The sequence below is a fragment of the Lactuca virosa genome, chromosome 4 (assembly GCF_052849685.1).
Source record: "Lactuca virosa cultivar CGN04683 chromosome 4, Lactuca_virosa_CGN04683_v6, whole genome shotgun sequence".
NCBI lineage: Eukaryota > Viridiplantae > Streptophyta > Magnoliopsida > Asterales > Asteraceae > Lactuca > Lactuca virosa.
The window spans coordinates 351,490,376-351,562,464 of record NC_136429.1 but is presented as its reverse complement, the minus strand read 5'-3'; the positions used below and the strand labels follow the sequence as shown (position 1 = coordinate 351,562,464).

Here is a 72,089-nt window from a genome sequence, read left to right as displayed (position 1 = left end):
GATCTTATGAGGATATGAAGACATGGAGCCTTTTTGAAGACCTTGAAGTGTCCTATTAAGTCTTTTAGGAAATGACTTAATATTTGTTGTGATGGCTCACAATAAATATTACTAGAAAAATGGTTTTGTTTATACACTTTAAAATGCATGCATGTGATGGTTATTTTGGTTGTTGTAAAATGTTATATATATGAAAATATGTTTGCCATGCAAAAACACTTTCATAAAAATAACATCAAACTTGGGGTTTAGAGTTTAATATAAAATTTTCAACATAAGATGTCAAAATTGAGTTTTTTTGTTAAAAAAAGTTTTGAATTTTTAAAAAAAAAACTCTAAAGTAGCCAAACTTTTAAAAGATATAAAAAAGTTTTAAAATATTTTTTTAAACTTAATCTAAACTCCATAACTCAATAATAAAAGGTTGTTTTATTAACAAAGTTAGAAACCGGTTCCAATCCGTATAACGTCGAATTAAAATTGAATATAAATTTTAACAGGTAAAATTGTATATAAAATAAATTCAACTTTATGATTTTTGGAACACTTTAAATGTACCATGAAATATTCATGATACAAAATGTTTTAAAATGAAAGAATAATAAAACATTGAATAAAAAAACTCTTATTTACAAAACTTCAAATCCATTCAATCCACTTAATAGTCAAGGTGTTTTGTATTTGCTTATGAGATAAAGGTCACCTAACCATTTGTGAAATATAACTCACATGTTTTTTAAATTGATGATTTGATCAATTTCTTATGTGGTAAAGGTCACCTAAGCATAAGAGTTTTGAGGCATAGATGGGATGAACATGCCATTTAGAAACAAAGTAATGTTTTTGGATCCCATAAATCTAAGAATTACATAAGAGTTGTAATTGGTTATCATAAGCTACCGATCAACAAAATCACTTGTGTCGTGGGTCACCTCCACAAGTTATTTTGGGTGATGTGGATCTTAGTTTTTCAAAATTTAATTTGAAGGGTAATTATTTTTTAAAAGAAACTATATCAAAGGTATTAAAAGAACTTTATTATTTTGTAGATGACTACCCCAACTATAACCACCTCATCAATCACCATCTGATCCATCCTCGAAAAAGAAAAACTAAGCGGACACAACTTTCTTGATTGGTTCTGACAACTAAGAATTGTCCTCAAACTTGAGAAAAAGGACTATGTCCTTGATGAACCTATCCCAGAAGAGCTCCCGGCCAATGTTGCCAAAGCATTGAAAGATGCTCGGTCAAAACATGTTAATGATTCGACCGAAGTGGCTTGCATCATGCTTGCAACTATGACTCTTGAACTTCAGAAAACTTTTGAGTTTCATGAAGCATTTGAAATGATTGAACAACTTACAGTCATGTTTCAAGTTCAAGCTAAGCAAGAGAGGTTTGAAACCTTGAATGTTTTCATTGGTTGCAAGATGGCTGAGGGATCTTTTGTGAGTGCACATGTACTTAAAATGAAAGCTTATGTTGAGCAACTTGCCCGCCTCGGATTCTCATGTGGGGATGAGTTGGCGACCGATGTGATCCTAGCCTCATTTCCTAAGTCATTCAACCAATTTGTGATGAACTTCACAATGAATGACTGGGAGAGGAGTATCAATGAGCTTCAATACATGCTCAAAAATGTTGAGGCAAACATCAAGAAATTTGGGAACAATCAAGTGTTGATGATCCGTGAGGGTCAAATCTCCAAGAAGAAAACTGGTAATAATACCGGTAAGGGGAAAGGCAAGGGCAAAGGAAAGGGTAAAGGGAAGCCTCCTTCTACTAACCCAACTACTAAACCCAAGCCTGCTGTTGACTCTGATTGCTTCCACTACAATGAAAAGGGACACTGGAAGCGCAACTGTCCCAAATACCTAGAGGAACTTAAGAAGATCAAGGTCAACCAAGTTGGCACCTCAGGTATATATGTGATTGGATTACATGCATTCCATACTAATTATTGGGTATTCGATACTGGAAGTGGTACTAACATCTACAATGATTTGCAGGGACTAAAGAGTGTTAGAGAACTAAGATATGGCGATTTGGAACTTCATGTTGGCAATGGCACTCAAGTAGTTGTCAAAGCCATAGGGCAATATCATCTTTTTCTTCCAAATGGCCTTAATTTTGTTTTGAACAATTGTTGTTATGTACCTAGTATAACTAGGAATATTATCTCTACTTCTCGCTTGTATGAACAAGGTTTTCGTTATAAGTTTGACTTTGATTCTGAAAACATTTATGTGTTTAAAGATAATGTGTTCTATTTTGAGACTAGTCCTAATAATGGAATATATGAAATCGATTTAAATGGTTCATACAAAAAGGATAATTCAATGTTCAACTTAAATAAGAAAACAACGTTAGACTCAAATAAAACTTATTTATGGCATTGTCGACTTGGGCACATTCGCATTGCTAAGCTCTAAAAGGATGGAATCTTAGAGTCAACAGGCTCAGAGTCTTTTGATGTATGTGAATCTTGTCTATGTGGCAAGATGACCAAAGCTCCTTTTACCGACATTGGTGAAAGAGCTTCGGATCTATTAGGACTCATACATACTTATGTATGTGGACCTTTTAGAACAATGACCAAAAGCGGTGAAAGATACTTCATTACATTTACTGATGATTACAGTAGATTTGGATATGTGTATCTCATGAAACACAAATATGAAGCATTCGATGTCTTCAAGGTTTTCCAAAATGAAGTACAGAATCAACTTGGTAAAAAGATTAAAACCATATGATCAGATCGTGGTGGTGAATATCTAAGTTATGAGTTTGATGAACATCTGAAGAATTGTGGCATAGTGTCACAACTCACTCCACTGGGAACACCTCAGCATAATGGTGTCTTGGAAAGGAGAAATCATACTCTACTTGATATGGGGTGATCGATGATGAGTTATACTTCCCTTCCTCATTCATTTTGGGGTTATGCCCTTAAAACCGCAGCTCGAAATGTAAACATGGTCCCAACTAAAAAGGTTAGTAAGACTCCTTACGATGGAATGGAAAGGTTCCATCAACGTCTTACATAAAGATATGGGGTTGTAAAGCATATGTTAAAAGAGAAACTTCTGACAAGCTTGACCCTAGATCTCAAAAATGTATCTTTGTGGGATACCTAAAAGAAACCATGGGTTATTACCTCTTCCATAAAGAAGAAAACTGGTTGTTCATAGCCTGTTGTGACATCCCCATTTTCACGGCCAGAAAAGACCGATTTTGTTTATGCTTTATAAAAATCAGAGTACCTCTTTTAATAAAAGTGTTGCGGAATTTGTTCCCAGAAAAACATGATAAATATGTTATCAAATCATTTCCTAAGAAATGTATTTTATTCATTTTAAAACATTTGGGATGTCCTCGTCAATACAGAAACATAAGCATAAACAAGACTTACATTTATTTACACTAGTGATCTACATCTCTTTTAAATCTCTCAGTGTAAAGTAGCTTCGTATCGACACCTGTGATCCAAATAAGCTTGAGTGAGTCAGGTTTGGAAACCTAGTGAGTACATAGGGTTTTCAACCCACAATAATATAATTATTATGTTTAAACATCAAACAATCAACCGAATTACCCATCCCCATTTTCTTCCTTACTCTTAAGGATCAACCCTAAGAATCAGCTATTCCTTGTTCATTCATTCCTAAGAACTATCCTAAGGAATCGGCACGAAGTCCATCGTTTCCACGTTTTATACAACAAGCACTAAGTCGCATAGTCGCCAGGGTTTAGGCATTAAGTCTGCACAGTCGCCAGGATTTACACAACAGGCACTAAGTCGCATAGTCGCCAGGGTTTAGGCACCAAGTATGCATGATCGCCAAGATTCGGGCACTAAATCTGCATAGTCGCCCGGGTTTAGAGTACACCGGGTGAACACATCGTTCACAACACCTACAGGTTGCGAGCCTGCTAGTGTTCCACTGGACTGTCTAGAATAGTCTGTGGTTGTCATCCATACTCTGCTAGATGACGGGGCCACGCTTGGGTAAAAGGCTTCTCTCATTGTTCACCTCTCACCCTTATCTCATGGTCTATATCACCTCTTATCTCAACATTCAATTCATATTTCATCTACCCATGTTTTACCCAACATATTTTGTAGATATAAAATACATATACAGTTTAAATCATTTAAAACATGTACAAAATCGTTCATTCAGCAAAGACAGCAAGTATTCAGACAATATGCACACGTAGCACGTAATTTATATTAAAATACTTCATGTCTATGTGTAAGATGAAAGTAACTATGCACTCACTTGGTAAGGTGGTGATTCCGAACTCAGACAGCGCTTCGCTTCTTAAAAATAATTTCCTTCGACGAAACCTAGTATTATTACCACTAGATTTTAGTCTAATATTTACCGTGACTAATTATTAGTCTTATTATTATTATTATTATTATTATTATTATTATTATTATTATTATTATTATTATTATTATATAAGCGTTTAAAGAATATTTTCCAACCACTATGTACAAATAGGGGCAGACATAAAACACCGGAGGGCAGGACCATTTTGGCATATAGCACTTCTGAAATCCAACCCTATGTGGCCCTTTAAACCAGATTCCCCGTACCACGAGTAGTTAAAACGATATTATAACGACACTTATATAAGTCACAATAATAGCCCAAATATTTATTATAAATTCATAATAACAATACTAATTTTAAATATCAGTTATATTAAAATAGGGTAATCATAACTTACTTACAATGGGGTTTTAGCTACGAGTCGGGCTCTGCAGGGGCAGAACTTCGTCGTTGAATCTTTCTAGGAAAGATTCGTGCAGCACTTCAGCGCTCACCTTACTATACTAAAACTACAGAAAGAGAAGTCGAATCACAAGGGACCGAAATGCTCGGGGGATAAGAAGAGAAAGACTCTTGAATCAAGAGAATGATGTAAGAAATATGAGAGCCCAAGGCTCTTATTTATAGTAATTGAATTTACAAAAACTACCCTCCATAATTACTTAATGACCTTATAGTTATATAAACGACTAAACACCCCTTCATAATACTATTTTAAATAGATTTAACGATATTTATACTAAACTAATGTCGAAAGCACTCAACACTAGTCTTATAATGACCACATCGTCGATACATTTCTAATGATATATACATTTGTATATATATATATATATATATATATATATATATATATATATATATATATGTATACGTATATATGATTTATACTTTATTTTAATACGTAAATAGGCTATTATAATTTATAACTCATTCATACGAACTCCGTTTTTGACGTTCTTTATATCCACGCGTAGGCGGGACCGTACCCTACAACTTTCGTCCAGACTCTGTCGGCTAATTTTGACTTTATTTTTAAAGTTATATTTTTAACATGCGGGGACAGGAAAAGTCCGTTAAAAATTCATAACTTCTTCATCCGACGTCCGTTTTCGTCTGTCTTTTTACTGTTGCGCTACTATTAATGAGATCTTCAATTCTCATTTAGGTTGTGTTGGCCAAAAATCGATCGATCTAAAATTCGAATTACGGGCTGTGCACTACTATGCCAAATCTTAGAAAAATCATAACTTCCTCATACGAAGTCAGATTTTGACGTTCTTTTTTTGTATGTTCTCGGTTTAACGTATACTACAACTCTTTTTAGATCACTAAGGCTAAAAAGTCTTCTATCGTAAATTCACTATTTACGTCTACCGGTTCCGTGCCGGTTTTGTCGTAAAACTTCGACGGGCCATAACTTCTTCGTTATAACTCGAATTTTGGCGTTCTTTATATGTATGGAACCCTTGTAACATATACTATGACTTGGTTAAGATTATTCATTCTAAATAATCTTCTATTAAAAAGTCATTTTTGATGCTTATCGTCTCTAAATTGACTAGCCCGAATCTACGGGCGATACACCTGTAAAGCAATGTTTCTTGAAACTGACTTTATCTCGCATAAAGTAAATGGGAGCCCCATTGACCTTGAAGAAATTAGAGAGACACAACCTTTAGTTGAGAATGATAATCAACAAAGCATTGTTGAACCTGAAATTATCGTTCAGATGCCAGAAACCACACCAACTGTACGAGTTCCAGTAGAACTCGTCAGGAACCTGACAGATTTGGATTTGTCACTCCTGAAGAGGAAGTCGTCTTGATGGATCAATGTGAGCCCATCAGTTACAATGTTTCTATCGCAGACCCAGAGTCTGACAAATGGCTTGAAGCCATGAGAACTGAAATTCAGTCCATGAATGACAATCAAGTATGGGACTTGGTTGACTTTCCTCATAACAGCAGGGTTGTTGGAAGAAAGTGGATCTTCAAAAAGAAGATCGACATGGATGGAAATGTACAAAATTTCAAAGCACGACTTGTCACGAAAGGATATACTCAAATTCAAGGTGTTAACTATGAAGATTCTTTCTCTCCAGTTACTAAGATTAAATCTATTAGGATTCTCATGTCCATAGCTGCATATTATGACTATGAAATATGGCAAATGGATGTCAAAATCGCTTTCCTTAACGGATATCTTGAAGATGTTTATATGGAACAACCTGAAGTTTTTGTCAAACCAGATAACCTAAAGAAGGTGTGTAAACTGAAGAAGTCCATTTATGGATTGAAAAAAGCATCTAGGTCTTGGTATCATCGTTTTCACGAAAACATCAAAAAGTTTGGTTTCTCAGAAAGTCCCGATGAACCATGTGTATACATCAAAGCAAGTGGGAGCCATATCGTTTTTCTAATTCTATATGTTGATGACATATTACTGATCGGGAAAGATTTCCAACATTGAAGGAGACTAAGGCCTGCCTTAGTAAGTCCTTTCAAATGAAAGATCTAGGGGATGTTGCATACATACTCGGTATTAGGATCTATAGAGATAGATCCAAAAGACTCATTGGTTTGAGTCAGAGTACATACATTGACAAAGTATTAAAACGTTTTTCAATTGATAACTCGAAACGAGGAATTGTACCCATACTGCCCGGTACCATTCTTTCTAAGGCTGACAGCCCTAGTACTGAAGATGAGATCAAAAGAATGAAACGCATACCATATGCTTAAGCAGTAGGTGCAATTATGTATGCTATGACATGTACAAGGTCGGATGTAGCTTATGTTATTAGTATAACTAGTATGTATCAAGCTAATCCTGGAAAAAAAACATTGGGTGGCTGTTAAGAACATACTTAAGTACTTAAGAAGAACTAAAGATATGTTTCTGGTCTATGGAGTAGTTGAAGAAGAGCTTACTGTAAGATGTTACATTGACGTTGGTTTCAACACTGATCGAGATAATTCACGATCACAATCTGGATATGTGTTCACACTTAATGGAGGATCCATTTCCTGGAAAAGTTCAAAGCAAGAAGTGGTTGCACTTTCTACAACAGAATCAGAGTACAAAGCTGCATGTGAAGCAGCTCAAGAAATTGATTAGATGAAGAAATTCCTCGGTGATCTGGATGTTGTTCCAAGCATCAAAAATGCCATTGAGATGCTTTGTGACAACACTAGTGTCATCGCAATCGCAAGAGACCCGATGGTTACCAACAAGACTAGACACATTCAACAAAATTCAATTTCATTCGTCAGGAATTAGAATTGGGAAATGTACGCATTGAGAAGATTCATACAGATGATAATCTAATAGATCCGTTCACAAAGGCTCTACCTCAAAGCAAGTTTGAGAGTCATGCAAAAGGAATCGGTCTAAGATTAGCTAGTGATTGGATTTAAATATGTACTTTACTAATATCTGGATATTCATAACTATGTAGCAATGATATGTAATCTCCTTTGATATATGAGATGTCTCTTTTGTGTTGAATATTATTATGTTCTATATTAGCATGTTATTTAGTCCTTGAATAATGTAATTATTCAAAAAATTTCCATAGTCGGTCACGGTTGTGGGAGCAACTGTGAATTAAGACTAATATGAATCGGCTTGGTTGATTTCAAGAGGTGAAATAGCAAAGTGTTGCATCCAAATTCATGTGTAATTGTTTGAGAACAACTATTGGAAATGACCCACATCAAGAGTCACTTCATGGATCGATATCATAAGTGAATATTGATCACATGTAAATATCTTTATGTCTTTCGACCTAAGATGCATATTGGAGAACTCAAGTATGGAGATTGTTATACTTTGACATGGTTAAATGTTGTTCGTAATTATGCAGTTATAAAAGCCTTCGTTGAGTAGAGCATGAATTATATGAGAGTATGTATGTAGTCAAGATGGGATTTTTTTCCTCTTATGTGCTAAGAGTTAGACATCTAAGGTGCCTTACTTATAAGTTGGATGGAAAATGAGGATGATCACATTCCATGTCTCATATCCAACATGATGTATCTAACAAAGAGAATATTGATACACTTACCTTATACCTCAATTGTAGATGGTGAGCTCCTGGAATTGGATGTTGATTGATGGCACCCCTTCATATGTTGTTAGGGGCAGTAGCTCGTTGCTAGACGCCAGCTATATGCTCAAGAATCATTATTGAATGACATTGCTAATGAAATATGATCCTATAGGGTCACACCTTAATCAAGTTGGTACTTATGAATATTTATTAAGTATTTGATATTAATAAATAAATTCAACTCTTGTATTTAATTAGAGAAAAATTGTTGTTCTATGAAAACAATATTGTAAGAAGAAAAAATATAGTCTTTATATGATAAGGTATCATATAATAAGTCATGTACAAAGTTTTGTACACTTTGGTTAACCATGATTAAATCAAATGCTTGCTCCACAATGGTTAAAAGACTAGTGAGAAATTATTTTTTTGTCCTCTTTAGGCCTTATGGCCGAAATGATGAAGAGGGATGGAGATTGCTTGTCAACCTCGATCATCTTATTGCCCATACCTCTATTTTGTAGCCCATACCCTAGAATATTATATTCAAGAGGCCATACTTACATGGGCTATATATAGAGGGTATTATACATGGAGAAATGGTAAGTTCTTTTGGTATTCTTTTCTTCTCCCTTTTCTTGCACAAAACTGAGAGCAAAAAAAGAGCTAGAAGCTCTCTTCAATTTGAAGTTGTTACTTGTCTTTAGGTGCACACTTTGTATCTTCCTTTTAGTTCTTAATTGTTTAAGTACTTAAGGCTTAAAGAACAAAGTCATACAAGAGGAAAACTAGCATTTTGAGTACCTTATTCTTGTTGGTGGATTACTTGTAGAGAAGATCAAGCTTCTTGCTCTTGCCATCTACTTCAACGCCCCAAATGCAAGAGGGTCCAAAGGCATAAAAGGTTGTTATTTCTAAACACCCTAAGGTTGTTGTAACATCATTCTAACCTCTTTAAAAGGATCCTTGATGGTTTGTTTTGTTGTCATACTTGAAATTTATAAGAAATTTTAAAGCTTCCGTTGCCGGTTTTTTGTGAAAAACTATATATTTATGCAACAAAAACCCTTCACGGTCATGTTAGCATCTGTTCCGGTATGACCGGCAGTTATTCATGGAAGAACTTTTGGGTTCAACCACTACCATTTCTAGGGAAGAAGCGGTAGCAAGAAGATGGTGGTGGCAGTTGCATGAGTTGTATGGGTCGTTGGCAATGCCGGTGAAATTTTATTATCGCAAAGATAATAGATGGTTAGAATTCATAGATTCTTTTGAGGATGGGAAGTTGGGGTGAAGATTCGCTAGTTCAGAGCAAGGGTTATGGTCTTAGTCACCAGCATAAAGGACTTAAGGATTTAGTGTGGTATCATGGGAGGTGATTGATATTATTGGACTTGCTAAGATTTCAGGGAGTATTCTTCTGGATTTCAGGAGTTTGGCGATCATCGAGATTGGCTAGTAACGGAACGCTAGTATTGGTAAGCGAAGATCACATCCGGTTTATGGTATATGAAGATAAGATGGGTTGGGAATCCATCAAATTTGTGGTATGGGAGAGCTTCGACGAATCCTAGTGGGGGAGAATCGATCAGAATTTCTGGGAGTTGGATCGGGTGTGGAACTAGAGCAAGTTTCACATCCCGATCAGGGGGAGAGACGATCCGAGTGGCGTCTAGATCGAATTTGTGTAAGTTGGGAGTTTAGGAAACTTCCAACATCTAGTCGGCGTCTTCTTTTTAAGGTATAGCAGGATTGTGGATGGATCCAGGTTGAGGGTTGTGTTAAAGTCTCGCTGCCTGTTCTTGTATGATGAAGGATTTGGGGTTCGCAGCATGACCCAAACACATGATTAGAATGAAGTCAGATGCAGGTTTCGATTCAGGATGATTAGGGTTGAGTTGGTGCATGTGTGGTAAGACCATGGGTGGTAACCATGGTTGGTTAGAAGTGTTGTAAGACTGCGATGGGATCGTAGCATTCGCACATTGGAGGCAGACTATCGTTGAGGTGGTCATGAGTATAAAGGAGGATCAACTCGTGCCTTGGGCAAGACGGGAAGGATTGTCAGAGAGCATTAATCTATTTTAGGAGGATGCCTATTAGGATCCAAGGCGGGGTCGGGCTTGTGTAGCTCTAGATGGGTGGGACCCGTGGGCGAGGCCCGTGTGATTATTGCAATGCAGGTAGGACCTGATAGAGACCGTTGGGTCGAGGTATTGGGTTTTGGTTTTGTAAGAATGGTTAAGTGGTCAGTGAGTGGCGCAGAGGGATACTTAGGCTAGGGTAGCCTTGTCTATTGGACTCTTAGGAACCTGGTGGCTGGACCAGGTGTGAGACTGGTAGTCTCTGGCAGAGGATTTTATATCCCGGTTCAGTGAGGGGTTTCCATGAATCAAAAGATGTCGGGTAAAATTCAAGTGTAGATCATTGGATTTTGGTTTATGAGTTATGTACCGAGTTGGCTTTGGTTGAGACTCGCGTTGGGAATTGTTAGTGTATATTTGCGAAGTCTTCATTTCAGTAGGTTATGAATTAAGGAATTTGTATGCCAGGGACATCAGTTGGAGGGTTTAGGGTTAAAGGATGTTTTCAATTTTGATGGTAGGTCAGGCTCTCGTGATTGTGTTTTGGTTTGATTCTGCCTGGCTGGGGGTCAGGCAAGTTTTGGGACTTCAGAGTTATAGCAGAAGTGTATCGGTTCAGCAGTTAAGGAAGCAGTGTCTTGTTCAGCGCTAGAAGGTTTATCTCCCATATTGTCTCTCTTTGTTCTTTATATTCATGGAATTGTTATCATCAGGATGAGCCTTTCTCGAAGGAATATCTTGTTGGATTAGGTGTCTAAGCCCATAACTATAATTGGTATGTACTTGATTTGATATGTATCATGGTCCTTTTGGGTTTCCTTCACTCATGCAACTTGACAGGATGACAAGTGGAGAAAGAGTAGAATTTATGTGAAATAATAAATTGGTACTCAAAATGATTTTCTTAATATATTACAAGATTAATATATTATTTGGAATTCATATTATTAATTAGTAATTAATTTGATATTAATTTTGGGATTAAAGGAACTGATTAATAATGGAGGGGTTGTTTTTCAAATCATTGATAGTTGTAAAACTGGGCTTAGGACTCCTTGTAAGTGGAGTGGACAAAATTTATGGGTGACCCCATTAGATTTCGTCCAAGGGCTTACTAAGGAGGTCCATGGGTTGCTTTGGGATTAAGTTAGGAGCTAGGGTTTCCTTATTTAAGTCCAGCTTAAAGGTTAAGCAACCTAGCCCTATATAAACCCTCTTAACCTAAGGATTTTCGTCCCTATGCATTCTAAGAGAAACCTAGCTGATTTCCTCATCTCTCCTACTCATCCTTTGCATTGAGTGTTTGTGACTCAATTAAAGGTGCAACACTTGGGGCACTAGGCTTTCATAAGTCAAGATCAAGCAATGATTGTTCTTGTTATTACAATATAACAAGTGAGGTAATCTTCTAACCCTAATATATATATGTGAATTTCGAGATTGTATATACTAGATCTACGTTATTTCTTTGGTATTCAAATTTGCATGTTCAATGGAGAAAAACTTAGATCCAAAGCAATTAGGGTTGCATGATCATATAGGAATGTAAACATGCTCAAAACCAATCAATGGTATCAGAGCCTAGGATGTTTTTCAATTGAATTGGTGCAAGAGTGAACTGTCCAAAGTAATTGAAAATCGAATTTTGGCTGTCTGACACATGAACTCGACGAGTCCATGATGAACTCGACGAGTTGGGTGAACTCGACGACATGACTCGTCTATTACCTAAAATTTCGATTTTTAGATCAGATTTTGATTTGGATAATTACTATAATTCGTTTTTAATGCCTAAAATCGATTTTTTTTCATTGGTATCATCATATTCTTATCAAAATTAAAGGATTTTGTTAAATTTGGATAATATAAGATTATTTTGATTCAAAGTTTTAACCTAGATTTTGAAAAGTTTCAAATTACACCCTTTTGGTTTTATAGTTTGAAATTGAAATTAAAAGTTTTAATTTTTGGAAATTTAAATGGTAAAGCCCTAATATTTTTAATAGTTTAAGAATACACCCTCATGGATTTTATTAATTAATTAATTAAGTGTTTTAATTAAAAGACAATTAATAAATCCATAGATAGGTTTAAATTTAATTAAATAAAAAGTCTAAGTTATTAAAGGATTTAACCACTTAGTATTTTAAAAGTTTAAAATACACCCTTATACTATATAAAATTAAAATTCTAATATATTATATATGTATAAGTAAAAAGTCAGTCTTACCGTTAGTAGGCCTCATTCACAAAGCTGGTCTATAAAGGGTGTTTAAGGAAGTGGCCTGTAAAACGACCGCCATTGGGTATCCACTCATACTCACCGCGCCCTTGCCTAGTGGAGGGTCATTAGCCGAACGGGTAGGATAGGACTCTAAACTTCCATTAATAGTATAAATTATTAAGTAACTAAACACTTTTATAAATTCCCAATCTTAGTTACTTTAGGAAAAATGTGAATTTGATGCTAATCCATGAAATTGCACATTGCACCTTATTGGTCAGTTAGTGGAGTGTCTGTGGTTAACCGGCACACTAATGTGGACAAATGAAGGATGGAAATGGGTAGCTCGTAAATGATCATAGATCGATGGAGCGTGTGTGGTTAACCGGCACATTGATTATATGATAAATGACATCGAGAGTACCAAGCTAATTTGCATGGTTATTCACACCTTGTTTGTGATCATCAGTATCCCAGTCACAAACTTGAAAGACATAATCGAGATTAAACATGTCATATATTGAAAAGTTCGATGAATCTCAAAAGATCTAGGAATTTCATCTAAAAACTAATTCATTAAAATTTTGTTTTCGTGGTGGAATTGGTAAATCGTCATTTACCTACCTTCAAATAATTTGCAATTGGATTACGGCATCCCTCTTCTGAATTGTAAATTATTGTGTTGGGTCCTAGCCTTAATATTTCATTTGGGTGTCATATTAAGGATTAAATCAACAAACTTGAATTTTCTCCCTTGTAGATGTCTAGTTCTGACAACTATGGTCTTCCTTATCCTTTTGGAAAAAGCTTTCCTCATGAAGATGATATTCTGCGTCTCAATCGAGGTGAAAGATTAATCCCTTCTTCGTGCATTGGTGGAACTGGAAATCATACTTCTCTTCCTCCACCTCATCCAGTGATTCTCCCTGACCCACGTTTTCGACGACTTGAAAAGTTCAAGGTCACTCAATCTAACGTCCGTGTTTCCAGGATAGGCATTAATGATGATGTAATAGTCTAGGTCAACCTTTGTAACTCATTTTGAAGAAATGAAGAGGAATTATGTGATTATTATGTGAATTATGTGTTTTATGCTTAATTATTAGGATTTAATTAATTAAGAATAAAAATGAGCGTCGAAAATAAATATTAGATAAAGCCGATATCTAGTAAGAAAGTTGTAGTGGTCGTGACAAGGATTCCGGATATATAAAGAATACCGAAATCCGAGTTATAACGAAGAAGTTATGACCTGTCGAAGTTTCGCGACAAAACCGGCACGGCGCCGAATGACGTAAAAAGTGAGTTTTTGATAAACTACTTTTTAGCCTTGGTGATCTAAATAAAAGTCATAGTGTTCGTTACATCGAGGGTATACATAAAAAGAACGCCCAAATCTGACTTCGTATGAGGAAATTATGATTTTTCTAAGTTTTAGCTTAGCAGTAGACAGCTAAAAACTCGAATTTTAGATCGAGTGATTTTTTAGCCGACACAACCTAAATGAGAATCGAAGGTCTCATCAATAGTAGTACAACGGTAAAAAGACAGACGAAAACGGACGTCGGATGAAGAAGTTATGAATTTTTAACGGATTTCCTGTCCCGGTCTGTTAAAAATAATAATATTAAAATTAAAATCAAAATTAGCCGACTAAGTCTAAACAAAAGTTGTAGAGCGTAATTTTACCTACGCGTGCATATAAAGAACGTCAAAAACGGAGCCCGTATGCGAAAGTTATGGATTTTAAAAGTTTTGGCTCAAAAATCGAGAAAAACACGAAATCCGAGAAATTTCGCATGGTCCGGAATAGGCCACGTCACCCTCACTCGTAGCATGCCACGTAACCAAATTGATGAGTCATCCGAGGCCATCTGGCGAGGCGTGTTGCACCATCCTCGCACCGAAGGCTCGGCCAATCAGAAGCCGCCCCGTGTCCGATCTCACTGAGTCATCCGAATCGTGGCACGTCCGAAGACCGACTCGTGTTTGCTGACTCCTCGCATCCGAAGCCACTTGCCTCGCCTTGCATCGGACACCTGGCCTTTGCATCTGCTGCCGCGTGGAGTCTTCTCAGTCGTAGATCTCCGAAGCTTGCCCCTATAAATAGAAGGGTGCGAGACCTCCCGGGTAACTTTGGAAATTTGGCATTTTTCACCATAAATTTCATATTTTAGCTATTTCCACTTCCCCTGAAGCCCCGGTATCATTTCCAACACCCGAAACACGCCCCGAAGTGCCCGAGAAGCCCGAGAAATTTATCTTTTCGGTTTGAAGCTCCACCCTTGCAGGGCCCGGTTTTCAATAAAACATCTCGGTATTATCGAAAACGATTGTTTTAGGAAACGAAGTGCTGCCCAATTATCGTTAAATCAAGTGAGTGCATATTATTTTCATCTTACACATAGATATGAAGTATTTTATATAAATTACGTGCTATGTGTGCATATTATCTGTATACTTGCTATCTATGATGGATGAACAATTTTATACATGTTTTAATTTATTTAAATTGTATATGTATTTTATATCTACAAATATGTTGGGTAAAACATGGGTAGATGAATTGGATGATATGTGATGAAATAAAAATTGATGATAGGTATCGATGTTTAAGATGATCTAGTCATCTAGCAGAGTATAGACAACGACCACAGACTACTCTAGATAGTCTAGTGGAACGTTAGCAGACTCGTAACCTGTAGGTATTTTTGAACTATGTGTTCATCAGGTATTTTTGAACTATGTGTTCATCCGATAAGTATCATGTACAAAGTCCTTCTTTTTGACACTATTACGTGTCGGGGTACGGGAGCGTACGGGAGTACTTTATTAGTATTTTCCCTATACTTTTTATTTTGAAGAGCTTTGGAGTCTTCGTTTCTTTTATGAAGTGATTGGACGAACTTCATGTGTCAGCGTTTCCTTTCACGAAGTAATTGTGGGAAATTCGCAGACTGCCTAATGAAGTGTGTCGGTAATAGACCGCTACTAGGTATGTCTGGTGTTATGATGCCGGATAGGGTGAGTCTGGAGGTAAAATACCTCACGATATTCAGATCACTGCTAGGCAAAGTTCGATGCTGGATAGGGTGAGTCTGGGGGTAAAATACCTCACGATATTCGGACCACGGCTAGGCATTGTTATCTAGATAACTACCCCTGACTTAATTGTCTTGTGGTTCTTTCTTTTACGAATGAAGGTTCGTGGTGAAACTTATTCCATTCCCCTCATTTGATGTCTTTATCGATCCTCATTTGCTGCTAGGGAATTTCCGAAGCAGCTTCGTGAGTTGGTTTTTCATATCGATCCTTTAGGCTAGATCTTGTAAGATCATTGTATAGGATCAGTATGTGGGGATCGACGGTCGTTAGTGCTTATAGTATAAACCTCAGGCAGCGATGGACTTCGTGCCTATTCCTTAGGATAATCCTTAGGAATGAAGGACAGATGATTCTTAGGGTAGATCCTTAAGATTAAAAAAGATAATGGGGATGGGTAATTGGGTTGATTGTCTGATGATTAAATATAATAATTATATTATTGTGGGTTGATAACCCTATGTACTCACCAGGTTTCCCAACCTGACTCACTCAAGCTTATTTGTATCACAGGTGTCGATATGAAGCTACTTTACACTGAGAGATTTAAAAGAGATGTAGATCACTAGTGTAAATGAATGTAAGTTCTGTTTATGCCTATGTTTCTGTATTGACGACGACATCCCAAATGTTTTAAATGAATAAAATACATTTCTTCGGAAATGTTTTGATAAAGTATTTACCATGTTTTTCTGGGAACAAATTCCGCAACATTTTTATTAAAAGAAGTACTCTGGTTTTTATAAAGGATAAACAGTACCGGTCTTTTCTGGCCGAGAAATTTGGGGATGTTACAGTTGGTATCAGAGCATTAGTTTAAGTGAACTAGGAATTGGTAGGATTTCTAGACTTAAACTTAGAATGTTAAGTGATGATCGTGAGATGAGTGTCTACCATATTTTAAGACACGAGCACTAGTATATTTTAGGAAAGATGCCTAAAATGCTTTTATGTGCTAAATGTTATATGTTTGCCATATATGATATTATTTGTTCGGATCTATGGTCTGTTTCCGACCGGATCTGGAAACCTTATATGTTCGGGATTATAAGCATATGACTACGATATTAGAACTAGCATGTAAACGTTTCGAAGTGATAAGGAGATTTATACGTCTATCGTAAATAAAGCTTTCCTATCTTAAATTCTCGAATGGTACATCGAACGTCTGCTTGGGTGTACAAAACGTTATGGTGAAGACTCATGGAGAATTGAGTAAATGGAGGAAATGAAAGGTTTATGATAGTGAATGACACCTATCGGAAGATATCGTAAGAGTTGTATCTTGCCTTTAGAATGTGTCTGATAAAATAACGGAACGTTTAAAGGAGTATGGTACGTCTGAAGTACACCTTCGATTGGCAGGATGATGGAACGATTGGTGTAATTCTTGAAGTTGTCCCATCGTCTGGAATTTCCATCACCAACTGAGTTGAAGTAGAATTGATGATTGAAGATACGCATGGAAGAAGTCCTAGTAGAGTCTAGGAAATTTTTTATGATTAATTGGACGCATTCGTATGTGTTAAATTGTTTTGTGATTTTAGGACTTGGGGACTGCGAGACAATACTTGGGACGAGTATGAGTAGGTGTGAATAGTAGTAGAGATCTATACTACTGGAAGCATATGACTCACACTTGGATCAGGGAAAGTCGCAAGGTTACCAAGAAGCTAGTAATTGATTTCGTTGTTGTTCATGTATGTCGTTACCATCGTTTCGGTAATGACTAATGAGATGATTGTTATTCCGACCCTAGTGGTCATATCAAATTGAGTCCGACTACGATGAGTTTGTTACGTGGTTCAGAGAACCAAGTTCGATGTAGCATTTGACTTAAGCCAAATTGAAGTGAAAGATGATCAAAGCGATCAATAGAAGTATAGCGCTCGTTGTTAAAGAAGTTGGTAGTTAGAAATGATACATGTTGAAATGTGATTGTATCACATTAGAACATGAAGGAAGGTATAGTCTGTTCTGGAATTTGTCTCTAAGAGAACTGAGTCTAAGCATTGCATTATACAATGAGAGATCATTAGAACATGACCCATCGGTATGTTACAATAAATGAAGGAAAGTACTTATTCTAAGAAGAAGAAGGAGTCCTCAATAAGGATTTATTTTGTAACTCGAAGTTTACGATTGAAAGTCCAACATAGTACGAGGAGTAAATGCAAGATTGTGCACCGCCCGCAGTCAAGAAGTCCAAGAGTTAGATACTCATTCAAAGGAACATAGAAGTTACAACTATTACCTAGGATGAAAAGATAACGTATGAAGTCATTATACAAGCCATGTCTTGTTAGTGTTTCCGAAAACGAAATTGAAGACTTCGTAGTCTCTAGTGACGCATATGGAGTTGGGTTAGGTTGTGTCCTGACCCAAAGGGAAAAAGTGATAGCATATGCATCGAGGCAATTGAAAGAACATGAAAAGAACTACCCCACTCATGATCTGGAGTTGGCAGCGGTAGTATTCGCCTTAAAGATATGGAGGCACTATCTTTATGGTACTAAATGCAAACTTTTCACTGATCATAAGAGTTTTCAATATCTCTTTAATCAGAAGGAATTGAACATGAGGCAACGTCGCTGGCTAGAGTTACTCAAGGACTACGACTGTGAGATACTTTACCACCCTGGTAAAGCAAATGTTGTTGTTGATGCTCTCAGTCGAAAGGTAAACCTTGAAAAGAAAAGGCCAAGAGCGTTGAGAATTGAAATTGTCTCGACAATTGTGAAAAGTATAAAGAAAGCTCAAGAGGAAGCTTTAGAGAAAAATGACCGAATGGAAGAACGTTTGGGCAAAACGTTAGTGTTCGGTACAAACAACCAAGGACTAAAGGTATTCCAAGATAGGATTTGGGTACCTAAGACAGGAGGAGTAAGAGATCTTCTGATGGAAGAAGCTCACAAGACCATGTACTCGATTCATCCCGGGAGCACAAAAATGTATAGGGATCTAAAACCCTATTACTGGTGGCCGACGTTGAAGCTCGATGTTGCTAAGTATGTGGCCGAGTGTGTGACATGTGCTAGGGTTAAGGCACAACATCAGAAACCGTATAGGAGTTTAAAACCTTTACCTGTACCTATGGGTAAATGGGAAGACATCACTATGGATTTTGTCACTAAACTGCCCAGAACAAAGAACGGTCACGACATGATTTGGGTGGTCGTGGATCACTTCACTAAGAGTGTGCACTTCATAGCTGCCAATGAGAAATGGTCTATGGATAAGCTTGTGAATTCTTACGTGAAGGAAATTGTGAGGCTTCATGGTGTTCCCTTAACGATTGTATCGGATCGTGACAACTGTTTCACCTCAAGGTTTTTGAGAAGTCTACAAGAGGAATTGGGTACCAAGTTATGTTTGAGTACTGCTTACCATCCGCAGACAGATGGTCAGAGCGAACGAATAATTAAAACGTTGGAGGATATGCTAAGAGCATGTACCCTGGAATTCCAAGGTAACTAGGATGAACATTTACCTCTAGTAGAGTTTTCCTATAATAATAGTTTCCACTCAAGCATCAAGATGGCACCTTACCAAGCTTTCTATGGAGAAAAGTGTCGAACGACGTCATGTTGGCTGGAAGTTGGGGAAAACAGTTTATGGGACCTAAAATAGTCCATCAGACTGCTGAAAAGTTGAAAGTGAGTAGGGAAAGGATGTTAGCTGCTCAAGATCGTCAAAAGAGCTATGCTGACAAGAAAAGACAACCGATAACATTCGAAGTTGGAGATTTGGTTTTACTTAAAGTCTCGCCGTGGAAGGGACTTATAAGATTTGGTAAGAGGGGAAAGTTGAGTCCAAGGTTTATTGGACCGTTTAAAGTTCTTCAGAGGATCGGGAATCAAGCTTACAAGCTAGAATTACGAGAAGAACTAGAGGGTATGCATAACACTTTCCATGTGTGTTATTTGAGGAAATTCACGGGAGATGTACCCGACATAATTCCAATTTTTGAATTAAGGTTGGATAAAAACAAGAGGTTAATTGAAGAGCCAGAGGCAATCGTTGACCGTAAGACTAAAACGTTGCGACGCAAGATGGTCGATTTAGTGCTTGTGCGTTGGAAGCGTACGAATGGGCCAAATCTCACCTGGGAAAACGGAGAGTGACATGATGAGTCGCTACCCGCATTTGTTTGTTGATGTGTGATTCCGGGTACGGAATCATCCTAAGGGGAGAGAATTGTAACGTCCATGTTTCTAGGATAGGCATTAATGATGATTTAATAGTCTAGGTCAACCTTTGTAACTCATTTTGAAGAAATGAAGAGTAATTATGTGATTATTATGTGAATTATGTGTTTTATGCTTAATTATTAGGATTTAATTAATTAAGAATAAAAATGAGCGTCAAAAATAAATATTAGATAAAGCCGATATCTATTAATAAAGTTGTAGTGGTCGTGACAAGGATTCCGGATATATAAAGAATACCGAAATTCGAGTTATAACGAAGAAATTATGACATGTCGAAGTTTCGCGACAAAACCGGCACGACGCCGAATGACGTAAAAAGTGAGTTTTTGATAAACCGCTTTTTAGCCTTGGTGATCTAAATAAAAGTTGCAGTGTTCGTTAGACCGAGAGTATGCATAAAAAGAACGCCCAAATCTGACTTCGTATGAGGAAATTATGATTTTTCTAAGTTTCAGCTTAGCAGTAAACAGCTAAAAACTCGAACTTTAGATCGAGTGATTTTTTAGCCGACACAACCTAAACGAGAATCGAAGGTCTCATCAATAGTAGTACAACGGTAAAAAGACAGACGAAAACGGACGTCGGATGAAGAAGTTATGAATTTTTAATGGATTTCTTGTCCCGGTCTGTTAAAAATAATAATATTAAAATTAAATTCAAAATTAGCCGACTAAGTCTAAACAAAAGTTGTAGAGCGTAATTTTACCTACGCGTGCATATAAAGAACGTCAAAAACGGAGCCCGTATGCGAAATTTATGGATTTTAAAAGTTTTGGCTCAAAAATCGAGAAAAACACAAAATCCGAGAAATTTCGCATGGTCCGGAATAGGCCACGTCACCCTCACTCGTAGCATGCCACGTAACCAAATTGCTGAGTCATCCGAGGCCATCTGGCAAGGCGTGTCGCACCATCCTCGCACCGAAGGCTCGGCCAATCAGAAGTCGCCCCGTGTCCGATCTCACTGAGTCATCCGAATCGTGGCACGTCCGAAGACCGACTCGTGTTTGCTGACTCCTCGCATCCGAAGCCACTTGCCTCGCCTCGCATCGGACACCTGGCCTTTGCATCTGCTGCCGCGTGGAGTCTTCTCAGTCGTAGATCTCCGAAGCTTGCCCCTATAAATAGAAGGGTGCGAGACCTCCCGGGTAACTTTGGAAATTTGGCATTTTTCACCATAAATTTCATATTTTAGCTATTTCCACTTCCCCTGAAGCCCCGGTATCATTTCCAACACCCGAAACATGCCCCGAAGTGCCCGAGAAGCCCGAGAAATTTATCTTTTCGGTTTGAAGCTCCACCCTTGCAGGGCCTGGTTTTCTATAAAACATCTCGGTATTATCGAAAACGATTGTTTTAGGAAACGAAGTGCTGCCCAATTATCGTTAAATCAAGTGAGTGCATATTATTTTCATCTTACACATAGATATGAAGTATTTTATATAAATTACGTGTTATGTGTGCATATTATCTGTATACTTGCTATCTATGATGGATGAACAATTTTATACATGTTTTAATTTATTTAAATTGTATATGTATTTTATATCTACAAATATGTTGGGTAAAACATGGGTAGATGAATTGGATGATATGTGATGAAATAAAAATTGATGAGAGGTATCGATGTTTAAGATGATCTAGTCATCTAGCAGAGTATAGACAACGACCACAGACTACTCTAGATAGTCCAGTGGAACGTTAGCAGACTCGTAACCTGTAGGTATTTTTGAACTATGTGTTCATCAGGTATTTTTGAACTATGTGTTCATCCGATAAGTATCATGTACAAAGTCCTTCTTTTTTACACTATTACGTGTCGGGGTACGGGAGCGTACGGGAGTACTTTATTAGTATTTTCCCTATACTTTTTATTTTGAAGAGATTTGGAGTCTTCGTTTCTTTTATGAAGTGATCGGACGAACTTCATGTGTCAGCGTTTCCTTTCACGAAGTAATTGTGGGAAATTTGCAGAGTGCATAATGAATTGTGTCGGTAATAGACTACTACTAGGTATGTATGGTGTTATGATGTCGGATAGGGTGAGTCTGGACGTAAAATATCTCACGATATTCAGATCACTGCTAGGCAAAGTTCGATGTTCGGACCACGGCTAGGCATTGTTATCTAGATAACTACCCCTGACTTAATTGTCTTGTGGTTCTTTCTTTTACGAACGAAGGTTCGTGGTGAAACTTATTCCATTCCCCTCATTTGATGTCTTTATCGATCCTCGTTTGCTGCTAGGGAATTTCCAAAGCAGCTTCGTCAGTTGGTTGTTCATATCGATCCTTTAGGCTAGATCTTGTAAGATCACTGTATAGGATCAGTATGTGGGGATCGACGTTCGTTAGTGCTTATAGTATAAACCTCGGGCAGCGATAGACTTCGTGCCTATTCCTTAGGATAATCCTTAGGAATGAAGGATAGATGTTCTTAGCGTAGATCCTTAAGATTAAAGAAGATAATGGGGATGGGTAATTGGGTTGATTGTCTGATGATTAAATATAATAATTATATTATTGTGGGTTGATAACCCTATGTACTCACCAGGTTTCCCAACCTGACCGACTCAAGCTTATTTGTATCACAGGTGTTGATATGAAGCTACTTTACACTGAGAGATTTAAAAGAGATGTAGATCACTAGTGTAAATGAATGTAAGTTCTGTTTATGCCTATGCTTCTGTATTGACGACGACATCCCAAATGTTTTAAATGAATAAAATACATTTCTTCGGAAATGTTTTGATAAAGTATTTATCATGTTTTTCTGGGAACAAATTCCGCAACATTTTTATTAAAAGAAGTACTCTGGTTTTTATAAAGGATAAACAAAACCGGTCTTTTCTGGCCGAGAAATTTGGGGATGTTACACTCAAGCCCTTTTGGCATGTACGCATCGAGATGAAAGTCATGTGTGTGCACACGTTCTGAAGATGAAGCTGCACATTGACAGACTGGGAATGTTGGCTGTCGATATCCCAAGGAAAATGGCTGTTGACTTGGTTCTTCAATCACTTCCTGAGTCATATGGTCAGTTCGTCAAGGACTATTATATGACAGACCACGACGTGACCCTTATTGATCTGACATATTTGCTAATTGCTGCTGAATCAGCAATGATTTGGTGCACTGGTAAAGCAAAATTGATTGGAAGATCTACCTCCCAAATTTCCATGGACGTAGGCAATGACAACGATAGTCCATAAATGATTTCGTCTCCTAAGGGAAAGAAATTGGCCATGGTCAAAATGTTTGACCATAAGAGAAAGGTAAATTCTAAGATTGTTCCACATGTCACTCATAAAGAGTCCATTTGTTTCTATTTCCAATTGAAGGGGCATTGGAAGCGAAGCTGCCCTAACTACCTGAGAGATCTAAGAGATGGTAAAGTCAAATTGTATGACTCTACTTCAGGTACATCCACTATCTAACTTTATTTACTTCCTATTTATAGATTCTTAATACATGATGTGATAAGATTGCATTTTTGATGTTCTGCAGAATCTAAAAGAGAGAAGGAAGCTTAAGGAGAAGTAAACGTTGATTCTGATCTAAAGAGATGGATTTCGGTCACATGGTTCAATGATCGGGATTTGGAGCTGCTACTTAGGAGTTATTAAAGATTGCCTAGGAATATTTAGAAACATAGTTTTCATATGAATTTGCATTGTAAGGAGTTTTCTGCATTTTATAAATAAAGAAAATTTTTGATTTTGTCTTATTTTATGTTTCCTTGCAATGGCATTTGTCAAAATTGGTGTTTATATATTATTAGCAATGTTGAAAATGGATTTGATTCTTAGTTATATAGTTTGTGGTAGTGTCATAATTTACCAAGTGAGGAAGGATTCTCATCACCCAAGTTTCAATTGGACAGAAACTTGGAATCATATAATAAATTATGTGATGTATGAGAATTTTGATCTTTGGGAAATTAGGATTGATTCCTTGTTCACATATGTACGTGGGTCAAGTGAAAGACTAAAGGATCTAGTATACATTGATGTGCAGTGCTGTATCCACCACAAAGGACAATAAAGTATATCCGTCATGATTTACCAATGGTTCAGTAAATATGGTTATGCTTACAAGATTAAGTATAATTCTGATTCCTTGAAAAGTTTCAAAGTATAGCAGAGCGAATAAGAAGAATCAAATTGGGCAGAAAGATAAAAGTTTCTCCAATCTGAAAGGAAAGGAGAATACTTTGGTATCATGTTTTATGATTATCCTAATGATTATGGAACCATGTCACAATTGATCCGCTAAGGACACCTTAGTGCATTTATATGGCTAAGAAGAGGAATCGGGAATTTTTGAAATGGTTAAATCAAAAGGATGAGTCGTACTTCGTTCCAAAATCAAAGTTTAAGAGTTATACTCTAGTTACTTCAAGTTGTACCTTGAGTAACATATTCTAAGTAGGTTTATAACACCTCATGAAATATGGAGTAGAAATTTTTTCTTACTCTTGCACATTTGAAATTGGTAGTTGTGATGTTTTGGATAAAACAAAGACCGACTAAGACCAATTATATGAAGTGTTGTCTTGATAAGAACACATACTAACTCTTGAATATTTGTTTGTCAAGGAATGTTCTTTGACAAAGAATCTTATATGTCAAGAATTCAGTGGGAGTCTTAGTAGTCTTGAATAGTTTCATAAACTAATCAAGAATAAACCTTTTAGTTGTCACTAGCACACAACCTGAGGTTTACAACCTATCGTGTTGACATATTCTTGTTTTTGTGCCCATTCCAGTTAAGTTGACTATGCATGTGAGTTCTATGATTTCTCATTTGATTGCATAAGGCAAAACACCTTGATCAATGAAAGTACATTGATTTGTATGGGTGAGTTGCTCAATGACCTGAAGCACTGGTAGGCCTCTTGTGTTGCCAAATGAGAAGAAATTAAGAATAAGTAAGTTCAGTCCATATGAGTTTGAATTTATCATGAACCTTGTCTTGTGATAGTGGTTGGAAATGACAAATTCATATGGATAGGAACACATACACCATAAAATCTAAGTGGCAAGAGGTTTCTCTCTACTTCATGAAAATGATTGTGAGGAAACGCTTTCACTAGTAGATTTTAAACTATTAGAGTTAGCAGTTGTGATAAATTCGAGTATGATTACGGCATCCCCTTTCATAGTTTGAATTGTGAGAAATGGCAATTAGTTTGAACATTCGGGACTTATTGCTATAAGTTCTGAAAGGGTTTAGACACACACATAAGCTGTCTAATGAATGATGTATGAGCTTGAGAAGTCTAGATAAAGACCTATCGAAGCACCACGTATTAGAAATCTGAAATTTGGTAAGAAAGTCAATAAGTATTGATTTCTAGAAGTCCACTTGATTTCTGAGTACATGTAAAAGCTAGTGGGAGCATAACTGTTATGCTAGCAGAAGAATGATTGTTACGCTAGTGGGAGCATAATTATTGTACTGAGTGTTTCAAGTAGGCAATACTGGTTGTAGGAAACAAAGGTTACAAATTTGCAAAGTTGTAGAGTTTGGAAATTGTTTCGCTATAGTAAGGCTTAAGGGAGAGGGTACTAATACTTCATTTCGAATCTAAAAGTTTAGATTGAAATTTTAATAGAACTTGGTCATGGACGTATATGAATATCATGTTGAAATAATTCAACATAGGAAATTCTATATGTGGAAATATTATAGCAAAAGACTGGTCAAGTATCATGTCTTTATGTAAGACATTATGAATCATATTCCATATGCTTCGGGTATAGGATCGATTGCATATGGTGTAATATTCGCCTGTTCTAATTTTTCCAAATGCCTAGGGCATTAAGAAGGAAATACGACCAGAACTGGATATGACTAAACTTGTTAAACAACTGTCAAGAACAATCTAAGGTTTACCAAAGATTGGTTGCTTGTGGACAGTTGGAAGTATGGTATAATTTTGGAAGGACCATATTGACATGTTTTGAAAAGAAGTAACTCTTGTTCAGAATTGATGATCATATGGGAATATGGAAATGTTTCCATATTGGAAGTTGTCTTAATGAGATCTGTGTGTAAGATTAGTAACCTTAATGCAAGAAGGATGTTTAAGGAATGCTCTTTGAATGTGACACTTCATTTCCATGGAATTGTTTGGTAATCAATCTCCAGTGGAATGCTTGGTAATATCATTGGCAAAGTCTTTGTGACTTTGGTACCTTGACATTACAAAAGGATCATTTCATGTAAGTTTAGATCTGACAAATTTCTAGTAGTGGCAAGAATTTGGTATTCTTACACTTTTTATAAGGATTTGGAATTGTGAGATGAGCATCATTGGAAGTATGTTCAATTGATCCATTTCACAAAGGGAAGGATCATAGATAAACATAGTGTGCATGCTTGGAGCATGGGATAACTATTGTTTTAATTCAAGTATTTAGTTTATTGGTCGAAACATTATAAAATGAATAAAGTCTAATTAATATGGTGATTAAATAATAAGTGTTTTATTTATATTCAAAAGTTTTGAGACCATATTGAATTAGGTTATTCTTGTTTTTCACTTCGCATGTTTTACTTCCCGAATAATAATATTATTCAAACATCCATAGTCGATCATACTTTGGAAGTAAGTAGTGAATTAAGACTGTCATGAATCCGACTATAGATTGTCTAAGTGCTTAGACATAGCAAATGTTTGTTGCAGTGTTCATGAGTACTCCTGAAATAGGAATTTGAGTATTGGATTAAACCCACGCTCATTTGAATCACTTCATGCATTTTATCACGAGTGATTGTGAGACGATAATATCTTATATTCTTAAAATGGAGACATATGAGTTGTTGTTTGCAAGTCATTTCACATTGATAATATGTAAACGCATCAGTAACTTGATGTTATAAAACGTATTGGTGTGTGTGATTTGATGAGTAAATTGTACAAGCATATGAGTCGAAGTTTATCCATTCCTTTCACCCTAAATGGAATAAAAGTGATATATGTGGGCGCCTCGATGATTTAGTGATGACACCCTAAGCGCTTAGCTAAGCCTGGACTGATTTGATTAGTTCAATTAGTCAGTCGTCATAAATCGGAAATCGGGAAACAACACATGGACAGAGAGAATGATTATAATACATGTCCCATGTCTATATGATATCTTGTAGAACGGAAGAATATCTGATCACTTATCTAAAGGACGCGTTGCTGATAAGATCAGAGTTCAACAGCGGCTTTTGAAAGCTACGATTGCTAGTCAAATTCTGAAGTCATACTTGCAATAATAGTTATTAGACTTATCCAAGTGGGAGACTATTGGAATAGGTGTCTAAGCCCATAACTATATTTGGTATGTACTTGATTTTATATGTAGCATGGTCCTTTTGGGTTGCCTTCACTCATGAAACTTGACAGGATGACAAGTGGAGAGAGAGAGAGAGTAAAATTTATTATCTGAAATAATAAATTGGTACTTAAAATGATTTTATTAATATATTACAAGATTAATATATTATTTGTAAATCATATTATTAATTAGTATTAATTAGAAATTAATTTGATATTAATTTTGGGATTAAAGGAACTGATTAATAATGGAGGGGCTGTTTTGCAAATCACTGATAGTTGTAAAACTGGGCTTAGGACTCCTTGTAAGTGGAGTGGATGAAATTTATGGGTGACCCCATAAGATTTCGTCCAAGGACTTACTAAGAAGGTCCATGGGTTGCTTTGGGCTTAAGTTAGGAACTAGGGTTTCCTTATTCAAGTCCGACATAAAGGTTAAGCAACCTAGCCCTATATAAACCCTCTTAACCTAAGGATTTCCGACCCTATGCATTTAAGAGAACCCTAGCCGATTTCCTCATCTCTCCTACTCATCCTTTGCATTGAGTGTTTGTGACTCCATTAGAGGTGCAACACTTGGGGCACTAGGCTTTCAGAAGTCAAAATCAAGCAAGGATTGTTCTTGTTATTACAATATAACAAGTGAGGTAATGTTCTAACCCTAAGATATATGTGAATTTCGAAATTGTATATACTAGATCTATGGTTATTGCTTTGGTATTCAAATTTTCATTTTCAATAGAGAAAAACTTAGATCCAAAGCAATTAGGGTTGCATGATCTCATAGGAGTGTAGACATGCTCAAAACCCATCATATATAATCCCCTTTAGTCGAGTGAAAAGTTTTGGCATCAGCATATGGTCTGTGATTCTGTTTTCTAGTGGGAACCTCAGGTAAACAGAAGTTGCATAGTCAGTTTGGAAAACAAGCTGAATGGAATTAGCAATGTTTTGGGATGGATGGTCTGTCGGGGAGTTAGACCAATTCGAGATTTCAGATTCCGGGCTGAGTAAAAGTGGTCTTTCTTCAAGGGATTGTTTTAGGCAGAGAATAGGTTTGTTCCTCATCGGGTTTGGAGAGCCTTGTTAAAGTTGAGTGCGGTTTCCTTAGAAAGATTTTTGTATGCTCGGGATTATGGATGTGTTGCTCGGGCAGTCTGGAGTGCTTGGGATGGTAAGGAAAGATTTGAAGACGAAATCTAATTTAAGTGGGGGAGAGTTGTAATTTCCAGTTCTGAATCGTTTCCTAATGCGCGATGGTGACCGAATAATTGTATATCATTAGGCCTATGGCCTTTGAGGAAAACATATTTAGACCCATTTGGTTGTGGGTAATGTGATTTGGATGATCTGTGAGTTCGGATGGTGTTTTGGAGCCAAGGGGGTACTTCGGTTAAGTATCAGTTCGGGCTTTTATGGAAATTGGATATTTGTTCGGGAAGTTTTATGGCAAGTATGAGTTGATAGAAGTGTAGAGCTTCTCGTTATCTTTTCATGGATATAAGAATCGTCGAAATCGGACTCATAACGAAGAAGTTATGGTCATCAGAAGTTTGGTGATTTTAGGGTTTTAGTCAAGTACGCGGGGCGTACACATGTGTGTACGCTTAGCGTACTAGTGCAGGAGGAGATCGTGCATGCGGACCTCGTAGACGGGGCGTACACCTATGTATGCGGGGCGAACGAGGGGTTTATTGAAACCCTAGTTTTAGGTTGTTGTACCCTATATAAGCTCCTTAAGTCCCTACGGTTGGCCTTTACCAGCCTCTATACCTCCTAAACCCTAAATTTTGACCCTTAGCCATCATTTTGTGTCTTTGAGCTCTTGAGAAGAAGTTAGTGCTTATTTGCTCATTTTGAAGGAATAGAAGAAGGTTGAAGGTGCATTGCTTAGTGTGAAGCTTAGAGATCCAGAATCATCACTCATTTTGAAAGTTTTTTGAGGTATAAAGTTCATACCTTGTCTACTCTTTTCTTAGATCTCTTCATGTTATGGTTTTATGCTTCTTTGTCCCTTTTTGGTTGGTCTTGATGGGTTAAGGTTGTTTTATAAGCTAAGTCTTGTAGATCTGCATGTTTGGAGGGTTCCTTATGCTTAAAGGTGCAAACGTTATGGTGTTTATGGTCTCATGCATGCATTAAGTCATTTATTAAGCTCTTTTGAGATCTAAGAGCCTCGTTAAGTCATGCATGCACATAAAGTTGGCAACTTTACGTGATAAACCATCTTAAGGAAGTTAGATATGAGGTTGGATGGAGGTTTTAATCGATTAAGAGCTGGAAAATGGAAGTTGGCCATGTGGGAGGAGTACGTTGGGCGTACAAGCAGGTATGCTTGGCGTACAAGTCCTAAAGCGAGTACGTTGCGCTTACGTGCTGAGTACGCCCCGCGTACTCGATAGGTTGGGCTTCGGACGTTTGGGCTTTGCTTTGGGCCATATTTGGACTTAGATGCTTAGGGCCTTGTTGGGACATCAGGTTTTTGGCCGATGTTTGTTATGCGTTCACTTAGAAAAGGCCCATGCAAATGGATTGAGCCCAATTTGTAAAATTGGGCCATTATTGGGCCTTGGATGATTAATTTGGAATTGGGCCTTTCGGATTGTAGGTATGGGCCTTAGTCTTGGTCCAAGCTAGGTAATGGGTAAAGTGGTCTTTCTACCCTAATATTTGGACTGATGTTTATGGATTGGAACCCAATATTAATTGGATGTCATTAGTATTGATAGCGTGGGGATTTTAGCGGGCTAACAGTCAGAGATTCTTTCTATGAGATTCGGCAGTGCGAGGTGAGTCTACTCACTATATCCATGGGTCAAAGGCACCAATGTCGGCCCGTTACTTGTTATGTGGAAGGATAGTTGTCTATGTGTTTGCTTGTCTGAAAGACTTCGGGGGTAGCCTGCGGCACTTGCATGGAAGACCATGGGGGTAGCCCATGGCAATTGCATGGAAGACCACGGGGTAGCCCATGACACTTGGATGTCAGACCATGGGGGTAGTTATCACACCCCCAAACCGGAACGGCGGAAACGTTCGGGGGGCAGAGGACGTCATGTATAGTATCACAACATTTGAATAATAGTAACCAAAGCAACAACAATCCTTGTATTAATAGTATAATGTTTACATTGTATTTGAATCATATATAACTGACTCCAAAAGTAAGTAACAAGAAAAGACTTGAAGCTACTATGCTCCATCTTCTAGAAACCGGTGCGAGTACCTGTCTACTAGTGTCCTGAGAATACAAGTAGTTTTAAAAGTGTCAACATTAAAGTTGGTGAGTTCATAAGCGTTTTGTTTTAGAAAACATGTTCTTTGTTCTTTGTAAAACGTGATGTGATACTCCAGAAAATCCAATATTTTCTGATGTGATGAATGATAAGTAAAATGATTTGTACCAGTTCCTTCTACGAGTACTTAGTGTATACAAGTCACATACAATCCAGATCGAACAAACAATCGATTGGGTGGTTCTGCCCCAAGCCCACAACCAAACAAGGAACAGGAAATGAGGCGGAGGCCACACATCTCACCGGTTTTCGGATCCTCATGTATATAACCCTGACGTATTCACTAGGTACTTACAGAGTTAATTGTATTAGTCCTTTGAAATCTATTGAAAGTGTTCCTCTGTGACAACTGGCAAACTTCTGGTCAAGTTAAAGTCAAGTCAAGGTCAACGGGTCAACTAGTCAACTCAACTAGTGCTAATATGTTAGGGATTACTTTATGTTTACTAATGTATGACTCTAAATCTTAATGCAAAGTAACACTTGAAAGTTTCAAATGTTCAAAACTCTAAACCCTAATCAGATTGGGGGAAGTAACAACTCTATAAAACACTATTACATGCCCTTCGGGGGTGTATAACACTCAAAATGGGATGTAACTAAGTCTACATTCTTTGAACTACGAAGAAAAACATTAATAAAGGCCCCTGGCAAAGTCTCACTCAATCTCTCCCATTGTATCTATCTCTCTCCCAAATCTCTCCAAGAATATAAAATCTCTCCCAAATCTCTCCAAGAATATGAAATCTCTCCCAAATCTCTCCAAGTATGTGAAATCTTTCCCAAATCTCTCTATGTACCTTCCTCAGTCGAAAACAGCCCAAAACAGAAGGAGAAAACCCAAAAGGACCGTCTTGGTCCGGAACCCTCTTAGGCCGGAACCCCTCTCTACTTCGGAGCTTCTGATGGATTCCGGAATGCCCTAGTTTGCTTCGGACAATCTCGCAAGCCCCGGAAGGTTGACTCCAGAATAAGCCTCTCATCCGGACCATATCATTTCGGAGTCTTCAAGTTGCCTCGGAACCTCGCACCGGAAAGAACTAGTCTCGCTTCGGAAATTCAAGCCGGCTTCGGAACCCTCCGTTCCAGACCTCCGGAATTGAGCAAATGGTTTCGGAATGCCCCAGTTTACTCCGGGTTTTGCTAAGAGGCTCCGGAACTCCCCTAAGCACTTCGGACCCTCGCAGGAACAAGACTCCACTCCGGATTTTTGTCCATTTCGGACTTTTTCTTCATTTTAAGGCATTTTGACGCTGGGAATTCCTCCAAACTCGTAATTTTCATATCTTAAACCCCTTAAACCCCTATTTTATGCCAAAATTGATTATTTTAAACATATTTATATAAAATAATACCCAAGATTTTTAAAAGGGATTCTAAGTAGATAAGGGGGTTTGACTTTATGATGTGATGCAAATCCCTCATTTCCCATGCAAATCTCAGTAAAACATGTATTATCCAAAGAGAACTAAGCCTTGTACACCAGTCCTCCAAGCAAATGTCAAGTCACCCCTTATCCTCCCCATTTAGATACGTAAGTTACTCTCCCATTTCCCCACTTCTCGTATCCAAATTTAGAAGACTCCTAAGAATACTCTCAACTCCTTCAAGCCCCAAGTTTCATCCCTTCAAGGAAAATTCCCAAATATTTATAAGTGTTCATCTTCTTTGACTAGTGATTCTTCACAATATTCCTAAGGCTTCATTATATTTACACAAAATTATTCTTAGAAAAGGCCCATGCAAATGGATTGAGCCCAATTTGTAAAATTGGGCCATTATTGGGCCTTGGATGATTAATTTGGAATTGGGCCTTTCGGATTGTAGGTATGGGCCTTAGTCTTGGTCCAAGCTAGGTAATGGGTAAAGTGGTCTTTCTACCCTAATATTTGGACTGATGTTTATGGATTGGAACCCAATATTAATTGGATGTCATTAGTATTGATAGCGTGGGGATTTTAGCGGGCTAACAGTCAGAGATTCTTTCTATGAGATTCGGCAGTGCGAGGTGAGTCTACTCACTATATCCATGGGTCAAAGGCACCAATGTCGGCCCGTTACTTGTTATGTGGAAGGATAGTTGTCTATGTGTTTGCTTGTCTGAAAGACTTCGGGGGTAGCCTGCGGCACTTGCATGGAAGACCATGGGGGTAGCCCATGGCAATTGCATGGAAGACCACGGGGTAGCCCATGACACTTGGATGTCAGACCATGGGGGTAGCTGTCACACCCCCAAACCGGAACGGCGGAAACGTTCGGGGGGCAGAGGACGTCATGTATAGTATCACAACATTTGAATAATAGTAACCAAAGCAACAACAATCCTTGTATTAATAGTATAATGTTTACATTGTATTTGAATCATATATAACTGACTCCAAAAGTAAGTAACAAGAAAAGACTTGAAGCTACTATGCTCCATCTTCTAGAAACCGGTGCGAGTACCTGTAGTGTCCTGAGAATACAAGTAGTTTTAAAAGTGTCAACATTAAAGTTGGTGAGTTCATAAGCGTTTTGTTTTAGAAAACAGGTTCTTTGTTCTTTGTAAAACGTGATGTGATACTCCAGAAAATCCAATATTTTCTGATGTGATGAATGATAAGTAAAATGATTTGTACCAGTTCCTTCTACGAGTACTTAGTGTATACAAGTGACATACAATCCAGATCGAACAAACAATCGATTGGGTGGTTTTGCCCCAATCCCACAACTAAACAAAGAACAGGAAATGAGGCGGAGGCCACATATCCCACTGGTTGTCGGATCCTCATGTATATAACCCTGACGTATTCACTAGGTACTTACAAAGTTAACTGTACTAGTCCTTTGAAATCTATTGAAAGTGTTCCTCAAGAAAATCCTATATTTTCTTAATAAGAGTATGATAATAACAGTTCCTTCTATGACCACTTAATTTATACTAGCTATATATAAACCAATATCGAACGGACAGTTAATTGTGTGGATCTGCCCTAAGCCCACAACCAAACAAGGTACAGGAAATGAGGCGGAAACCACACACCCAACTGTCTATCGGATATTCTTCATATATAACCTTGATGCATAAACTAAGGAAATTATAGAATTAACAAGGAAGATTCGTTAGTTGAATGATAAATCGATTGCTTGTAAAATACTGATATTTGTCCTGGAAAATCCTACATTTTCCATAAAAGTGAGTTGTTGTCTTAACTGTTCCAAAACTGAAAAGTACAAGTATTTTCCATACTTAAGTTGTTGAAATGTAGCTTTATTATCAAATAAAACTAGTCGAAAACGTGTTGTTCTGTATACTGGAAGTGATGTTAATACCCTCCTGTGATCACTTAGTACATACGAGTTATAGACATCTGGATCGAACAGACAGTCGATTGGGTGATTCTTCCCTAAGCCCACAACCAAACAACGAACAGGAAATGAGGCGGAAGTCATACATCCCAATGCATGTCGGATGTTAATTTCATATCACCCTGATGTATATACTAAGTAATCACATAGTTACTAACTCTGATGACTGTTTGTTAAGTATATTATTACGTGAACGAGTCGTTTTTTTCCATGTGAGTTCTTATAACCATGCTGATATGACACATATCCTGATCCGACGCTCTTCGGGCATCGGTATCGTTTATGATATTTGTCACCTCAAGCCCGTTGGCCAAGCTGTTGCAAGCAGCTTAGGTGCGGGATTGTCAGTCCTGTATAGATCTATACACAAACTCACGCTCTCCCTCCAGGAGACTCTGGTTCCTAAGGAGTAGACTTCCCAAAAGACGTGTCTTACAATTTGGTTCTCTCAACGAATTCACGAATAATACAATGAAAACCCTTTCTGGTAATAACATGTATCCTTGTAAAAATAGTATATTTGCTCCATAGTTCATAAGTTTGTTTCCGTGTTAGAAACCTATGCTTGTAAAGTTTGTATCTTAACGTGTTTGTAAAATTGTTCGTAAATCTAGTAGTAACAATGCTTGTCATGTTTAGTAAGTTCTGCGTTCAAATGCGTGTTAACGATAAGAAAATATAATAAACGAAATTATATTTTTTTAAACACAAGATTACTTGTGTTTTACTCGTATTCCCCCCCCCCCCCCCTAAAAACATTAAAAAGCTTGGAAAAATATGGGGGTATGAACTCACCTCTAGTGTGTGTGCTGGAATAAGCTAGTTGTGGAGACTATCCCCGGGTAAGTGTACGCGATAAATAAGTTACCCTAAAAATAATTGTATTCGTCGTCGTATTTAAATTAATTAAAATAGTGTGATAAATAATTAATTAAATAATTAAAGAGTACTTACAAAAATTAATTGGAATAATTGGAAATGTCTAAGGATGAATTCGGTGGCAAAAATGGAGTTTTCGGTGGGAAAGGGGGTGAATTCGGTCAAGCTTGAAGATTTGAAGATTTGAGTGTGTGTTCTTGGTGTTCTTGGTGAGAATAAGAAGATTTGAAGATCTTCTGGGCAAAAGCATATGAGTTTTGAGAGGAAATTTGGCAAGAGTTCGGTGTGGAAATGAATGAAATGAGGATGAAACTGGTTGAACAAATATATATAGATGAAGGGAAATCGGTCTTAGTGGATTGGGCCATGGAATAGTCGGTCCTTAATGGGCCATTTATTTGTGTGTTTGGTCATACCAAGACCGAGAACACTTCTTGTTTGATTTAAATGGCCGAACACCCCATTTTGATTTGATTCTCAATACCGAATTCATGGCTTGGTTTCATTTCCTTGACCGAATTCTTGATTTAATTCTTTTCTAGGACCGAATTCATCAATATATGATATATATTTATGTTTTAGCCCCTTTAACCTTTGATTTATATTAGTTTATACTCACATATATTACTTATTTTACATACCATTCTTAGTTGTAACCTTATAAACAAGCCCTAAAGGCTATAGAGGATATAATGCAACAAGGGTTGCAATGTAGATTCACTTGTGCTAGGTTAGGGTTTGGACTTTACTAGGCTTAAAATTTCGAGTTGTGACATCATCCCCCCGTTAGAGGGAATTTCGTCCCGAAATTCGAATTCGGAGCGGCTGTTAGGAAGTGCATTCAGATCCCGAAATTGGAAAAGGTTAAGTACTTCAGTTCCCTCTGAACTTCTCGTTCTCCAGTGAATTCAGATCCTCGCTTGGCGTTCCAACGGATCTTCACTGTTGGGTCTGTTGTTCTGATCGGTAGGAAGTGCATGGGTTTGGCTTACTGGTTCATGTTCATCCAATTGGTAGGATGTCCACTCATAGTCCTGAGCAGCTTTGTCCTGAAGTTCGTCGTAGGACTTATACCTGGTTCATCCGTCATCGCCTCGTGTATAAAAGTCGTATATAATTTAGATTTATGAGACGGTCGGATGTGAGACTCTGCCCCCGGTCCACAACCAGACAAGGAACAGGAGATAGGGCGGAAACACACATCCTAAGTCCGTAGAATCTTAATTATATACCACCCTCGCGTATACACTTAACAGTGATAGGCTAACCGTATTTGTCTCTAGCCTTTGTGCTTGAACTTGACTTGCTGCATATGTGGTTTTCTCGAAAGGTCTGTTGGGAATACTTCGGAAAGGTTTTGGGAGATATAGTACTCCACACATGAGTACTTCGGAGGTTTGAAGCGAGAGAAAAGTCTGAGGTTCGTATCTGGTTTGTCGTTATGAGTGACAAGAGTTTTGTTAGTCGGTCGGTTAAGGTGAAGGGTCTAATGACCTTACGGTCATTGGACCGTAAACACTAAAACCGTAAACACTAAAACCGTAAACACTAAGACCGTGAACACTTGGACCGTGAACTCCAATGGTCATACCTCTTTGACCGTAAACTCTATACGATGGCCATATACCCTAGTTATGCAATCATATGTGATTGTATCCCATAAATCTTAGAGTTTCCTAGCCAATAAGGGTGTTACCCTTCTTATTTAGTCGTCTATACACTAAATTCATACACATACATGTCTATATGTGTCTATTAGGATCATTGTGTGCTCAAGGTTACACCTGACACTCTGCACTCCTCTTCCAACCACACGTCAGAACCACTCACTACAGGTGAGTTCATACCCCTACATTTTTCTGTGTTTTTAATGTTTTCAGGGGGAATACAAGCCAAACTCAAAGTATTTTATTAAGTTTTAAACTTATTAATACAACTCAACGATTTCCATGTTTAATAACTTACCCGGATATTTTATCCCTTTTGTAACATGTTGAGCATAAGGGAAATTGTTATTTTTGAAATCTCACTTCATATCTTTCAGAAAGGTTTTACAAAACATTTTCCATAACAACACTAGTAAACTATAAGGGGTATAGTTTGGGATAACCCTCTAGGTAGTTTCTACCAAATCAGATTTCATGGTTGAATATATATAAACTATGGCCGATTTAGTTTATGTTATATGTTTTCTCAGAAGTATAAAGTACATTTATTCAAGAATAATTACTATTTTATACTGTTTCTCGCTAGTAAACTAGATTATACATAATTGTGAGGCTCTACTTCAATATTGTACCCTTTAGTGTACGGAACTAAATCCTATCATAGTATAACCAGAGTCTCCTGGAGGGAGAGCGTGAGATTTGTGAATAGATCTATTCGGGAGTGACAATCCTACACCTGAACTGCTAGCTACATTTAGGCTGGCAGGCCTGGGGTGGACAAATGTCATTTAACTTAACGTCTGAAGAACGTTATAAAGGTCTCTAGGTCATATCAAGTATGGTTATGCGACTCGCAAATAAGTATAAACTAACTTTGGTTTACGGACTCTACTCTTCATTGTTTTATTTTGAGTAATAAAACTACTTTTATACATACTGATAGTAATTAGGGATTTCTAAACTTACGTCTCTACCTCTAGAACGGATAACTTGTTTTTAGGGAAAATATAGGATTTTCCCAGGATAACACTGGCATTTCTAAAACCGATGGTTTACTTTCTACTAATAGATACTCTTTCAAAACTACTTTTCATAAGAAAATATAGGATTTTCTTGAGGAACACTTTTCAAAAAGGATCAAAGAAACATTTTCCACAAAAACTAAATGCTTATGAACTCACCAGCTTTATGCTGATATTCTTTCAAAACTGCTTGTATTCTCAGGAAATCAGTAGACATGTACCTGCTGGAATTTGAGAAGCTAGAGCAATAAGAGTCTTATGTGATTACTTTACATACTTTTGATGTACCTAAAACAAGATTTCAAACCGATGTAAACATTTTACTTATATATGTATCCACTGTATTGGTTGTGTTGCTATGTTTCCTATTATTCATTGGTTGTGATGCTAAACATGACGTCCTCCACCCCCGAACGTTTCCGCCGTTCCGGTTTGGGGGTGTGACATTGTTCTGATGGATGGTATGGCTACTTAATATTACGACATAATCGCTTGTAGTCTACAAGTCATATATAATTAAGGCCGAGAAGACAGTAGACTGAGTGACTCTGCCCTAAATCCACAACCAGACAAGGAACAGGAAGTAAGGTGGAATCATACACTCTAAGTCTATAGGTTCTTAATTATATATGGCCCTAATGTTTACATCAAGACATTATAGCTTACCTGTAAGGGTATTTAGTTTCTATATAGACTTTGTGCTTCGTTTGGGCGAGGAAGTAATTTATAATTAGGATCTAATTGGTAACGTTTTTCGTGAAAATGTAAGTTTCAGAAAGGTTTCGAGTTGGGGAAACGTACCGCTGTTCTCTGGTGGTTTCGGGGTAGACTCTCCTGCGGTCATCATCAGCACTCTTCCCTTTTCGTTGGGTTTCTAGTCAATGGACAATCTCTCCTGTAGTGTCCAGTCTCGCCACACCCGTAACAGGCCTGGATTACTTCAATGCCAGGGACCTGAGAGATTGGTCACGTCGGTAACCTACAGAAGCGGGTATTGTGCCCCTTCTTGTTGCAGTTCAGGTAATGCATCTTCCGGCACGCTCCAGTGTGATGAAAGTTACACTTGTTACACTTCGGGAGAGTTCCAGCATAACGAATGGTAGATGTTGGAGCAGCAGGTGTTGTGGCAGCATGAATAGTAACAATTTGTTGTTCCTTCGAGGGCTCTTGCGTTGGTTGCCCTTTTTTCTTGCTCCTAGACTTTCGCTTATGGTCACTTCCTTTTGTTGTATCAGGAACGGGGGTTATTATGCCTTGGCGGACACCATGGTCCACCAGTTTTCGAGCCAGACGCTTGGCACTGTTGAACGTAAGGCGTTTCGTTGCTATCACGTTTCCTTGGATTGGAGGAGGTAGTCCCCAAATGTATCTCTCTACCTTCTTGCTCTCCGGGGCATATCGCGGCTAAATCATTGAATCTATCGTTGTAGGCTACTATGCCCGAGCCTATCATGGTAAGGTTCCACAGCTCTTGCTCTAGCTTTTGTATCTCGCCCCTCGGGCAGTACTCTTCCAGCATTATCTCTTTTAGATTTTCCCAGCCCACCGTGTTTGCCACTGGTAGGGTTACTGACTTGACATGGCTATTCCACCATGTAAGGGTTCTGTCAGAGAAGGTGCAGGCAGCAAACTTCACTTTGCTCCCTTCTGGGCACTCGCATATCTCAAAAGTCGACTCCGTTTTCTCGAACCATCGCATTAGGGCGATGACTCCCCCACATCCATCGAAGGATTTGGGTCCACAATTCATGAAGTCTTTGTACGAACACTCTCTTGTGTGTCTGTGGATCTCCCCGTGGTTAGAGTTGTTAGTACCACTACCTGATCCACTGGTACCACTTGCATGGATTTGTGTCATGGCGGCTGCCACTGCGGCTGTTACAACAGCCTGAAAGACAACCGGATCATACTGTGGCGGCGGTGGTGCGTTGTTTTTGTTTTTATTCGACTTCTTCGGTGGCATCTTTCTACCATAAGGTTTAAAAGATGAAACGAGGGTAAGTCTTTAGTGGTGGTTACAAGTCGAGTGCTATTTGAATCAAAGTTATCTTAGTTCTGAGTGAGTTATGTTCCGACTTTTATAGTGTTCTGAATACAATTCATAACATAGGTCTATGTAATATAGACTTATGAATTTTTGATAGTGACTACCCTCTTAGTGAAGTTCTGTGACCTGGTTTACTGTTACTAGTTATTATGATAAAGGTGATAAGCCTAACACATAGTGTGAGTAGTGTATCCACTAACTCACTAGATTATATTAGTTTATTCATTATTAGTGTGACGTATGTAGTGTTCAGTCTCTTCGCATGTCTAGTGAGTGGCTCTCTCTGTTCTATGTTCCTGACATGATTATCTTAGATTCAGTTGTAGGGATTTGTTGTCTCTGGACTTTCCTATGGTTTTCTTGCTCTCAATAGTTCATGTTTCGGGCTCTATCACTGATCTCCATCACTTCATGATGGAAGGTCTGACTCCGAATGTTTGAGAGAACCTCTCAAGCCTGCTCAGGATCGGGTAAAGGTCCTCAGTGATTTCTCTTGTTCTTTACTCCTTTCCTGATCCCCTTTCGGAATCCTCCTTATGAATTCTCTCTTGTTTCTCCTTGGATCTTCTGTTGGTTGTTGTAGTGGAGTGGATATATCTATCTAGGTTGTTCGTGCGAGAATGGGAATGTCTAAAGAATCTTATGAGATTAAGGAGAACATCTTAAGTTTTCGGTGATCCAAACTGGGTCCTCCTATAACCACGCAGTGTATGCAAGTTGTATATAACAAAGATCAAATAGACCTTCGAATAGGTGATCCTACTCTAAAACCACAACCAAACAAGGAACAAGTAGTAGAGCGAAGATCACAAATTCTAAGTCTATAAGATCCCAATTATATATAACCTTGGAAGCATACACTTCGCAATTAGAGACCTGCTAGTAAGGATCTTTTTGTTTTCACGTATGTTAGTTATAGTGCCTAAAATACTCCTATAGTATTTTGATTATATGATTGTTTCTGAAGTTTCTTGGTATATGGACTTGGTAAGTTTTCATACTTGCTGTTATCTTATAATACCATAAAATACTCCTATAGTATTTTAACTTTATGTTTTGTTCTAGAGATCCTTTGTATATAGGGTTGGTAAGTTTTAGACTCGCTGTCACACCACTATCACTCCCAAACACATGTTGGTCGTATCTCAAATAAATATAGTTGATCAGGCTATATTTATCCCAAATATGATTACATAACTGTCTAGGTTTGACTATAGTGTCCAACATATAAATACTTCTATTTTGTTCTTCTTGTGATACTTGTTCTTAGTATTTATGCATGTTCGTATACTTTTCATAAAATACTTATCTTTTAAAAGTATACTTTTAGTCAGAACACTTCGGCCCCATTGTATTTATAGTTGTGTATCTTTTATGGGTTGATATACTAAGTTCACTATAAACAATGCTCTGATACCAATTTGTCACACCCCCAAACCGGAACGGCGGAAACGTTCGGGGGGCAGAGGACGTCATGTATAGTATCACAACATTTGAATAATAGTAACAAAAGCAAAAACAATCCTTGTATTAATAGTATAATGTTTACATTGTATTCGAATCATATATAACTGACTCCAAAAGTAAGTAACAAGAAAAGACTTGAAGCTACTATGCTCCATCTTCTAGAAACCGGTGCGAGTACCTGTCTACTAGTGTCCTGAGAATACAAGTAGTTTTAAAAGTGTCAACATTAAAGTTGGTGAGTTCATAAGCGTTTTGTTTTAGAAAACATGTTCTTTGTTCTTTGTAAAACGTGATGTGATACTCCAGAAAATCCAATATTTTCTGATGTGATGAATGATAAGTAAAATGATTTGTACCAGTTCCTTCTACGAGTACTTAGTGTATACAAGTCACATACAATCCAGATCGAACAAACAATCGATTGGGTGGTTCTGCCCCAAGCCCACAACCAAACAAGGAACAGGAAATGAGGCGGAGGCCACACATCTCACTGGTTTTCGGATCCTCATGTATATAACCCTGACGTATTCACTAGGTACTTACAGAGTTAATTGTATTAGTCCTTTGAAATCTATTGAAAGTGTTCCTCTGTGACAACTGGCAAACTTCTGGTCAAGTTAAAGTCAAGTCAAGGTCAACGGGTCAACTAGTCAACTCAACTAGTGCTAATATGTTAGGGATTACTTTATGTTTACTAATGTATGACTCTAAATCTTAATGCAAAGTAACACTTGAAAGTTTCAAATGTTCAAAACTCTAAACCCTAATCAGATTGAGGGAAGTAACAACTCTATAAAACACTATTACATGCCCTTCGGGGGTGTATAACACTCAAAATGGGATGTAACTAAGTCTACATTCTTTGAACTACGAAGAAAAACATTAATAAAGCCCCCTGGCAAAGTCTCACTCAATCTCTCCCATTGTATCTATCTCTCTCCCAAATCTCTCCAAGAATATGAAATCTCTCCCAAATCTCTCCAAGAATATGAAATCTCTCCCAAATCTCTCCAAGTATGTGAAATCTCTCCCAAATCTCTCTATGTACCTTCCTCAGTCGAAAACAGCCCAAAACAGAAGGAGAAAACCCAAAAGGACCGTCTTGGTCCGGAACCCTCTTAGGCCGGAACCCCTCTCTACTTCGAAGCTTCTGATGGATTCCGGAATGCCCTAGTTTGCTTCGGACAATTTCGCAAGCCCCGGAAGGTTGACTCCAGAATAAGCCTCTCATCCGGACCATATCATTTTGGAGTCTTCAAGTTGCCTCGGAACCTCGCACCGGAAAGAACTAGTCTCGCTTCGGAAATTCAAGCCGGCTTCGGAACCCTTCGTTCCAGACCTCCGGAATTGAGCAAATGGTTTCGGAATGCCCCAGTTTACTCCGGGTTTTGCTAAGAGGCTCCGGAACTCCCCTAAGCACTTCGGACCCTCGCAGGAACAAGACTCCACTCCGGATTTTTGTCCATTTCGGACTTTTTCTTCATTTTAAGGCATTTTGACGCTGGGAATTCCTCCAAACTCGTAATTTTCATATCTTAAACCCCTTAAACCCCTATTTTATGCCAAAATTGATTATTTTAAACATATTTATATAAAATAATACCCAAGATTTTTAAAAGGGATTCTAAGTAGATAAGGGGGTTTGAGTTTATGATGTGATGCAAATCCCTCATTTCCCATGCAAATCTCAGTAAAACATGTATTATCCAAAGAGAACTAAGCCTTGTACACCAGTCCTCCAAGCAAATGTCAAGTCACCCCTTATCCTCCCCATTTAGATACGTAAGTTACTCTCCCATTTCCCCACTTCTCGTATCCAAATTTAGAAGACTCCTAAGAATACTCTCAACTCCTTCAAGCCCCAAGTTTCATCCCTTCAAGGAAAATTCCCAAATATTTGTAAGTGTTCATCTTCTTTGACTAGTGATTCTTCACAATATTCCTAAGGCTTCATTATATTTACACAAAATTATTCTTAGGATATTTCTAAGTTCAAAGAAACTTCCAAGTGTTGGAACTTGGAAACTCCTTACATCTCTTCAAATCACCCAGCAAACCAAACCAAAGTGAGCTTCATACCCCACCTTTTTCTAAGTTTTATTGTTTTTGGGGGAGAGTACAAGTCAACGTATGTTGAGATGTGTGGGTAGAAATATTATTATTTTATTTTAACTATTCATGAACGTGAGATTTCACAAATCTCATGAAGTTCAGAAAATATTTTCATCACCACATAAGGAATAATTTGTTTACAAAAGGATCCTCCCAAATTTTTGAGTATGTCCAGCATACCCCCTTTATCCATGGCTTCTTGTCTAGAAGTAAAAGTTGTTGAAATATATCTTGATATGTTGACACTGCTTCTATAATTCTTTTGAAAAATTGGAAATTTATGTCATATTAGTGACTTTTTGCAAACTATTAGTGATTATTTATGAATATTTGAGATAAATAATTTCACCAAGAAAATTTACAAATAGAACCTTTATAACAGAAAAATATGCATGTCATAAAGCTGCTGTCATAACTTCACACAAGTCCTAGTTTACACAAATCATAACTTGACACCTTCCGACAAATGGGGTCTCACTTACTAAATATTAAAGGGAAGAGCCATTTTGCCGACTTCTCTAATATTGGGTCGATTGATAAATATGCAAAGCGGATTATTTTCAACAAACGAAACGCAACGAAACGAAGCGAAACGAAACGAAATATCTAGTCAACAAGTACAACTACTATTATTTAATTAGTAAATAATGGAATTCACGATTGTTCAAAAATCTGTTAGTATTCTAGTCAGACAAATCTTCACAGTACATATATTTATATAAATAGTGTACGCCTAAAGTCCTGTAAGAGTTATAACCAGAGTCTCCTGGAGGGGGAACGGGAATTTGTGTATAGATCTATACGGGGTTGACACCCTGCACCTTCGCTGTTCGCTACAGATAGACCGGCCAGTCTAGGGTGACAAATGTCTTAAACAAAACCGATGCCTGAAGAACGTCATAACGAGCACTCCGTAATATTAGTATGGTTATAAGGACTCACTAGAATATATCAGAAATGTATTGATACAGATTTCACTTTTGGTTTACAAACAACTATGTTTTGGTTTGTTCAAATGAAACTTTTCTACACAAGTGTTATGGTTTTCAAAGCTACTATTTTATACATCAGAAAATATAGGATTTTCTAGAGGAAACAATTATATACGATTTCGAAAACGACTAACTAAGACACACATGCAACTATACTCGAGTTGAAACAAGTCATACAACTATTTTGATAAGAAAATATTGGATTTTCTGGATTTCTAAACTATCATCAAAGTTTTATACAAAAATGCTTATGAACTCACCAACATATTTTATGTTGACGCTTTTCAAACGACTTGTATTCTCAGGAAACCAATAAGCAGGTTGTGGATCGCGGACTCAAGATTATTTTGCTATATTTTGGATTTGCTTACTGATGTCTCTTCTGTGTAAAATTTGAGAATATGAACATGATGTAAAACAATGTAAGCTTGTTATATTGATGTATGATGTTTGGATTTGCTATGTTTCATTTATATGCAATTGTTATGATATTACGCAATGAAGTCACCCGCCTCCGGACGATTCCGTCGTCCTGGTCCGGGGGTGTGACAGATTGGTATCAGAGCATTGTTTATAGTGAACTAGTATATCTAGCCATACAAGATATAAAACTATAAATACAATGGGGCGAAAACACTCTGACTAAAAGTATACATACTTGCTAGAACCGTATCATAGCAAGAACAAAACAAGATAACTTAAAGGTTGAACACTACAGTCAAACCTGGGCAGTTATGTAATTATATCTGGGATAAATATAGCCTGATCAACTATATTTATCTGAGGTATGACCAACATGTGTTCAGGAGTGGTAGTGGTGTTGCAACAAGTCTAAAGTTGCCCAACTTGCTGCCCAAAAGTTTTAAGGACCAAACCTAAAATAATTGAAATACTATAGGAGTATTTTGGCATTCTATCTATTTTCTCGTACTCATATATTCTTGCACAGACGACATGCCAGGCTTTCACCTCCCCGGAGACCCTTACTTTCCTAATCAGGGGAATGGGGGTTGGATTGAGGAAGACCCATAAGAAGACCCCGAGGAACCCATGGAGGATCCCGAAGAACCGATAGAGTTTGAAGAAGAGGACATCGATGAAGAAGTCGAGGAAGATGACGAGGAAGAGGTTGAGGAGGACGAGGAATCGGACGCAGATTCTGAAGTTATCAACCCTCCCTACATGGCAAAAGTACCACCGCATAGGATGGGCTACAATGACACTACACCTCCTTGGGCTGACAATATCGAGAGATGGGGCCGACGTCAGGGTCAGCAACCACCATTTGGGATGAACCGAGGTTACTACAACCTCCAGCATGGAGGACCAGCGGATCGCGCACTCCCTGTCGTGGTCAGACGTATTAGGGACATTGGTGACCAGGCTCAAGTGACCACCGACTGGGTAATGCAGATGTTGGCGGCTATGCAGGTTACAGATGCTCGCACGCGAGACCTAGAGTGAGACTTCTACCAAATGGAACGGCTCATAGAAGATCTTGCCACTGCACGAGCGGAGGTCAGATAATACCAGGAGAGACACACTGCGCTTGAGGAACGTGTACGGATCACCGAACGTAGATTAGCCGAACTTCAGGGCGCGTCTACCTCATCGTCAGCACCACCAGGCCCTACTCGTTGCGACTAGTATCTGTTTATTTGCTACCGTATCGGTTTTCCTTTGTGCAATTCCCTATGTGCTACCGACAGCATGAGTAAGTGATTACACTGCCCATGGAGTCGTTATTCTATCAGATTTTATGTCATTTCATGTATTGTATGCCTTATAAAGGCAAATTTTCATGAACGCAAGGTATTATTATCAATGAAAAATGAATGTGTCTATTTTCATATGATGTGTTGCCTGTTATGTTCGATATTATTAAATGTGATTTTATGCACACACTTGCTGGTATACAACCAAATCACTGATACTATTCTATAAACCAGAAATCGTGAAATAAAATACTTTGGATACTCATTGTCCTTCTGATCCATGACAGAAAAATGCCGAGGAGATCAACCCGTAGGAATAACAACACAGCACTACCACCGCCGCCCCCGTCGGAAATGAACTCTGCGGCCTTCCAAGCGGCAGTTTCAGCCGCAGTAACAGCGGCTCTAGCTCACATTCAAAATGGAAACAATGGTGGTGGGAATGGCCTTCCAAGCGGCAGTTTCAGCCGCAATAAGCAGGTTGTGGATCGCGGACTCAAGATTATTTTGCTATATTTTTTATTTGCTTACTGATGTCTCTTTTGTGTAAAATTTGAGAATATGAACATGATGTAAAACAATGTAAGCTTGTTATATTGATGTATGATGTTTGGATTTGCTATGTTTCATTTATATGCAATTGTTATGATACTGCGCAATGAAGTCACCCGCCTCCGGACGATTCCGGCGTCCTGGTCCGGGGGTGTAACATCCTCAAGAAAATCCTATATTTTCTTAATAAGAGTATGATAATACCAGTTCCTTCTATGACCACTTAATTTATACTAGCTATATATAAACCAATATCGAACGGGCAGTTAATTGTGTGGATCCGCCCTAAGCCCACAACCAAACAAGGAACAGGAAATGAGGCGGAAACCACACACCCAACTGTCTATCGGATATTCTTCATATATAACCTTGATGCATAAACTAAGGAAATTATAGAATTAACAAGGAAGGTTCGTTAGTTGAATGATAAATCGATTGCTTGTAAAATATTGATATTTGTCCTGGAAAATCCTACATTTTCCATAAAAGTGAGTTGTTGTCTTAACTGTTCAAAAACTGAAAAGTACAAGTATTTTCCATACTTAAGTTGTTGAAATGTAGCTTTATTATCAAATAAAACTAGTCGAAAACGTGTTGTTCTGTATACTGAAAGTGATGTTAATACCCTCCTGTGATCACTTAGTACATACGAGTTATAGACATCTGGATCGAACAGACAGTCGATTGGGTGATTCTTCCCTAAGCCCACAACCAAACAACGAACAGGAAATGAGGCGGAAGTCATACATCCCAATGCATGTCGGATGTTAATTTCATATCACCCTGATGTATATACTAAGTAATCACATAGTTACTAACTCTGATGACTGTTTGTTAAGTATATTATTACGTGAACGAGTCGTTTTTTTCCATGTGAGTTCTTATAACCATGCTGATATGACACATATCCTGATCCGACGCTCTTCGGGCATCGGTATCGTTTATGATATTTGTCACCTCAAGCCCGTTGGCCAAGCTGTTGCAAGCAGCTTAGGTGCGGGATTGTCAGTCCTGTATAGATCTATACACAAACTCACGCTCTCCCTCCAGGAGACTCTGGTTCCTAAGGAGTAGACTTCCCAAAAGACGTGTCTTACAATTTGGTTCTCTCAACGAATTCACGAATAATACAATGAAAACCCTTTCTGGTAATAACATGTATCCTTGTAAAAATAGTATATTTGCTCCATAGTTCATAAGTTTGTTTCCGTGTTAGAAACCTATGCTTGTAAAGTTTGTATCTTAACGTGTTTGTAAAATTGTTCGTAAATCTAGTAGTAACAATGCTTGTCATGTTTAGTAAGTTTTACGTTCAAATGCGTGTTAACGACAAGAAAATATAATAAAAAAATTATATTTTTTTAAACACAAGATTACTTGTGTTTTACTTGTATTCCCCCCCCCCTCCCCATAAAAACATTAAAAAGTTTGGAAAAATATGGGGTATGAACTCACATCTAGTGCGTGTGCTGGAATAAGCTAGTTGTAGAGACGATCCACGGGTAAGCGTACGCGATAATAACGTTACCCTAAAAATAATTGTATTCGTCGTCGTATTTAAATTAATAATAAATTAATTTAAATAGTGTGATAAATAATTAATTAAATAAGTAAAGAGTACTTACAAAAATTAATTGGAATAATTGGAAATGTCTAAGGATGAATTTGGTGGCAAAAATGGAGTTTTTGGTGGGAAAGGGGGTGAATTCGGTCAAGCTTGAAGATTTGAAGATTTGAGTGTGTGTTCTTGGTGTTATTGGTGAGAATAAGAAGATTTAAAGATCTTCTGGGCAAAAGCATATGAGTTTTGAGAGGAAATTTGGCAAGAGTTCGGTGTGGAAATGAATGAAATAAGGATGAAATCGGTTGAACAAATATATATAGCAGAAGGGAAATCGGTCTTAGTGGATTGGGCCTTGGAGTGTTCGGTCCTTAATGGGCAATTTCTTTGTGTGTTCGGTCATACCAAGACCGAGAACACTTCTTGTTTGATTTAAATGGCCGAACACCCCGTTTTGATTTGATTCTCAATACCGAATTCATGGTTTGGTTTCATTTCCTTGACCGAATTCTTGATTTAATTCTATTCTAGGAACGAATTCATCAATATATATATATATATATATATATATATATATATATATATATATATATATATATATATATATATATTTATGTTTTAGCCCCTTTAACCTTTGATTTATATTAGTTTATACTCACCTAAATTACTTAGTTTACATACCATGCTTAGTTGTAACCTTATAAACAAGCTCTAAAGGCTATAGAGGATACAATGCAACAAGGGTTGCAATGTAGATTCATTTGTGCTAGGTTAGGGTTTGGACTTTACAAGGTTTAAAATTTCGAGTTGTGACAGTAGCCCATGGCGTTTCAAGGAAAAGACCACGGGGGTAGCCATGGCAATTGTATGTATGTTATGTGGTATTTTGAGGAACTCACTGAGCGTTGGGCTACGGTTTTCAGTTTATGTTTCAGGTACTTCTGTTTTCAAAGGGAAGAGTTTGGGATGATTGCAGAGCACACACCACATGTTTCTGCATTTTGTGATTTACTCTGATGTTGATGATGTATCAATACATTTTGATAACCTTGGTTTTATGACAATGATATGGTTTGATGTTTTATTAATCTAAAAACGAAATATTTTATGGTCTTATTTTTGGAACGTTACACTCTTTTACGTTGTCTTCTACATCTTATTTTACAATTTTAGTTTTTTACAAATTTGATTTGAAAGAAATATTTTTTACAAGTTTTTATGTATGTTTTACAAGATTTTTTCGTTTTTACAAAAAGAAGTTATAATTCTTTTTATGCATTCATTTTCTTGCATGTGAAAAGTTGTAAAAATATATAACAATGCGTCTTTTTACGTATTTGTTTTTATAATACAAAAGTAACTTCTTACATATAATTAAAAACTCATCTATTATAAATAATGTCTCACCGTACTGTAACCTATTCTAAAGTTCCTACGAATCATGTTGCAACTTTTCCTTTAATATTTTTTAGACACAACTATAAAAATGGTCAATGTGGTATGTATTTTTTTCGGGTTTTTGTTCAAATCTTGACTTTTTTGAATTGATGGTCCTTTTGAGCTAGTTTCGTTGTGTATTTGGTATCTCCGAATATTAAAATTACAGTAATACCCTTGGAGAATTTATTTTTTATTTTTTTTAAAATCTACTACTTATTTATTTATTTTACTAATTAAAAACTAAGAGGGTGCCCACCTACCTCTCTCTCTCTCTCTCTCTCTTCAGGTATATGAACACCGAACACATGTTTGTACCCTTCTAACCTTCCTCAATAAAAAGCAATTCATTACCACCACCATCTTCTTCGCCTAGATTCGTCTCTTTCCATACCTACAACCGTCCTAACATGTTTGATTATACTCATTTATTGGACCAAAAGATGCAATCTGGAATGGTTAGAACTTAGAACTTAGAACCCTAAATACGAACAAAGGGTTTTCCATTGTTGAATATGGATGAAAAGATTACCAGCATGTGCTTCTCCGATTTTGCTCTATAACTTAACTCCAGATTTCATCTTTGGTTTTAGACCTCTCTCTCTCTCTCTCTCTCTCTCTCTCTCTCTCTCTCTCTCTCTCTCTCTGGACTTCAAACGGTTTCTTTCTTACTTTCTTCAAGGATTTAATGTGTGTGTGCTTAAGAATGCAAGAACTTATAAACCAACTACACCCAAAAAAAAGTGTTCATGTTATTGAAGAACCCATAAATTGATTGTGGAGTTTTTGTACGGGCTTTCCAGGTTTTATTTTCATGTTCAGGAAATTTTCCAAATGTCATATGGGTTTTCCATGTTCGATTTTCATGTTTAGGAATTGTTTTAGATATGTGTTCTTAGTTCCGTGTTCTTGGGTCTAAAAATCATTTGTAAGGTTTTGTTTTGTGAGTTTTGATGTTCAAAACATTAAATCATCATACATTAAGTTGGAGATCTGACTTGGGCTTTGATGAACAAAATGAAGATCATACTTGAATTTTGATGACACGATGAAGATCGGATATGGGTTTGTTATTGAAATCTAGGTCTAACACACACAAATACACACCTATACTTGACTATAAAATCGAATGTGAGTGTAAGATATATTAAATAAAATCTAAAATTGAGTTCATACACAAACACATGAACTTCAATCTGAAGTCAAGTTGGATCAAAACTGGAGTTTGAAGATTGAAGAACACAAGAACCAAGAACATGAAATCATTTTTCAAGACCAAATCCAAAGATCGAAGAACACAAGAACCAGGAACAAAAAATCATTTTTGGTCCTGATGTATGTTTAAGAACACATCTGGGATTTCACAAACTCAAAGGGTTTTCATGATGTTCATAAGAAATCCAAGAGAGAGAGAGAGAGAAAAGAGGTGGGTCCCTTCTTATTTTTAAATTAAAAAAATGAAAAAAAAAATGGAATATAAATTCTCCAATGGTATTACAGTAATTTCAATATTCGGAGGGACCAAATACGCAAAGAAACTAGCTCAAAATGACCAAAAATCCAAAAAAAAATCGAGGTTTACACCAAAATCCAATAAAAAAAATACATACCACAAAAACATTTTTGCAGTTTTGTATATATTTTACAACCATAAACTATTTAATTAATTCCAAATTGATAACCACGTTGCCTCTTTATAAAACTCTATTATAGGTTATATATTACATTAAAAAGTCGCCACTTTTATGGTTATCCTATAAAAAGGTCAAATAAATTAAAAATGGAATGGCAATAATGGAATCCAAATCATACATCATTCAACCATTATCTATGGATCCCCTTTCGGATCTTTCCCTGTCAAGATCAAAGTCACTCCCGATGGTCCCATTCACTCACCCAACCATGGTCCCTTCACTTCTTTATTTAGTGTCTATGCATTTGGTGCTTTCCTTCACATATATCATCATGAATTTCTAAAACATCCTCTTAATACGAAATTTATCTTCATATATGAAGTTTTTATCTTTTATTTATTAATTTATTAATAGTGATTTATAAAATATAGATTTTTATATTATATTGTCCAAAATATTATATTTATTGTTCGTTACAAAATCTACCTATTTCCCCACAAACAATTATTAGAAAAATATTTTTGGGTGAGATTGACAGTTACCTAAATATTATTGCAATTTGTCTAGTTAGTTAAAGACATATCATGTACTTGATCATTATTTAAAAAACATACTTGAGTATACATTAATCTAAATCCAAATATTGTACTCTTTTTTGGAGGAAATAGGTAGTAGCAGTTGTTTGACTTTAGTTGCCATGTATTTTTATATTATAATTATTTATTTTTATACTATTTAAATAATATAATTGTTAATTAATGATACCTCTTGTATATTTTAATACGGTTAAATTATTCCCAAAAAGAACCACATAAGTTGATATTTGTTTTTAATTAAAGCTGTCAATTAAATATTTAGGACTAAAACCAAAAAAATAACAACATGGTATTATTTATTTGATTATTGTAATAACTTGCTTTTTTCGTTAAAATATTAGGTTTGCAATTTTTTCGTTTCAGAAAATAATATTTTGTAAAATCTGTCTGATTATAATATTGCATTTTTATTTTTTACTACAGTTTTCTATTTTTAAAAGTTTGTTCAAGTTATAAGTATGAAAAATTTTGATAATATTATTATAATTAGATAAATTTTTCTTAATTTAATAATATAATAATAAATAAAATATCATAATTATCAAATCAGTAGATAATAAGTTATTTTTAGATATCTAATTATTTAAAACTAAATTGGAAAAAAAAACTAGTTGTTTCATTTATTGTTGGCTATTATTATTTTGTATACTGGTCCTATATATAGAGCCACACACGAACAAAACACACACAAGTGGCTCAAGTTAAGGTCTTCTTCAGCTCCTTAAACCCTTTGAAGCTCTTATTTGATCACATAAAAATGGAGAAAAGTAAATCATTTCCAAATTACTCGACTCCATATGTTGAAGCCCGGTTCGCGTTTGAGGATCGAGACAAGTCGTTTAGCTTCAATGGGCCCGGAGACCGAGAAAACCCCGAAGTGAAGAGAAGGAAAAGAGTGGCTTCATATAATATGTACACCATGGAAGGAAAACTCAAGTCTTCTTTAAGGAATAGCTTCAAGTGGATCAAGAACAAATTTTCTGATAATTATGGTTCTTGAAGTTGTTGATTTTAATCTCGTGTGTGTACATATATGTGTTTGGGTTTTTTTTTTTTTTTTTGTGTGTGTTTTTCGGGATTTTTCTCTTTTATGTCACTTAATGTTGGTTTGTGTAGATTTAAGGTTGTTTTTAAAACTCGGGAAACTTTATCTTAAGATGAATAAACATCGAGGATGAGAACTTACGCCATCCGTTTGTTTACATTAATGATAATTTGTTTTGCAATCCATGGATTGTAATCAAATCGTCAAATTACAATCTAAAGTTGCACAAATAGAGCGGTTTTTCCAAGCTTTTTTGGACCGGGTCAAGTGGTAATATGATCGGATCACTCGAGTCGTATCCGAACTGTTTGCAATTTTTGATATAGGACTACTCCTCAACCTAGCTTTATCAATGGGTTTCTTGAATCGGGTTCGACAAAAACCGGACCACTTTTTTATCGGATAGGTTTGGAATCTTTTTTTACAATGCAATTATTGAAACTTTTATAATTCTATCTATTCCGTTTTTTTTTAAGTACTAAAGTTTTACGTTTGTAAATTTATCGTGCGACTTTAAGGTCCTCATCTCAAATTAGTAAAGATAAATCACAATTTCCACCAAACAAAAAAAAATGATATGCATGAATAACTTGTCACCTTCTTACAACTACGCCACTTATGCAGGACTATCAGATTTATAATCGTAAATATAAACAATATATTAATTGTAATTTATAACATTAATAAATTCAAACCGTTTATTTTAAATTAATCGGACAAGATGGATAAAACAGACCAAATAAAGCCTTTAACCAGTTCATTATCACTCCAATGTTTCAAACCCGGGTTGGCCGGACTTGGCCTTTTTTGGACCTGTGTCGACCGGGCCCCGACTTTGGACTGGCCCGATAGTGTGTGTTTTATGTTATAAAGAAAATTTACCAAAGATACAATCATATAACAATTTTACATAGAAAAAAAAAAAAAAAAAAACCACTTAATCACATGAACAATAATTTGGTTTATTGGTTTTATAGTTCATTTATAAAACAAACCCAAGAAAAACATATATAAAGTACCACAACACAAAAAATAGAAAAGAATTATCCCACAAAAAACCCTAATGATCATCTAAATTAAAGAGTTTCGATATCTTCTCAATATCCAAATGTCGAAAATCGACATTAGACATGGATCGACGATTGAGACCATTTCGATTCTCTTCCATATTATTAACGGTTTGTGTGATGGATGCGAGTAGAAGCGGGAAATTTTTTATATTTTTTAAAGCATTTGGGTGAGCTTCGGTTCTTGCTGCCCGATTATTGGGTGGATTTGAATCGAATGCTAAAGTAAATGGTGGGGAGGGTCCCATTGTTAAGTTTGTTATCTTGCTTGATGTGTTGCTACTTGTGCTTTGACCTGTTTCTTGTTCTTGGCTTACCGAGTTTTTGTCGATATGTTTCTCCTGCTGCGTATTGAAAGGACAAAATGTTATGAAACTTGATTATTAAAAATAAGTTGGAAATTTTAGAAAATTTCATATTGATCTTGGATTTTCGAATTGGTTTGTTTGACCTAAGAAGTCTACTTTAAGGAAAGAAGAGTGTGTTACATGTCGTTCTATGTGAATGTTTGTTGTGTTGTGTTGGACAGGAGTAAAATTAGGTAGTTAAGATATTAACAAATATATGTAACTAAGTAATTGTTATTAACCGTAAAGGGCTGAGTTATTGTGAGAACTAAAAAAAACATCTGAACTTGCGAACTCATAATCAACTCATCATTTTTCAACACCAAAAACATCAATCTTCTCCAAATTGTACGTCTAAGCCATATCTAGGCTCAAAAAAAAAAGTTGACGATTTTTTTTTTTTTGCTGCTTTTTTTGTATGACTGCTGATGAGCACAATCAGCAGGAATATGGACTACTGATTGCTCATCAGCAGTCCATATGGTTGTTGATTGTGCACATCCGCAGTCCATATGAACTCGTAAGTTCTCACAAATCTTTTGGAACCTGTTCTAGCCGTAAAATTAATAATTGTTATAGTAAATTAAAAAGTTTGTACAAAACATTGTCCTTATCTTAACTATATATATGTTTAGAGAAAAGTCAAGGTTGGAAGTTGAAAAGCTGATAGTTGATTGATTGCGATTCACAAAATAAAATTAATATTTATATGGTTTAAAATAAACCACATGATCTCAATGGGTAGTACCCGTGTATTGCGTGAGTAACAGTGTGTATCATTTTCGATTTAATTCTACTTTTAAATTTAACTATAATTAATTCATTTCTTTCGTCAATTTTTAATTCCAGGCATGATGGCTGCTTCAAATATCAACCATTTGTCTTCAATGGTACGTCATTATTAATTTTATGTAAATTTGGATTTCAATTTTTTTTTAACGATTGTTATTGTTAATAAATCTATAAATTACTTATTTAGAAAATTTCTAATCATTGATAATTCGATTTAGGTTTTACATACAAGACCATAATTAAATTTTTTAAATTATTTTAAATATATTCTTTGTATATTTTTTTGGTTTAACACCATAAGTTAGATAACATGGTTTAATGCATTAAAAAAGTCAAATTAACATTTATCTTGAATCACATGAAAACGGTATCCTCTTCTATAAGAGATATATAAATATAGACACAGATATAGATATACACAGATACCTCTTTAGATGATTCGGAATATTCGGTCGAGAGTTCAGAAATGGAAACGTTTCTTGCGTGACCCTTCCGAGCTATCCTTGTTCGTTGCTTGATTTTTAGAGTTCTATTCCTTTGAAAAAAAATACACAAAAAAAAAAATTTTGAATTTTGAATTTTTTGTCCCACCCTGAAAGGTGGGACCCACAGAGACTTGCTCTCGATCTCTCGTCTGCACAAAAGACGTAAACGCCCTCAACGTAGCCCTAGAAAGCTTGTCGAGTCCCATCCCACGACCGGACAAGATTTCTATGGCTATTTTTTTGACAAAGAGGTTGAGGGAGGGCATTCACGTCTTTTGCATAAATCACATGTAAAAATCACAAAAGGGGAAACATTACATACTTCTTTGCATCATGGAATTGAATCGGGACATCCTCGTCTTTGTTTACAACGGGCAAACCCAAGAGGTCGCATGCTAATGGACTTGAAGAGAAAAACTGTCAAACATCAAGTAAAAAAAAAAAAGTTAAAAACCACAATCACATCAAATAAACAAGCAGGACCCACGTGAAAGCAAAATATGTTTATTTAAACTGACATTGTCTTGGAGGGCAGAAGTGGAAGTTCCACGGGATTCGGGGTCCAAAGCCAGAAGTGTGGTCAAGAGGCCGAAAGAAGAAGAGGGAAATTTTGTGAAAGCTTCTTGAAAACTTGGAACATAGTTTTGTGGTGGTCTGAAGGTTGTTGGTGGCTTGATTTTTTTCCAGTAGTCTTCATGAGGGGACCCACAAAGCTTAAAGATCCTGTGAAGCTGCTCAACCTGCAAACATAAGTATTTAGCCTACTGTTTCTTTTTTATTTATTGGACTTTAATGGGAACGTGATTCTTTCTTTTTTATTTAATGCACAGAGAACAACTTAATAGAGAAAGCCAGGAAGAAGAGGCTTTTCACATTAACTTTTATAAAATATATATTTTTCAGACAACATTTCATCCGCATAGCACTTAAAAAGAAAAAAAAAAAAAAAAATTATTTTTGACTTAATGGACTTAATGAGGACAAAGTAGAATATGGGTGTTTCTTATGTACTTAATATGAAATAACGCCTGAATAAACAAAGGGTTTCCCTGACTTTCCTCGTTAAGTCCTAAAATTTTACAAATTTGCCCCGATTTGTTTTTTCCTTCCGTTTTCTCCAAACTCAAATATTTTTCAGGGTTAATCTCATAAAAGACCTTATATTTTGAGTTTTTTTTTCCAGATTAAACCTTATCTTTATTTTTATTATGAAAAAGACCTTATATTTTTTCATTTTTTTCCGAAAAAAACCCTCAACCTTCTAAATGTGTCCAAAAAAATCCTAAACTTTTTTAGTTTTTCCTGAAAAAAAAAACCCTCATATTTTACAACTTGTTTTGGAAAAAAAAAATGGCTAAAAGGGCCAAGTCATAAAAAAGGGTTAATCTCAAAAAAGACCTTATATTTTGTGTTTTTACGGATTAAACCTCAAATTTATTTATTTTGCCTTAAAAAGACCTTGTATTTTATCATTTTTTTAATCTGGCCCTTTTAGTCATTTTTTTCCAAAAAAAAAATTGTAAAACGTGAGGGTTTTTTCGAGAAAAACTAAAAAGGTTGAGGGTTTGTTTGGAAGCATTTAGAAGGTTGATGGTTTTTTTCAGAAAAAAATACAAAGTTGAGGGCTTTTTCAAAAACAAAAATACAACGTTTTTTTCACGCCAAAAATGAATTTGAGGTTTAATCCGGAAAAACACACACACACACACACACAAAATATAAGGTCTTTTTTAAGATTAACCCCGGAAAAAACGAAAAAAATGAAAGGTCTTTTTCATGAAAAAAATAAAATTGAGGTTTAATCTGTAAAAAAACACAAAATATAAGGTTTTTCATAAGATTAACCCAAAAAAAAAACATCATTTATCCAAATCGGAAAAATGAATAAACATATCGTCAAAAATTTTAGGTTAAGCTAAGCAAAAAGAACGACTTAACAGATAAAGTCAGGGAAACAGTTTTCAACATTAAGTCCAAACTTTCAGGAATAAAACTTGGATATTTTTTTATTTTTTGTGAAAAAGAAAAGTAGTATTAAGTAGTAACCTCTGTTCTTCCTGGCATAATGGGCCTACCAACAAACATTTCAGCCAATAGGCATCCAGTGCTCCAAAGATCAATTCCAACTCCATAATCTGTAGTGCCTAAGAGAAGTTCAGGTGCTCTATACCAAAGTGTCACAACTCGACTTGTAAGAGGTCTTTTTTGTTTTGGATTGTAGTAATTTGCAAGCCCAAAATCGGCTATTTTTAGCTTTCCATTTTTGTCTATCAACAAGTTTGATCCTTTGATGTCCCTGTGTAAAATCCCTCTTTCGTGACAGTGTTCAAGACCAGAGAGCAACTGCTGCATATAGCACTTCACCTGTTTTTTTTTTACAAAATAAATCAAATTCTGTAACAAAAGTTCTTAGGGAATGTATTAGAAATAGCAACAAACATCCATTTGTTTATGTATATTGTATTAGAACAACATACTGATACTACTTCCATTTTCTGTATGTTACAGCTTTATGGTTTTCCTCTTTTTTTGTATTAAGGCGTTTATTTTGAAGAAAGTTATCCTTTTGACCATTTATAGCATTGTGCTTTCGATTTTTTTTTTCCTGTTACAATATTGTTATCTATACTAATAAATGAAAATCTTTTTTGGCACATGTCATTTTCTGGTTATTTTCAATTAAATTTTTTCCACATGCATTTTATGGGTTTATTGCCTTTTATTATTTCCTTTGTTTATTGTTTATGTGATAAATGTCTTTTAATTTCAAAAAACCCTAAACCCTAAACCCTTATAAATTCAATAAGTGATTCACTTTAACATCCTCTCTAATAAATGAAGGTTTTTTTTGCCACTTGTCACACTCTCATTCAATTTGCCAAATGTCATTTTGTGATTATTTTGAATTAATTTTTTTTCCACATGTCATTTTATGAGTTTTTCTATTTTATTAAATTCTACATAATATTTTAATGTAATAAATATTAATTTCACTAATAAACTTACCTTTTAATTTCAAAACTCCCAAAACTAAGGCCCATTAGTTTTTTTCTTTATTTAAATTATTTGTTTAAATTTAAAAGATAAAAAAACATTTTCATTATAATAAATCATTATTTTTCTTATTTTCTTATAAATTCAAAATTCTCAAATATTTTGACTTTTATATTTAACTTTTTTTTTAAATTAACCCATGTAATACATGTGTCTCACACCTAGTAAACAATAAACAAAGGAAATAATAAAAGGCAAAAACCCATAAAATGTCATGTGGAAAAAATTTAATTGAAAATAACCGCAAGATGACATGTGGTGAAATGTCTTTTAGTTTCTAATATTCAGTAATTGACTCACTTTCCTTATAAATTCAAAATTCCCAAATTCAGAAAAGTCTTTAGAAATTTGTGATTCAGGACAATTCTTTAAAATATGTCAATAATTTTTTTTTTTTTTGTATAAATTAAAGTACTTACTTATTCATCATTTCTATCGTATTTATTTCAAAATTTCACTTTAAACAGCTTAATGTTTACACCTTCATATTTAACTTTTTTTAATCAACCCGTGTACTACACGGGTCTCACAACTAGTTTGAAATATATATCCAATTATAGAAATGAAAATTGTTTTGTATATGGATAACATTGCTATAAATGGGTAGATTTTTCAAATTACAATGTTTTAATAGGTATCATAAACAAAAATTTTGTTGCTATTTCTTGCATTAAAAAGGGTTTGAAGATCTGAAAGTGTTAAAAGGTTGACCTGTGGTTCTGTTAACCTTCCTTCTGGACGAGAAATAACTCTGGTTAAGTCTGATAGCATGTACTCAAAGACTAGATAAAGACTATATTGCATTCTAGATGTTGCAAGACCTTCAAGTTTGATAATATTTGGATGATCTAGTTTCTGTAAAATGATAATTTCTCTTGCCATAAACTTCACACTTTCTGGCTCTGATGTGTCAAAACGAACTTTCTTTAAAGCAACTATCTTTCCTGTGTCTCTATCTCGAGCTTTATAGACATTACTATATGTTCCATGGCCTATCTACAATCACAACAAAAAGATACTTTTTGATAATGAACATGAATCAAGAAGAGAATACATATTTGAAACGATTTAGTCAAGATTATGTACTTACCTTAGCAAGCTTATCATAAGAATCAGCGGTTTTAGATGCCAGATTAGCCAAAACTTCTCTTGGAATATTATCAACAAGCCATTTAGGCCATCCATCAATTAAATCATCTGAACCAATCTTCTTACCAACAACAATCCTTTGAGAAACATTCCCAATTCCTTCTCGATTAATCATCATATCATTCTGAACTCCTCCTTCCTTCCTCGTATTACCATCATCAACTTGATTATTATTCTTCTTTACACTATTCTGCTTCACAGGCATTTCAACAAACGGTTTCTGTGCAGCATTGGGTTTTCCCCCAATTCCGCCTGTAACATACCCATTATCAGCTTTCAACTTATGGAGGCCGCCGCCACCACCACGAGACTGTTGGCGATTATAAGTTGGTGAGGGCTTTCCCTGAACGCAACCCATACGTGGGATTTTTTTGGAGTACCGAGTATGTGAAGAACACTAAACACTGATTTCTTCAAGGCATCATTGATGCCCCTACTGAACAAACAGTAATGCTATGAAATTAGGTGGCGTGTAAAGGCAAGATTGTGAGAAGACAAGGATAATGATGATGATTGGCAAAATGGGAACACTAACTTGGGTGAAGTTAGTATTGGATAGAAGAATCGAAGGAAAAGACAATGGGTTGATGATGGATAGGCCGGCTGATGGGGAAAAGGACGAGAAACGGAATCCATTGACGTTGGGATCGGATTTGGGGCTGTGATTACGAGGGGGGTTTTGAGTGCTAGGGAACAAATTCTTCTTTGGATTTGGCGGGCACAGAAAGCTGTCATCATCCCGAAACCGTTTGAGAATTGAGATCCTCACCATCCGCCTCAATACCGGTACCTGCTGTTTTCAAATATGAGAATATCTATAATAATAATATTTTGAGTAAATTATACGAATAGTCCTTGTGGTTTGGGTTAATGTACATGTTTAGTACCTAACTTTTTTTTAAAAAATTGGACCACCCTTATGCATTTATTTATATCTTTCATTTTATTATTTTAGGGAATGTTTCGGAATGTATTATATTTTGTTATAAATTAAGGTTTATATTTTGCAAATTGTAATGTATTTGGTTATATGTACACATAATGCATAAACAAAGGGTCTCTCTTTTATGTCGGCTTGAATATCCAGCCACCTATCAAAGCACAATTGTTAGTTAGAGTCTCGTATGTTAGTCGTTGTTGTAACTTACCAATAATAATTACACCAAGATTATGTTTGCGAAACATGTTCAAAGAAGTGTCGTACATATCATCATGTTGAAATAAAAGTTAGTTTAATCTTTTATTTTTCTTTTAAAAAAACAGTAATCTTCGACAACATTTTGGAGTACAACGTTCTGCTAATCCGTTGTTCATCGCGTTCCAAACAGTTTGTTGTATTTCAGAATTAAACAACTCATTTTGAACATATTGAAAGGTCAGCTAAATACAAGGGAATAAGCATATTAACACCCTACTACTAGTTTGCAAAGTTATATAAGGCTAAAAAGAGCATTTTATGGTTTTTGCTTCGAAAAATCAGTGTCATTCCGGACTCATTATTCGTATTTTTGATTAGTGTTTCATATTTCAAACTACATTTTTTTTGGCTTCTTGCACTATAAAACTATGTCTTAAAGGTATCTAAGACTTGAAAGAACATTCTATGGTTTCCGCTTTGAGTATTCGATGTCATTTCGGACTATTGTAGTTATTCGTATTCCGGATTAAGACTTCACATTCCAGACTACACTTTTTTGGCTTCTCACCGTAAAATTGAAAAAAACAAGTAACATTTCAATATTGACCGTCATATTTTGTAATCAATTATTTCTAAACGGGTTGGTAACAGTTCTAATAAGCGTAGGTTTTTTTGCCGATATACCAAAAAATGAGTTGCTTTTATTAAATTTAATTTCAGATGTTAGTTTATCAATATACTAATATTTTAACCTTTTTAACAAAAATAGAATAAAACTACACTTCTTCCACCCTCCCCACACATGCTAACAGTAACAAATTACCAGAGACCTCAATCTCTATCCACATCCTAACGAGGGAATAAAAATTCAACACTATCATCATCCTCAATGGAAAATAAGGATCCCCTCATTTCGAATCGGAGATTTTTCTTTCATTAAACTATTACAAAATTTCAAATTACGAACATGTGTCTTCAAACTTTACCAACAATTATCTAATACAGCAAAGTTTGAAACATATAAATTCAAATTAATAAGACAATAAATATAATAAAAAAGTGATAACATCAGTTTTGATTTTGTAATTACTCACGATCTGTTCGATTTTGTAACTTGCCTTGTTAATAAAAAAGTATTATCTACCATTATTACCAACCAATCACAAAGTATATCTTAATGTTTACGTGCTTATAAAATCAGTAAGCTGACATAATTATTGTTATACAAACAATAAAACACCTACATTTTGATATTTTAATTGCTTTCATAATTTACTCTGTTAATAAAGTACTACCCACATCAGAATAATAAAGTCAATAATACAAGTATTGTTGAGAATAAATCCCAATCTAGATCAAGACCATAAGTGCTAAGAATCCATCACATATGAAATTTGAAAATGAATTTCATCTATTTGATAACCAAATACGCCATAAAATATGAAATGTAAAAATTGGCAAGAATAATCAGAAGAAATCACTACTAGAAGTAGTACTAGTGTTTCCAAACTCTCTAAGTCCATTTCTATATCAAAAAGGATTTGATAGTATTGTAGTCCAAAATAACATCTACTAAAAAACTAAAAACTTATAGAAATCCACTCCAAAATGATTCTAAGAAAGTTGTATAAAAGTCCCATGAATCAATTTTATACATTTTAAATTTACCTAAATTTGATGCAACTTTTTGCTGGCTATCCATATGACTCTCAGTCAAATCTTCCATGGCATTGAGTTGCCAAGATCAAAGGGACCTAAAGACTCATTCTGTACCAATAAAGTAAAATCACAAGATTAGCTAAAAATGCTATATGGGTGGTATTATGACATGACATCATCTATTAAAATAAGAATAGTAATAAATAAAATCATATACCCAGTTTATGCCTCTTAACCCAAGGCTTCTACTGTCTTCATTATATTGTTGGGGACCAGAAGTATCTTCAGCATTCGCAGCTTGTCTGTCCCCCTATATACAAAAATAATTAATTCATGTCACACAGGTGATTCCACAACCTTTCTAGGGCTATTTTGGTCATTTCCATCTTTTGCACATACAAGAGATTGAAAGCGAGTCTCTGTCTCACCTTTTTGGGCGGAACAAAAAAAATGTAAATTTTGTATTGTGTTTGGCGCCTGTCGCTGACCAAACGCCAAACACGGTACAAGGCCGTTTATTACGCACGGCCTTGTACGCCAAACACAGGACAAGGCCGTTTATTATGCACGGCCTTGTAGAGTGTTTGGCTTGCATTGGATTGGAACTGATGTCAATGAAGAAAAAAAAAGGAAACCTCTAGAAGACCGGGGAATTTGAAGGAATTTGAATTAGAATCATGAGTAGCTCTTGCAACACTGACACGAACATTTTTGGTAGATGAGGAGAATTTGCGGAAGGAAAAGGCATTACAAGTCTGTTCAGCATCCAATATAGAGAGTTGAGGTTGAGGATCGTTTTTCATTTGTTGTGAAGAGATGATGGCATCGAAAGAATCAGAAATGAATGATTTTGGGTCAAATTTATTCATCTTGGCTTGTAAAGATGCTTCTGATAAAAGTCCACCAATGCTTAAAGCAGTTAAACTATCATCCCATTTAAATTGTGGTTGTGGTTGTAGTTTTCCTTGTAATGATGCTTCTGATAGAAGCCCACCAATGCTTATATCGGTGATTAGAGAAGTCTTTTGAGGCACTGAGTGTTCAGATACAAGTCCACCTATGCTCAAATTGGTCAACTCATCATCCCATGGTGATGTTGACCGTTCATGGCTTTGACCCATGTTGACTTTTGCATCCTGTTCACACAAAAAAAAATCAAGAGAAAAAAAAAAAAAAAGGTGAAACATTGTTGTATAAATACACATTTAATTGGACAAGCTTTTTAGGGCTAATTCACATTATAAAGATGAGGAGGAGGGTATTCACGTCTTTTACAAAGACAAAAACTCAAGCAAGAGCATAAAAATGGGGCCTAAAGGGGAAGGGTGATGATAGAAAGGAATATTTACCACATGCTCAGTATCATCTATTTCAGCTGTTGCTTCTAGAAGCTTCTTTTCTTCTGTAGTCTCAATCTGTTTCTGAATGGTTTCAGATGTTACACAATTATGTGGAGAAATCCTTGAAGGCTCATCATCAGAGAACCAGCCATAACTACAAAAAATGAAACATTGTTTTTTCAGTTATTTTTAAAGCTATAAAGTTCAAATGTGTTGAAATTATCAGCTTATATTACCAAAAAAAAAAAAAATCATTTTCATACCATGATGGAATGAAAATTAACAAAATGGATTGATTACAGTCGATTCCATTCCATCAGGCAAAACAAATATAGCCTTTTCTCTATTCCAATGGAATAAGCGATTCCAATTCCAACATATGAGACACTAGCACTGGAAAGGGAATTGAGGTCAAACCTTAAGCGGAATACAGCAGGACTTTCAACAGCTGTGTAAACATCTCCAGCAGTAATAGAAGTGTCCTTTGATGTCCATTTTCTAGTAACAGATGTGTGTTGTCTGAGGTGTGATTCATAAGGTAAAAGCATGGGTTCCCCTATGGCTATGCTTGAAGCACCCCATTTTGTATGGATGTGGTTGATAACAGATGATATCTTCTTTCTAGCTCTTAGTGTCAGTTCAAGGAATGGATTAAGAGCATCCTGTAGAAATGTTTGTATTATTGACATAAATATAAATAGTTCAATTGGCATTTGGTTTGTAGAATGTTTTGGAAAGAAATGAAATCTAGTAAAGAAGTTGGAATTTGAAGGAATTGAAATCTGGGATGCGTTTGGAATGGAATTGAATTCCAATCCTTTTAAATCTGTCCAAGAATTTGGACAACAAATATAGGCAAATGATAGAATTTCCCTTTATTTGTGTTATAAATATATGTGATTGGAATTAACTTATACAATACATGCAAAAAATATTACATTGCCTTTTTGTATTTCTTGCTCAATAAACTTTCTTAGAAGAAGAAAAAAAATTATACGTATTAAGATGGAAATGCTATTTTTTTGAAAATATTTATTCTAAAAACTAACTTCAGTTAAAAATAAAGGGTTTTATGCAGAAAAATCTCATTATTTTGGGAAAATTTTTGATAAAGTCCTAAATTATTATTTTTTTTGAAAAGAAAAGTCCAGATTATTTAATTTTACACAATAATGTGTCATTTCCTGTTAAAATAAAAATAAGGACTTTTCATTAATTTGGCAAAATATTAAATAATCGGGACTTTTCTGTTCAAAAAAAAAATTAGGACTTTATCAAAAAAAATTCCCAAAATAATGGGACTTTTCTGCATAAAACCCAAAAATAAATTATTAACATTCAAAATATATACTTTTAAAAGAAGGGTATTTGTATATTTTTAACAAGAAGAAAATGTTTGGAATTTCATGGATTTTAGGATGGAAAGTTGAAATCCATGGATTTTGTGAAGTTGAATGGAATACAGTTCTGTAATGGAATGGAATTGAATTCCAATTCCAGCAAATCAAACACCCTAAACTCACCTTCTCTAATCCTATTCGAGTAACTTCATCAACTGGAAAAAGCTGCAGCTTAATTTTTGTTGAAGGATCAACAACTTTTCCACTCTTCAATTCCAATGTTGTTACTTCTTTTCTAGTTTTTGTAGATGCTTCACTTACTGAAAGCTGCTGACTGAGTACTTCTGTATCAGTACTAAAAGGTTAAACACATACTCATATTATGAACAAATAGCAGTGTACTTTCATTGGTTTGAATATTATACATTGAAAAATCTACTCAGGTGAAAATTATTTTGTATTTTAATGGAATTTGCTAAAATCGGGTGGATTTTCAAATTACAATGTTATAAAACGATGAGATGAAAGTAGAAATTTTATATTAAAAAAAAAAAGAACAATGAAAGTTCATTGCTATTTCTTGCATCTAACACTATCAAGAAAACTAACATAGTAAAGTGAAAGAAAATAGACAAATTGTAGTAAGATGCCTAATATTGATTCTAATGCAATAATCAATATACAAAGCATTATAAGCTAAAAGTACAACATCATTAATCAAGATTTCAAGAATAAAGTTATAGAAGGTAACTGACCTGATGCTTTATGTGTAGACTTTTTTTGTCTGTTTGTGCCCTTTTTCACTTTATTTGTCCCACCAACGAGCTTTCCTGCTTGTGATATACTTCCTTTTCTCTGCAGGGTTGGTTTCATGGCAACTTTGTTTTGCTGTAAATAGAAATTAGAAAGTGGTAAATTCATCATCCTGATACCCAAGCTTTATTATCAACATATAAAGCTTATGTATTCAATTATGAGGAGTTGAGGACGAGGAGGGCATTTATGTCTTTTGTACAGACAATACCCTGTCCCGCCTTGTTTTACCTAAAGGTGGGAAAAAAATTGTGTTTTATTGTCCAAATGACAACAGTCCCGGTCTCAGTCAAACTCGGTACAACTTGTTTTGTTTTGTCTTGTCATTATCATAAATAAAAAATAATTTTTATTTATAAATGGATTTAGTAAAAGATGGCCACAAAAAGGAAGGTTGAGAGTCTATGCTCTATATTGCTCTACTACTTGATACTTGATAGTAAGGATTTCTAATTGTACTGAAACATCAGATTTATTGACTATGTGAAATCTTTAAAAACTTTATAAATTTTGTAGATGATACATGAGTATATGTATACATATAATAAATGTCCACATGCTGAAAAACATTCAGATATCAAGATAACGTAAAGTGAAAAGGTCATAGGATATAGTCATAGATGAAAATATCAAAAACTGAATAGTGCATATATGCTATTACCAAAAAAAAAGCTTGATAAGAGTCAATATGTAAGTTGCCTATTCAATAAAAAGAAATCTCATATTATGATGTATAATTATGTTGAAAAAAATCACAATAATGTACATTCTGTTTATTGATCAAGTTCCACTGCTTCATCCCACCCCACTACTTGGTTGAGCTGAGAACTCAGTTCACCTATATGTCATAAACCATCTAATTTCACTGGGTATCTGCTGTGTAAGCAACTTCTGCTAAGTTTTAACTAATTTGAATTTTTTTCTAAATGGTGTAATGTTCTTTCCTACTCACAATATCAGTCACAAGTTAGGGGCAAAATAACTAAATAGCATTAGGGTTTTGGCATTTAAGGTTGCCCAACATAGGTTAGTGCATCTTTATGCCTAGAACTTAACGAAACATACTTAGGTATTTTGATATATATCAAAACTTTTATGTTAGTGAGCAACAACTATTTTTTTAGAAAGTGGTCCCTTTTTACATAAAGGAAGTATAGTTTACACAACTTCATACAATAACAGATGAGATTTTCTTATCAATTGTTGCATTACCCTCCTTCTCTATCTCTTTCCACCATTTGATTTTAAGTAGAAAAGAAAACATATGTATGTATCATGAAATCAATATTTTCTCTGTCAAGAGGGCTTTACAATTCCTTGCCAAGCTTTGAATCTCTATGTGCATCACATATATACACATAGAATGAGCAGTAACATAATTATATAAATTAGGGTTTCAAAATTAATATTCGGACATACATCTCTATTGATTATTTTAGAACCTTTAGATACCAACCACAATCTGAATGAATTACACAGAAGAAAGGAGGGAATTATCAGCAATCGCTCAAAAAGTTCGCAACGAGGTTGATTCATACGATAAGAACAGCAAGCATTAGCATTATCCAACGAACAGCAAACTATAAAGTTCGTCATCAGATCGAATCAAAATAAAGTAAGGTTTCGAATTCCCCAAATCAAACGATTGCTTGACCTAGAACTGGCATTTGTATGTAAAATTGAACAAAAAATATGAATTGAACTGTAAATTGAGTACATCAGATCCATATAAAACAGGGATTCATTCGTATGTTTTGTGCATCATTGAACGTTTTACGCACCTCATATGAACCAGCGGAGACTTGTTAATCGTACAATCGACAACGACTGTGAACTGAATTGTTTGAAAAACGGCGAGGGGCGAAGGAATGTTGGCAAGTGGCGGGAGCTCAATGTGGATTCAAGAAGTTGAATACAAGTACCAATTTTCAAATGACCCTCGCTAATCAAACGCTTTTGCTATTTATCTTCGCAAGTAAAACACAATCACAAAAATACATAAACTTATCGCCGTTTAAAAAAAAAAATAAAAAAAAAAAAAAAGAGAGAAAATGACAAAAATAGCCAATTATCCTAATCACTTTGCGGAAAATAGCCAAAATAAATTGAAATTGCAAAAATGGCCACGAAAATCGCAGATGGAAAAGGTTCATCTGCGATTTGCACATTCCATCTGCGAATGTACAAGTACCTAAAGCATAGTTGTGCTTTAGGTACTTGTACATTCGCAGATGGAAAAGTCCATCTGCGATTTGTACTGTTCACCTGCGATTTTCGTGGCCATTTTCTATAAAAAGGATTTTTTTTTCCTCATTTTTCACTCTTCAATATAGAAAAACTCTCTCTCTCGGGGATTCCTTTTGACGATTTTTTGAAGAAAATGGACGATTACTTCAACAATCCCGAAAATATTGTTAGATTTCAACTCTTTTATATTTTAATTAACATTTATTTAGTATATGTCTTTATTATTTTATTATTTATTGTATTAGTTAGTGTAAAAAAAATTATATTGTTTGTGATAGGGTAATTTTGTTGTAACCGGGTTGATAGTTTTAATATTTGTTATTACTAAACTTCAAGTTTAAATGCTATTTTGTTAGTGGTTGTATGAATGTACAAGTAGAGACTGCGTAGAGTGTAAGAACCAACACCTCGTCCCGACAACGAAGTTTGGTACTTTTCGCATAATTACACGCTCGATTGAACCATGTCACTTCTTCCTTTACATCCATCCATTTAGTAACAACATCTGATTGTTCTCGTTGTTGTCCTTCTCCCATGTCATGGTTGAACAAAGTTGTTATGCGAGTCCATTCATCACCTACTAGGCAATACGGGGGAGCAAGTAACGATACACCATCCTTAACACTTAGCCAACATCGTGTAAGAACCAACACCTCGTTTGTCGTCCATGGCCTTTCAGAATTGGAACCAGGTACTTCATTCGAAGAACTTGCTGCATTCGACGACATTTCTAAATATGGGAGTTCGTTTCGTTTAGGTGATTTGGGTGTTTGGTTTTTAGATCTTAAACATCTTTTTATATTAATAAATACAGGACTATGCATTACAACTTTGACTACGAAATGGTTGCATTTGGACTACGATTTGCAGGTTTCTGCAGTGACTTATCATGTCAAAGAGTCATTTATGTCTTGTCACTTAAGAGTTTGACTACGATTTGCAGGTTATTGCAGTGAATTATCATGTCGAAAAGTCATTTACGTCTTCTCCCTTCAGAGTTTGACTACGATTTGCAGGTTGCTACAGTGACTTGTCATTAATGTCTAGTCATTTCAAACTTGGACTATGAATTAGAACACTGACTACAAAATGGTAGCATTAAGACTAGTATGTATAAATACCACTTATAGCACCAGTTTATTATAATGTCGACTTTATTATGAGTTCCTCACACAAATTCGAAGTTTGCTCATGCAACGAAGTAGATTGTTACTACTGTGATTCAGTCGACCCTTTTTTTACACCCTCTTCAGCCGGGCCATATATGTCAGATGAAAATTTTGAAGAATTGAATAAGGCTGAAGAACAACAAGAAGAGGACAAAGAGTCATCCCGACTTCTCACTCAACGTGGTAATGATATTGCATCGGAATGCAAACAAGCTCAAGAATGGATAGACCTCAATAAAAACAAAATCAAAGAGCATGAAGAATGGATAAAAAAGACTAAGAAGGCAATCAAAACGACTGAAAAATGGCTTGCTGAGAAGGACGAGCAGTTGATACACATTATGGTGCAAAAGGATCGTTTGGAAGACAAAATGAGAATTATGGATGACTATATAACAATGGAGAAAGAGAAGTACCCATTGCAGTTCCCTGAGTTTTATAATTAGTTACAAAATTGTTGTAATATTATCATGATACACCTTTGGTTGCAAAAGGATCGTTTGTTGTTGTTTTTTTAAATAACATCTAGTAATTGTTATAATCTGCAAACTAAATTTTATAATATAAAAGCTTCATTAATTGTTATAATCTACAAACTAAACTAAAATATGAAAGCATAGCAAAGTCTTGTAGGATTTAATAAAAAAATTACAATACATAATAAGTTAACAACTCTTCATTTCAAGGTTGTTTTATATCAAAATCAGCGTCATAGGTTTGTGAGCAACTCGTTGAACCACCAATATTAAATGTCATTTCTGCAGTAGAAATTGTGCGACGTGCTCCACTACCGGACGCCCTTCCAGTACAATTGTTTCTCGTGTGTCCTACTTGACCACATGTAGAACACTCTTTTCTAATTGGACCCTCACCTTGGGATGGAATGTGGTATGTGTTTCTTGGCCTGCCTGGCTGACGTTTATCCATTATAGGTGGCTTAACAATCATCAAATCATCGAGGATATCCCATTCGGATGGCTTTGGCAAAGGGTTTATTGATTCCTCATACGTTTTCCTCAGTGTTTCGGTAAAGTAAACATTTAATGCATACCTCGAGCAGTCTTGGTAATTGTTCACTGTTAAACATCTTATGACATGACCACAAGGTATCCCATCAAGTTGCCAATGCTTACATGTACATGTCATATGTTGGAAATCAACAATCACGTTTTGTGCCTCCTTTTTGACCTCGCATTTCGTATTTGAGATCATGCGAACATCCCACTTACTAAAAGTTTTTTTGTTTTCTTTTACAATATCATCGGCCCAAGGGGTAAGTATTGTTGTTGCTTCCGCTAAAAAAACAGGCAAAATGAAGAAGTTAAGATCAATAAAATTAAATTTATAAAAAATTAATATTAAAAATTAACTTAATACCTGCAAAGTTACGTCTTTGAAACCACCACTGTTGCATTGTTGCACGAAAAAAATCGATCAACATAAGTATCGGCACCTTACGTGCGTGTCTAGATAATGCATTTATAGACTCCGCACTGTTGGACGACATAAGATTGTATCAGTTCCCTTTAAAATGTGCCCTTGACCAAGTCTCTGGATTTATACTTTTTAAGTACTCCCATACTGGTTCTTTTGTCTTTTTCATAACATCCATGGCAGCGTCAAAAGCATCAACTGTGTACGCCCTACAAGCCTCCCAAAAAATTCCTTTAACTGTGTTACTCTTCCTGAATCTAGATACTATGTTGAAATACAAATGGACACCACATATTCTGTGATGAGCGTGAGGAAAAATGTTGGCAACGGATGTTGCTATAGATGGCGACCTATCAGATATAATTGTAAGCTCCTGCATATTTCCTATGCAATCACGTAGTTTTTGAAAAAACCATGTCCAAGAATCGGTACACTTATTTTTGCATATACCATATGCAACCGGTAATATTTGGTTTTGTCCGTCCTTAGTAACTGCAAGTAACATGGTACCTTTGAACTCGCCCTTTAGGTGGGCTCCATCTACTACTAGGGTCGGTTTACAAAATATGACAAAAGCGCGTACCAACAATACATTGTATATCTATTCAAATACACCAAAATAAAAACGAAAAAATTAATAAAATTTTATAATACTAACCGAGCAACCAAGTGCGACGTACAAAAACTCAAAGTGATCATCACCATCTGTTTTAATATGTGTCACCGTACCCGGATTATGTTTGACCAAATTGTGACAATAAGCCGGAAGTTTGGTAAAACTATCCTCTTTCGTACCCCTTAACAACAACAATGCATATTGCTTCGCACGCCATGCCTGATGGTATGAGATATTGATATTCAATTGAGCATTCATATCATTAATAATATCTTTTCCTCGGTAAACTCTACTATAATCTTCAGCCAAAACATCAGCAAGATATTCACCAAAAACATATTTGTTTGCTTGTCGATGATTAGGTTGCAAAATTGTTGAAGAACATGTGTATACATCAACAAATTTATTCACTTGGAAAAGTCCATCAGAATTTTTAATTGCTTTTGCTCTTAGTAACCAAGAACAATTTTTCGAAACACACACAGCCTCATACCTTGATTTGGTGGATCTACTTGTCCTCGTCTGAAAACCTTCTCGAAGACATTTTTTACCAATACACCGCTTTAAAAGTTCTTTGTTCTTAAATATACCCTCACATTCAATCTTTTGAAGATTCATGTCTACCATCTGTGTTGGGATATCTTCATTAATATCAACTGGGCATGCTGGTACAGGGGGCATACCGTAAAAAAGGTTATCAGGAAACTTAGCTTTAACTTC

The 72,089-nt window shown here is 35.9% G+C and overlaps 2 protein-coding genes and 1 long non-coding RNA gene across 4 annotated transcripts; 1 reads left to right on the top strand and 2 right to left on the bottom strand.

Annotated features, from left to right (window-relative positions):
* Window positions 1–53,529: 53,529 nt before the first annotated feature.
* Window positions 53,530–59,989, bottom strand: LOC145108637 (putative serine/threonine-protein kinase At1g54610). 2 transcript variants are annotated; one of them, XM_079045692.1, is made up of 7 exons: window positions 59,555–59,989; window positions 59,176–59,460; window positions 57,457–57,774; window positions 55,929–56,150; window positions 55,733–55,827; window positions 55,352–55,460; window positions 53,530–54,127 (listed from the first exon to the last, which is right to left on the bottom strand). In XM_079045692.1, exons 1-7 carry the CDS (start codon window positions 59,969–59,971, stop codon window positions 53,780–53,782), a joined length of 1,794 nt encoding a protein of 597 aa, XP_078901818.1. In that variant the 5' UTR covers window positions 59,972–59,989; the 3' UTR covers window positions 53,530–53,779. The 2 variants fall into 2 exon arrangements, with proteins under 2 accessions (XP_078901818.1, XP_078901816.1); XM_079045690.1 differs by having other exon boundaries at window positions 53,539–54,130.
* On the top strand, window positions 56,023–57,987 carry LOC145108638 (uncharacterized). Its single transcript, XR_013708426.1, has 2 exons — window positions 56,023–56,162; window positions 56,241–57,987. It is a non-coding gene; the product is annotated as an uncharacterized LOC145108638 (long non-coding RNA).
* Window positions 59,990–62,185: 2,196 nt separating the features above from the next.
* LOC145108636 (TSL-kinase interacting-like protein) lies at window positions 62,186–67,919 on the bottom strand. Its single transcript, XM_079045689.1, has 8 exons — window positions 67,685–67,919; window positions 65,846–65,978; window positions 65,274–65,434; window positions 64,168–64,412; window positions 63,760–63,904; window positions 63,046–63,546; window positions 62,628–62,720; window positions 62,186–62,518 (listed from the first exon to the last, which is right to left on the bottom strand). The coding sequence occupies exons 2-8, from the start codon at window positions 65,961–65,963 to the stop codon at window positions 62,465–62,467; spliced, it is 1,317 nt and encodes a 438-aa protein (XP_078901815.1). The 5' UTR covers window positions 65,964–65,978; window positions 67,685–67,919; the 3' UTR covers window positions 62,186–62,464.
* Window positions 67,920–72,089: the final 4,170 nt, after the last annotated feature.

Coding starts and splice junctions, on each gene's coding strand:
- LOC145108637 (XM_079045690.1), bottom strand. CDS start 59,971: ATGGGTTGCGTTCAGGGAAAGCCCTCACCAACTTATAATCGCCAACAG. Junction 59,461..59,554: donor CTTATGATAAGCTTGCTAAG/GTAAGTACATAA, acceptor TTGTGATTGTAG/ATAGGCCATGGAACATATAG. Junction 54,131..55,351: donor ATTCCGAATCATCTAAAGAG/GTATCTGTGTAT, acceptor TTCAATACGCAG/CAGGAGAAACATATCGACAA.
- LOC145108636 (XM_079045689.1), bottom strand. CDS start 65,963: ATGAAACCAACCCTGCAGAGAAAAGGAAGTATATCACAAGCAGGAAAG. Junction 65,435..65,845: donor GTCTACACATAAAGCATCAG/GTCAGTTACCTT, acceptor GTACTGATACAG/AAGTACTCAGTCAGCAGCTT. Junction 62,721..63,045: donor AATTCCCCGGTCTTCTAGAG/GTTTCCTTTTTT, acceptor TTTTGTATATAG/GGGGACAGACAAGCTGCGAA.